The sequence below is a fragment of the Pogona vitticeps genome, chromosome 5, assembly GCF_051106095.1.
Source record: "Pogona vitticeps strain Pit_001003342236 chromosome 5, PviZW2.1, whole genome shotgun sequence".
Lineage (NCBI taxonomy): Eukaryota > Metazoa > Chordata > Lepidosauria > Squamata > Agamidae > Pogona > Pogona vitticeps.
Window position 1 is genome coordinate 32,316,474 of NC_135787.1, and position 72,089 is coordinate 32,388,562.

General features: G+C 38.7%; 1 long non-coding RNA gene across 1 annotated transcript; it reads left to right on the forward strand.

Moving 5' to 3' along the window:
• Nucleotides 1–31,223: 31,223 nt before the first annotated feature.
• Nucleotides 31,224–46,391, forward strand: LOC144583234 (uncharacterized). The gene is made up of 2 exons (XR_013536928.1): nt 31,224–31,359; nt 39,470–46,391. It is a non-coding gene; the product is annotated as an uncharacterized LOC144583234 (long non-coding RNA).
• The last annotated feature ends 25,698 nt before the right edge of the window (nt 46,392–72,089 follow it).

Genomic DNA, 72,089 nt, shown 5'->3' on the forward strand with positions numbered 1-72,089 from the left:
CATGCTTTGAGAATGACTGTGTTGAACTTTGTTTCATCAGCTGTCGGTTCTTCGGCTCCATTTTAATATCAGTTGGTTTTTGGCTTTAGAGAGACTCATTTTGGAGGTTTACATATGACTGCCTCACATCTAATGGCATCTAATCTGAGAATTAATAGCCTTCCTTGTCTTTCTCACTTCCTCAGCTTATCAGTTCATTTCAGGTCTCTTCATTTCAGCTGCACAGGTGACGATTTTCATCCTCCCATTTAGAATTTGATTATGGCATACAGATTTTTTTAAAAAAACACCAATGATAATTTAGCTCTAGATTTATGCTGAAATAAAGAGGCAATTTGTTACACAGTTGTTGTTGGCTTCTCATATTGATTTATTTGATGTTATGTACAACTTTCTTCAGCAATACTGACTCTGTTTAATTAAAATATATTTGTGATGTATCTCCAACTTTGCTTATAATCTTTCATGTCTTCCTAATCATTTGATCAATAAAAAGACTGTGCGTGGAAGAAGACACAATGTCAGGCCTCAATTTTTATGTTAGAAGGATGGACGTGATCCAGCCCAAAGCACCCTTAGGGCATTCACAGCAGATCTGCCTTGAGTATTGTGTCCATTTTATTTGTTTGCTTGGTTACTCTCCTGCTCTTTCCTGTCCAATGGGGGGGATATGTCATGCCTTATACTTGCGCAATCTCTAGAAGCAGCCCTGGAGCATCTCAGGCAGAGTTCTTTGGCACCACTTTCTACTTCAACATGGAAACATCCCAAACTATCTCAAAGTATATGTTAGTCTGTGCAAGCATATCAGGCGAAATCCAAAGAAACAAAATGAAACAAGACAAAAACATGTGGCATGAAAGCTTACATTATAATATAATAGTTAGTCTTTAAGGTGCCACATGTTTTTGCCTTTTTGTTTTGTTTTGATTCTTCATTGGAAGTCCATTTTAGGAGAGAAAAAATTGTGGCATAGATATATCTAGCCATGATCATTTTGAACCATTGTATCCCTTCTTAACCTTCCACAGGGAAGTACTGTCCAGCCTGATGAAGGCCCATAAGGGCTAAAAATTAGCACTTTTAAATGGTCTAATAGAGGTATTGCCTGTTCTTGCCTTCGGGAGATATGCAGTGATAGTTTAAAGCCAGATGCTAGCGTTTCTGCGGAGAGCTGAACCTGTCACTCTTGATCATGTTGAGGTTCTTACTTTTTCCAGTTCCAAATTAGTTCCAAATCAGGTCTGTCAAAAACTGACAGTGTTCCCCACCTGCTTGGAAATCCTTACATTTTATATAGTTTTGGAAGAGTTAGCCGTATTAGTCTTTAAGGTGCCACATTTTTTGGTCGTCTTTTTGATTTTGTCTTTTTCTTTTGTTTCTTTGGATTTTGCCTAGTATGCTTACCTTTTATGTGTGTGCACTTCCACAAATTGGCACATTGCTGTGCATATTTTTTTAAATGGATGCATCTTGCCCATTGGGTCCCATCGACCAAAGCAAAGTTTGTGTAATTTTATCAAATTCATGCGTTTTCTATGCACATTTTTAGACACACACTCCTGCTCCCCACTTAACTTCTGGTTTCCAAAATCTACAGCTTTCCAAGCATGAACTGTGTTTGGATATAAGCCCACATTTGTCCCATGTGGACCAGAAATTACAAAATGATTCTTCTAACTCCATCAGAAGATGAGAGCTGGCAAAAATAGTGTTTTAACGCAAATGCAAACACACACACACACACACACACACACACACACACACACACACACACCATCTTTAGTGTCATTAACACTGAGTCAGGCTGCTTTGTTGCTTGGACTAGTTAGAAGTGAAGTTGGAGAGTTGTTTTGCACCTTTTCAAAATCATCAGCCAGTAATTCTGTGCTTGCTCTCTCTGTGTGGTTTGCTTCCCAAAGGAAAGGACCTCACTTTTGCACAGTTTGCACAGTTTTCAGACATTTAGCACAATTTATAGCTATCTGCAATTTACAGAGAGAGAGAAAAAGCACTCTTGACAACAGGCAAGGGATTTTATGAGGCTTGAACGCTCTTTGTTGAGGGTCTCCTTGAGTTGATAGTACAGATGGGCAGGAACCACTGGTTTTGCACAGTTTGTTTCCTGGCCACACAGCTGATCCGCAGTTCAGCACCTCCGCTGCTCCAGCAGGTGCCCATTCAGCAGCATCACCTGGAAGAGGTGGGACGGAGCTCTGTTGCCATGTGGGTGCCCACTGTATTTTAACCCTTTACCTCCCCCTTGCTACTCTCCTGATGAAAACCCCATAGGAGCTGGAGTTTTGCACCAGGAAGAAATTTGTCTTTGTCACCTGCTCCATTTTCAACACAAAAAGGAAGAGTGTGAACATTTGCAGAGACTCCTAATATTTAAGGGCAGAAACAGCAGCAAAAACATGTGCATTGACATAGAAACAAATGTAATACCAAATGATACAATGGATATGGTCTGCGTCTTTACAAATCACAGAAAAATGCAGCTTCAGATTCACTGAAGCCTGGGAGCAAGTATTCCATTGACTCATTTCTCTACTGAATTTTACCACCTTGAAAGAAAGCTAAAAGCATCACAGTTCTGTTTATAAAAATACTATTTAAGGTATCCCGTGGGAGACTGTTAACTCGTGTGCTGTTTTAAGCTCATTGCTTTGCAGATATAAAAGTGGTATAAAAATAATCAGAGCTATCCAGAGAAATTCTATTGGGAGACTGTTAACTTATCTTTATAGCTCTGAAGTGGCAAATCAGCAGGAAATGTTCCATTCACTGGTGAAGTCTCTGACAGACTCCACTTGATTCTCTGTGGTGTTTGCTGTCATTACCTGTAGACATAACTTACTATTCATGACACTTTTCACTTCCAGTGAGAGTCATCTGACACTTTCCCTTTTGACTTTTGCTGGAAGGTTGTGCTTTAAAGATCATGTCATCTGCCTAGACTACGTAATCCAGTGATTGTCTTAAACTGCAAATCTATGAACTGTAAAAGAAATGGTGAGGGATGAAGCACTGTTTAGCTTCTTTTTTTAAAAAAATAATAATTCTGAGTTCAGTCCCAATGTATAAAATACATTGTGACACAGAAAAGGATTGAGAAAGCAAAACCTGGGAAAGCTATACATCTTTCAAGTTTTAATTTAAGCATGTGAATCAGATCATTAGTTCAGTGTGATTGACATTGACTCTGCAGTTCTGACATTACGATGATGAAGAAACACCAAGCATAGTCAACATTAGAAAAACATTTACTAGTATTATATAACAGATACAAGTTTTAACCAAAAAAACTAAGTATCTGTTAAATATCGACACAGTATGTATGCTGTTCTTAATATAGCCTCTTTTTTTGTAGCTCTGATGGTGTTCTTTCTGAGATGATGATGATGATGATGATGATGATGATGATGATGATGATGATGACGACGACATGATCAGAATGCAACCCAGGGATTTGGAGAAGACTGCATATTAGCACTGCACACAAATTACATCTCATTGTGTGGATATGGCGATTTCTTCCATACCAATGCAAATGGACAAACAGGTCATCCAGAGGATCTACGTAGGTACATTCCAAGCATAAGACATACCAAATTCTTAATAAAGCCCAACATTTATACTTCTATTTTTCACAGAGATTGCAAATTGAACAAAAGTAGATAAAGAAAATCCCATAAAGTCCCATAATGGAAAAATGTCATGTTTGGAGTGGCTGAATAATGCAATGTGGTAAAATCTTTACTGTTATTATAATCTCCATTCTTTTGCTTCTTTTCTGGAAGTAATCATTTTATTAGACAATGTTAAAGGCAGTGGGATGATAATGTTCTCAGATTTTAAAACAATACCTCAAATGATACTTTAAACAATAAGTCTGTCATGCATTTATTATAGACCCAGTTTACCATAACATCTGGTTTCATTTAATTTCCTTTTTATAGGTTAGTTCTGCTCTTCGTTTTTGAGAAATGTCACTAGAGGTATTGCTAGGGGAAGGATTATAGAATAAACTATACTTCAGATAGCAGAAACTGGAAAGCAGCAGCAGCAACCCTTTAGCTGTTTTCCCCAACCTTTTCACTCCCTTAGTGGTGGGGTAGGATGGGGACCACTGTGTGCATCAAACAGGCTGCCTCCACCTAAGGGTGATTTTCTTTCCTACTTGTTGCCCATGTTGGGTTCAACCAACAGTCTAACCAGTTTCTATATACTGAACAGAGAAGCACTCTCATGTTTGTCATGCTTTAGTGCAATGTTAGAATAACAGCCAATAGCACTCCAATACCTTTGTACTGCTGGTCATGTAAATATGTCTTATACTGAATCAGATTATTAATCCACCTGGCCCAGTATTCTGGTTGATAGCAGTGTCCCAGCAGTGCTCTAGTTGCAAGGACACCTTGGGTATTCTTGCAACTAGAGAGCAGAAGTGTGAAGGAACTGAATCTTCAGCATACAACATACTTATTCTGCCATTTAGCTATGGACTTCTTCTCTTGCAATAGGACCATCACATTAAAGACAGAGATTTTTATTACAGTCAACAGATCAAATAAGACAGTCGTAATGTGATATATTTAAAATCTATAACTATTATTAATTTGTGCAAGAGGATGATAACCAGCCATAGATAAGAGCTAAAATGAGATCAAATCTTGGCATGTATTTACAAGAATTGTTCTCTCGTATGTTAAAAGGCATTTGTTATACATTAACATTTTCACTTCTTTACATTTGGCATGCTTGGTTTTGTGATTGGTCATTGGAAGGTAGACTGATTTAATTTGGAAGCCTGATTAGTGAAGCACATATTTTTAAGGCAATTACATTGAAAAAATGGGTTAACCCATGGAGCACATATTCTCTGTAATGTCTAGTTAGACCGTTGCAGAAGCTGTACATCAGAGTTTTTAAAAGCTGCTTTTTTGAACTATGGCTCTCAGAATTCCCAGCCAACATGGTCAATCACTGTACTGGTATGTGAGATGTAAACCAAACTGGGTAACTTTCCCAAGTTCTCCTGATACAGTGGTGCCTCACATTATGACATTAATTCATTCCAGCGAAATTGCTGTAGAACGAAAATGTTGTAATGCGAAAAGAAAAAACCCACTGAAACGCATTAAAACCCGTTTAATGCGTTCCAAAGGGCTGTAAACTCACCGTCCAGCGAAGATCCTTCATAGGGCAGCCATTTTCACTGCCTGTGCAGTGAGGAATCCATCCCAGAAAACAGCGGGGGGCCATTTTGTTTACCCGGTGGCCATTTTGAAACCACCGATCAGCTGTTGGAAAATCATCGTTTTGCGAAAATCGGTTCCCGAAGCAGGGAACCGATCATCACAAAGCAAAATTCCCCCATAGGAAACATAGTTTTGCAATTGCAAAAGCGATCACAAAAAGTTCATTGTAATGCAGTTTTGTCATTAAATGAGGCAATCGTAAAGTGAGGCACCACTGTACATAGATGGCTGTGTATGTGTGTATACAAATATTGAGCAATGGTACAATGGGTGGAGATAAGTTTTCTCCGCTGTTCTTCTACATCAAAGGTATCTTTAATGATTATAATGTTATTATAGCTCTTTTGATTTTTGTTTATTGCCTTGTTGAATGATAATTGCTTACTGTATGTTTTTATCATTGTAATTATGATATGGTTGTATTTAAATTGTTTTTGACAATTGGAATGCGCTCTGGTAAAGAGAACAACAACAACAACAAGAAGAACAGCAGTAGCAGTAGCAGTAGCAGTAGCAGTAGCAGTAGCAGTAGTAGTAGTAGTAGTAGTAGTAGTAGTAGTAGTAGTAGTAGTAGTAGTAGTAGTATCTGGTTCCTGCAAGGCCATATTTTTGAACAACATTTTCTGTTAGAGGAGATATGGAAAGAGCTTGCAACCTCTTCCTTTTAAAAGATATTTACAATCATAGCAATAAAATCCATTACAATGGCCAATTCCAGGAAACACAGGATAATACCGAAGGCTCAGTTTATGGCTGGTAGTTTTAATTAAAGGGAGAACATCCAGCATTGCCAAGAGAAAAGCAATTGCACCTTTAGACTCCTGTGAGTTAGGCTCTTCCATCTATATAATATCCAGACATGTTGAGCTCCCTATAATAATAATTTTTAGAAATCTTTTTCGAAAGTTGACTGTAAATATACACTGTAAAGCCACAGAACATCTACAACCCAGGCTTGAGAAATGAAATCAGCATTGCAGGCAGTTTTTCACAGGGCCTCCTGAAAGTCTTCCCCCTCCCTCACTTATCATTTCTTTTTCTCCCATCAGTGTTGCTGGTCAGAGTGGGGGTGGAAGGGGAGAATAAACCTTGACCCTCTAATCCCTGGTTCAGCTTTGATGGGCTAGTGCAAAACAATACTCTACAATGGGAGAAGAGGCTTGAAGGAAAAAGCTGCTTGCAGGAGTGATTTGAGGACAGGCGGAGTGGTGCAGTCAACACAGTAAGACAAGGAGGATTAATGCCAAAGTCTATTATTTTTCTCCTTGGGAAGAGGACAGGCAATTACCTTGCTGGTAATGTTACCGAAACCCTGGAAAGCTGCTATTGTGTGGTCTATTATTGTATTGCAGTGCCTGTACTTAACAACTCTTCTATTCAAACCATTTCCAACTGTATTAATTTGCCAGAATGCTATTCATTCTAGTTTACAGCAAAAAGCACAGGAGAATGACTGCATGAAACATAGCATGTATTCATTGTCAAAATGACCATATTTCATGCTGAGAAGCTGTTTTGGTTTTGTTTCTGACCAGAATTCTATGGAACAGGCTGGCTTGGGACAGAGATGGGCACTGGAGAGGAAAAATGGGGAGGTTTCCAGCTTCTGTCCCTGCCATGTCTCTCGGGGGTTGGGAAAGAGTCCAGACAGAAACCCTGGGACATCACTGCTACTCATTGTGGGCAATGCTGAGTGAGATAGGCCAATACAGTTAGATGAGCTGGGCAGGATGGACTCGTTATAAGGCAGTTTCCAATGATTAGGGATGGAGATTGGGTTCTACAATGGGTTAGAGTCTTGATGAAAGCAGCATTTCTGCACCTCCCAAGACTTGTTGCAAGAAGAAAAGTCCCTTGCCTCAAGAATTTGCCTTCTTGATAGGCTGACGGCCCATTCAGAAAAGGAATGTGGATAAAACATGGCGTGTGTGGTTTAAATTGTGAATAGCTAAAATGCATACAGTTGCAAAAATGTACATGCTTTAGTCGGGGAGGGAGGGCATCTGTAGCGAACAGCCCTGCCCTCACCTGTCCGTCACAGCAGAACAGTGGAGAAGGGGCCAATGAGAGGACAGAAGGCGGAGCCAAGGGGGGGGCTGAATATAAAGGCTGGTGTATGAAGTATGAAGGGATTCTGGTAGAGAGAGACTGTGTGAAACTTAAAAAGTGAACTAAGAGTGAGTTAGAGATTTGTAAGAACGAAGAATAGAATAGAGAATTAAAAGAGGTTTAAAGTTATAGTAGTTTTGATTCAGATACTAGTGATTATCAGTCTGTGTTTTACCTAATGAATATTAATCATATATTAACTTCCCTGACCTAATAAATGACTTAAGTTTTAAAAGCACACATCTCCATGATTAAAATGGTATTAAAGCAGTAATACCTGGTGGCAGCAAAGAAAGAAGAAGAGCGAGAACCTTGTGAAGGCCTGGGGGGGATAAGGGCTTCAGAGGAAATCGCCACAGCATCCTGTCAGCCTCGTAAAAATAATTACTACTTTCTCACTTGTGGTATAACCCAATGTTTTCCAAACTGGGGTCCCCATATGTTCTTGGACTGCAATTTCTAGAAGCCTTCACCACTTGCTGTGCTGGCCAGGATTTTTGGGAACTGCAGTCCAAGAATATCTGGGGACCCACGTTTGAGAACCACTGGTGTAACACATGGGGGAAATGTGATTTTCCAAGTTGTGTCAAGTTCTGTTGACACAATTGGCAAATCACTTTTCTAACTAGTCTTGCTGATTTCGTTGGAGTTTAGTAAGCATGCTTTGAATTGCAGCCTTAATCTCCCAGCCTCTGAAACATCTTCCTTCAACAATGCTGGGGATAGGGGCAGCAGACCCCCATGCCATTCAAAATCCATGTACAACTCTTATCCCTCCCCCAATGTAAGTAAAGGCTCTATCAGAGGGTGCAAAATGGAGGCACGATCTCTCCCCCCCCCCATGGAGTAGCATACTACTGTAACCTCCTCTGACCTGTGTCAGCTTCCTGGCATTCCCAACATCCTTCCTGGCTGCCATCTGGAGCTGTTATGCCAGAGGAGGGGGCCAGCCGAGTCATAACCATTGGCCCAGGAACCGCCACAAGAACAGGGGCTTCGGTATGCCCAAGACCCATCTTTCTCGGGCCATTTCCTGGAGATGAAAGTAGCATAGTATTTATTGAATATTAATTTATTGAATATTTATTTATTTATTTATTGGGGGGAATATCCACCATGTATAACGAAAGAGACCTTCACCAGATGAATGAGTGATTGTCCAGGGTGCCTGTTGTGTGCCTGGTTACACAATTGGTCATAGGAGGGTTGGCTGTGGAAATAGAGGAAACCTCTTGTGTATTTACTGGGCTAGTAAATCAAACAGAATACAGGGCATAACATTTCATGTGCATTAAAAAGCTTTGGATTATATTAATTAGCAAAATTATATTGTATTATATTGTATATTCGTGTTGTAAGCCGCCTAGAGTGGTCTTAATTGACTAGATAGGCAGGATATAAATAAAATAAATAAATAAAATAAATAAGATGCTTATTTATGCCTCCCAGCCCTCTGTATATTGAACTCATTGAAAAGGGTGAGCAATAAGTGATTTTGGCTGCTCTGTTAAGAGAAGAATGCTGTTGACGTTGACCCACCCAGTTAACAGGTGCTCGAGCCTTGGGGGGGAAATGTTGATTGATTCCTTCTGACTCGGAGTAGCAGGTGTACAGTAACAACAGCTTGCATCCAGAGGAGAGAGAATGATAAAATTGATTCAGTTAGAAAGGCTTAGAGGTTTTGATTGACTTGCTTCAGGAAATATTCACAGCCAAGTTTACAGGCCTGCTGATTAATCCAGATTTTGTTGTTCTTGCTTGGCTGAATATGTCAAATATATAATTGTAAGTATTGCCCCAAAATCTGAGGTTTACTGCTCAAAACAATACAATACAAAGAGCCTCGTGACACAGTGGTTAAAACGCTGTACTGCAGCTAAAACTGTGCTCACGACCTGGGGTTCAAATCCCAGGTAGCCGGCTCAAGGTTGACTCAGCCTTCCATCCTTCCGAGGTCGGTAAAATGAGTACCCAGCTTGCTGGGGGGGACAATGTGTAGCCTGTATAATTAAAATTGTAAACCGCCCGGAGAGTGCTTGTAGCGCTATGGGGCGGTATATAAGTCCAAAATAAATAAATAAATAAATAAATAAATTTGGGGTTATATGATTGACAGTAGATTTATTACTGTGATTATCACACTGCATTCTACAACTGGAAAAATCAGGAAAAGGCTGCATGGTTGTGAAAACAATATAAATACAAGAACAAGTGATACCTTTAACCAACCATTAAGAATATATAAGAAAACAAAAAGAAAAAATGAACAGTGAGCTTTCAATGATAAATCGACTTCTTCAAATTGTTTTCAATCTCCTCCTTAGCTTGGAGTTTTGAATTTATGGCCATTGCTTAAAACAGAGGTCAGACAATGTGTCCCCCTCCTCCTTCTCTGCCTTAATGAAACTCAAAGAATTTCTTTTTAGCTAGGGGAAGAAAGAATGCCCAAGAACATCACCTGCCTCTAACAGAGTTGAGATTAGGAATTTAGTTAAACCATCAGGAAAAGTCAATTTAAGCCAAATTAAACCCAGATAAATAGTTTGAACTGGTAGATTCTTTCATTAGCATGCAGCACTGCTTGTTAGATGTCAAGAGTCCATGAAGTTGGTCTTCAGGTTGACCATTGACCCTGATTGACCATTCTATGGTATCTTATCACAGCTAGCTGAGGAGGAGCTTGAAACCAACTTGCATACTGCTACTGTATCCATCTAAGAGGTTTACCTGGCTTCAACATCATCAGCCATATGGATTTTGGACATCAATGACAGCATATAAATTGGAACTACTTACAAGAACTTGATGCACAGCCTTGAAGAAGATAATTTATCATTGAAAGCTCACTGTTTTTTATTTTTTTATTTATTTGTTCTCTATTCATAATTAAAGGTTCCTGTATTTGTTGACTGTGCAGACTTTTCCAGATTTTTCCTGAACACGCCCCTTTTTTTGATGGGGCTGTATGGACTGGAGAATATATTGGAACTGGTATCATACCAGAAGCTACCTAACATTTAGCAGTCCTGCTAAACATGAAGAAACAAGTGAACCAAGATGAACCCCAAAGGAAAGGATATAGTAGAGTAAGAACAGCATAAGAAAATGAAGAAGTGAACAAACAATTAAATGAAAAGCTTAAGCCTTATATGTTGTTCTTTTTACATACTGTCAAGTCGCCTTCGATTTGTGGTGACCATATGAATGAGTAATCTTCACAATGTCCTCTCCTCTATAGACCTCCTCAGCTCTTGTCAACTCAAGCCTGTGAGTCCTTAGGGACTCAATCCATCTTGCATCTGGTCCTCCTCTTTTCCCGCCACCTTCAAACTATTCCAGCATTATTGTCTTTTCCAGAGAATCTTGTGTTCTCACAATTCGTCCAAAGTATGGAAGATCCAATTTCATAATTTTTTGCCTCCAAAGATAGTACAGGCTTTATTTGATCTAGTACCCAGTGGTTTGTCTTTCTGGCAGTCCAGGGTATCTACAACACTATCCTCCTCCAGGACTACATTCCAAATTAATCAGGTTTTTTCCCTGTCCCCTTTTCCCCCCTGTCCAGCTTTCACAATTATATGTAGTGATTGAATATACAGTGTGGATTGAATATAATAGTGTGGATGATCTTGGTCTGGGTCTGCAGTGACACATCCTTACATTTGATGATCTTTTATAATGCCCTTCCAAGTCTCAGTCTTCTGATTTCTTGGCTGCAGTCTACTTTTGGATAGATGATTAAACCAAGATATAGAATATCTTTAACAATTTAAATTGCTTCATTGCCAATACTGTGTAGTTCTTTTCTTCCTAATGTTCGGCTGTAACCCTGCATGTTCTTCTTCACTTTCACTAAAAGTTGTTTCAAGTCATTGCTGCTTTCTGCCAATAAGATGGTAATCTGTATATCTTAAATTATTAATTTTCCACAACTTTTCATCCCTCCTTCATCTGAATCTAGTCTGGCTTTCTGTATGATATTTCTGTGTATAGAATGAACTGGTAAGGGGATAAAATGGATCCTTGTACCTATAGGAAACTATTCTGTCCCTCCACATTCTGTCCTAACAGTATCTTCTTAACCACAATACAGTTTACACATCTGGACAATCAAGTGCTTATATAGGCATTCGAAAAAAAGATTAAAAGTTCTTGCCCCATACCCTGCCTGTCACTGTCTCCACAGAAACACATTGTAAAAATTAACAGGAGGGGAATGAGAAAATAATAATAAGAAAAGTAAAGTATTGTGGCACTTTAAAGTGTAACTGATTCACTTCAGTGTGAACTTAGCTGCCTAGAGTGGTCAATATGAATGGATAGGCGGGGTATAAACAAACAAACAAACAAACAAACAAAAAACAAACAAAATTTCATGGATCAAAATCCACTTTTTTCAGACACTGTCTGACTGTTTCTCAGCCTGCAAGCAGAATCGTGCATCTTGGAACTTTTCTGTGACTGTTCATATAGTGATAGTTGAATTCATAAATGATAATGAAATACAGTGGTAGCTCGCAAGACGATTACCCCGCAAAACAGTTTTTTTGCTAGACATTGACTTTTTGCGATCACTATAGCGACAATGACTATTTTTCCCCATTGGAACGCATTAAACGGGTTTCAATCCATTCCAATGGGGAAACGCTTTTTGCTAGACTATGTTTTCACAAGACAGCAATTTCAATGGAACGGATTAACATTGTCTAGTGAGGCACCACTGTAATGGGAATTGTGTATTTGGGTGACATAAAGGGGGCAAAGGAACTTAAATAAGTTCCTTGGATATATCTGCAACAACCGCTATTCACACAAAACACTGGGAATATTTTTCTCTCTTCCACAATCCGAAACTGACTTCTTAAGAAGTCCAGACTGACTTCCTGGGAATCAGCAATTTTGTGAGAATTATGCACATCTCTAATTGTAATCTTTGTCTTATGTTAGATGAATAGCTTTTGCCTAATGGGGGCATTTCATTTCTATGAGCAACATGCTGCTCAATATACATGGAAGTTCAGCTGTAGAAGCTGTCATGGGAATCTGACAAGATTCCACATGTATGTGTTTGTGTGTTATCACACATGAATGGTATTTCATCAGCTGGAAGCTTCCACTGGAGTTGCACATATTCATAAAAATGAAACAGGTTCTGGCTTTTGTATTTTAAAGTGTAAGATCCACATCTCCTTCACTATGGCTATTTAGAGATGTTACCCCCCCCCCAAAAAAAAACATTGGAGTTAAAATCAGATATATATATATTATATATATATATAATTGAATATTAGTGATCTGTCACGTGAGCTTTGGTGCTACTGCTTGCTCGAAAGCTGTTGGTCAGATCCCAATGTTTGCTATGAAGCAGCCATAATGAGGTAAGCTTGAAGCAGCATGGCTCCAGGCCTCTCCTTGCTTTCAATATGTATGACATATGGTTTGCCAAAGGGTAGATATGCATTGAAGCTTTTCTGTTATGACTTTCCTATTAAAAGGTCCAACAATTTGCAAAGCTTGCAGAGAAAAAAAGACATATGGGAGATGCAGATAACTGTTAGAGAAGGATGAATTAATGTGTAGTCTTCTCTAAGGCATTACTCATTTTCACAAAACTTGTAGTATTTAAGTTCAATATTAAAAGTTTTTTTTCATTTTGTTAAAAGTGTTGTGGTTCATGTCTCATTTAAGCACAGAAGTGTTTCAATATCAAGAGAAAATGAGTAGGAATAAAATTGAGAAATTTGTTGGGTTCACATTTTAACAAATACATATGCTATGTGTGCTTCCTGGAATTGAATTTGTGTCTGAGTCCATATGTTTTTGAATCTTTTGACACATTGAGTCTGCAAATAAGTATGCATTCACAAATAATACACAGATTTGAACTATGTGCATGGAAAATGCTTTCATTTGGGGACAACAGCTCAGTAATAGTTCAGTGTGAAAATACATGCAAAATGTGTACATTTGAATAATATACATAAAAATTGCATCTCTTTTGAAAATATGCATGGAAGCACATATGAAATTAATGGCTGAAATCCTGTTGTACAAGTGCCACTGCATAAGGCTGCTGACATCAACATCATAACCATTTTCAGAAACAAATTATTTCCAATTTCCAAGGTTCCCATGGAATCACTTTCATCACCAGGAAGCCATTGGAGATCATAGGACAAGAGAACAAAGGCTTTAATTACCAAAAACAACCACTGCAGGTACAGTTATTCTGATGGCAGTTATTTTCAGTAATTAAACTCTTTCACTTCCCATTCCATGGCCTTCAAAGGAGATTTGGAGGAAAAAAATCAGAAATGCTTTACTTATGCTGATGATATAATTAGTCTTATGTGGCATAATTTGCAGTAACAGGATCTCAGCCAATATGTCAAAGGCTTTGACAATCAGGTGTTACAATCTGATATGGATCTATTTTGGAATTATCTTGAGCCTGAAAAAAATGGGAACATCAACAAGATCACATATTGTGAATTCACAGCTCTAGCAATAGGAATTATACAGAGGCAGAGTGAGGTTGCAAAACATGCTGTTTTGTTTTCAACAAAGAATATTTGAAATGCAGGATATTTATTTAAATGAAGGACATCTGGATGCTTGTCTTTTCATAAAGGCTGGTAGATTTAACTGCAAAAGCTTTTTTCTCTCAAAGCTGTATAGGAGTATTATTTGGCTCCTGTTTTGAAAAGCAGTGAACATGTTTAATGAGATGATTGCGATGGTGGGAGATGAGCAAAATAATTTGTTCCATATTCACTCCCCAGTGAGATTTTCACAAATGTGTAACAATGCAAATTCTGGATATGGCTGCAATTATATACAAACATATGCAATATTGGATAAGTCTCATTGAGTTGGGAGTAGAGATGGGCACAAACCTCAGTTTGGAGGTTTGGCCCAATTCACTGCCGTGCGCACGCAAAGCTCCATCACAAAGGCAGCACTACAGGAATCCCTGCTCCACCTCCTCTTCTGAGTGGGTGCCTGACAGAGAAGGCAGAAGAGGGTGCAAAAGGTGAGTGGATAGTCATGGTGAGGAGGCAAGGAGGGAAGCAAGCATCACCTGGGGAATGGGTCAGAGGAGGCGGGGGTGGTGGAAGGTGCCGTGCCAGCACAACACCTGTACAAGCGCAATGACGACTTGGGCTGGACCTCTGAACTGAGTCTCATGACCATCTCTAATTGGGTCTTATCACTAGACATATAGAAGTATGCTGCATGTTACGAATCCAAGGACAATAATGCTGGCCCAGAACTGGACAATATACAGTATGAACAATTTAATTTACATGTCACTATTGATATCAGCTGGAAATCTGTTCAATATAATTAACCGTCTTTTAGTGCTAGTATGAATTTGCTAAGATTAAAAATTAGATATTCCATATTCTTTAATTCATGCCACACTGTTCTCCTCCATTATATTATTTAAGCACTTTGTTTCATGAGTATTTTGAACCAATATATGAAATCAAATTAAGCTTAGAAATATCCTCCAAGGGATGGTCTTTTAGGCATTGGTGTGATAAGATCAAGCCAACCACCGATTGAAAATGTTGCTTAAGGAGTGAATCATGTATGTTCTCATGTAGACCGATACTCGGGAAAAGAACTAATAAAAAGAACCGATGCAGTGATTTACGGGGGGGGGGAGGGACAATAGCAGAGGCTTAGATCTACTGCAAAGATAAGTGAGAGAGAAAGCGTTGCTATAAAGGAGGAATGAGGAATAGATAATCCTGCTTGCATGCAGTTCCCTAGGCTGTGTTCCTCCAGACTCATCCAGATGTACCCACCCAAATTTTTTTCTCCAGCAAAAAAATATGTTCCATCCAAGTCACATCATCAAATACTCCCCCAACACACATATTTCAAAAGTAGTACATTTTCCCTTTTCTTTTTTGCAATTTTTATGGTTATGCATCCCCCCCCAATGCAGGGAACACTAAAGATACTTGTCATTTGCTGTAAAGTAATATTCCCTTCCTCTTGATTCTGGCTTACTACACCCAGTTTTGTGATGAGACCCCCAATGATAAAGTTCAGCCCTGCATCTGTAAATATACAATAGGGTGTGGGAGGTGAAACACACGCACACAAGTGCCTCATAATCAAAGCAGGGGGGAATTAGTAAAGGTAAAGGTTCCCCTTGACATTTTTAGTCCAGTCGTGTCCAACTCTAGGGGGCAGTGCTCATCCCGTTTTTCAAGCCGTAGAGCCAGTGCTTGTCCAAAGACAGTTTCCATTGCCACGTGGCCAGCATGACTAGGGAACGCCGTTTTACCTTCCCACCGAGGTGGTACCTATTTATCTACTCACATTTGCATGCTTTCGAACTGCTAGGTTGGCAAGGAGCTGGGACAAAGCAACGGGAGCTCACTCCATCGCGTGGATTCAATCTTACGACTGCTGGTCTTCTGACCCTGCAGCACACAAAGGCTTCTGCGGTTTAGCCCACAGCGCCACCACGTCTATCCCAAAATTCTGGAATGTGGAGCCATCCCTGCTTGGATCATGAGTTTCTACTCAGCAAAGAACCTCACTTAAAAAATAAAATTTCCATATATCTGGCTTCATAGAAACCAAATAATGGAAATGCCAGACAGAATACTTTTAACTTCTTTTTTTACATTAGAGAAACAAATTAGATTTCAGATCAAATGCCAGAGGAGAGAGTGCTTCAGTTGTTAGGTCTTTGCTTCAGATGTGATGTTTTGCATTGCAAGCCAAGCTGAGATCAAACGGCATGGAGAAAGGGGAATGAGAAATGTTCACAGACATAGAGCAAGTCATTAACCACACAGAGAAGGGCATTCATAGAGCAGAAGGTGAAAGAAATCAAAGCATCAGCATGGTTTTAATAGTCCCAGTTTATTTCTGAACGCAGTACAAGAATCTGTTACTTTGCTGTTAAATGGGGTAAAGGTTATGGCTTCATTTGGTTTGCCTTCAAAAAGGTGAATCATGCAGTTCTGCGGTGCCAAGACAAACACTTTATTCAAGAGTTTCACTGTATCTCTTCTGCACTCTGCAGGAAATCTAAAAGCCACGAGTATTTGGCTGTGTTTCTCTACTTGTTATCAGCTAATTTCTAATCCCTTTCATTCTAGCTTCCCATTTTAAAACTGTTTTTCTTCCTCACTATGATGTGCAAACAGCACAAGAGTATAAAAGAATACTATCAATTGTTAGCAAATAATTTTAAAAGTATAGACAACATGTTGTAATCAGATTAATGAACAGAAATCAGACCATTTCCTGGAAAAGCCTGACTAGGAGAAGTGAGATGTCATTTGAAAATCCATGGTTCCGGTTACAGATGAAAACTTTTATTAACATTTATTCAAATAACTAGTTGGCATCCAAATCTTAAAGTCTCTAGTCCAGTGTGAACTCTTATATTCAGCCTGGCTTCCTAGCCTCATGGTCACTTTAGGGTTTCCAGGACATCAGGGTTTCCAAGCCTTGGTCATGCACCATTAGTGAATTGAAAGTCCTGCCACCAGAGCAGAATTTGGGATGGAATCCTGAGATAGCTGAATAGAGTGTGATTTTCTGGGCCTTCCTCCATCCTTTTTCTTTGAATTCATGTTCTGTTTCTTCTTCTTCTTGCTCGTTAGAGAGTGGCAGATAATGGCTACCAATATATCTGAATACATGTATACTAACACTAGGGACTGGTCTATCTGTACATAGATTTCTATTTAAAGAAACCCAAATAATATGATTTTCCACTTTTCCTTATGATCCATTTCCAGATTTATCTTTCTGTTCAACATTTGCAAACTCAACACTAGACTCCTTGGCTCTGCCAGTAAAATACCAAAGAATCTTGATATCCAAGTTGTGCAAGAGTAACTTTTAGTTATTTGACTTGTTTGGTGTTTAGTGTTTAGAACAGATATCTTACACAATATAAACAAACAAACATTACAGTTTGGTATTTTATGATATTTTAAAGTGGTTTTGTTGCATATAACGTATGTATAGGTCAGGCCAAGATAATGACAAGCAAAGAAATCAGAAGTCTAGGAGAAGATCAAAAGACTAGAAGATAAGAAAGGATAGCAGAGCTCTTTTTAAAAAAAAAAACTGAGAGAAGAAAGATCTGAAGACAATCTTGAACTGGCTGCAAACATCTTTCTGTAAATTCCCTAGGAAATGTCTCACAATTTTTGTTACAGATTAGGTGAACGATGCACATGTTGTAAATGTGCATCAGATAAACATCATAAGGAAAGTACAGGCAGTAATAAAAGTCAAAGTTGTTTACCAGGTTACTGTTTTATTGCTACTAAAGATTAAGAACTATGGAATTCTGAATATGTCATCAACCAAACAGTTTACAGTATAAGTAAGAAATGAATTGTAATTTATTGATTCCTGTAGCTAAGAATAATAATCATGGTAAAACTCAATAATCCTGTTTTTTTCACCACTCTTGCCTCTCCCTGTTGTTCTGTTACACAATTGATGTTTAAATGAATGCCAGTGTAGTACTGTTGTGTCCCACCAGCCCATAGTGCTACTATTTTTGAGAGATAATGATCTACAGTATTGGCAAATGTTTTCCTAGTAAGGGATGGGCAACAATTTAATTTCAGTTAACGTTAATGGAAATGTACAAAAAAAAAATTTGCAGGTGGAAATCTTCAGTTTTGGATAGAAAGAACTTGTCATTAAAAAATAACATGGGAGTAAAAAGAATCACATTCAGAATGGAAAGAATGTGAGAATAAAATGTGTGCATTCATTTTTGTGTACAATTTACCAAATTATTCTTTTATACCCCATACACACACATATCTGTAAATATGGGAGAATCCAAAAAGTATAGATAACATTCTTTCAGGCTTAAACATCTCGGAATGAATCCCTACTTATTCAGGCATATTGACACTAAATTAGGATTAGTAATTAATAAGTATTAATAAGCATGTTGTCAAGAGTTGCCACCTCTTTTTTTAAGGGAGACTCCTCATCATAACTGTTTGTATAACAGGCAGGTTTGATATGATCCTCTGTGTCCTGGAATAGCTGTGCCTATTGTATTTGGAGAGTGCAACTGGAGAACATTTTCATTACAGGTCACACATTCTTTCATACTGGGGATGGAAAAATGTCTACCTTTTTGCTGCGTGAGAGAAAGTACAAGAGAGAAATTCTCTCCCCTGCTCCCGATAACAATAGTTCACTGGGTTGGAGTATCTGGCTGTAAAGCCAAGTTTGGGAGTTTGGTTCTCTACTGTGCCTCCTGGGAGAAAAGTTAGCCAATGTAGTCTTGTGCAAACTGGATCATCCTAAGAAGAAAAACCCTTTACCTAGAAATGCTGGGAAGGGTTACCATAAACTGGATTTGACTTCGTGGTGCATAATTTTATTTTTACTCCTCCCGCCACCAAAAAAGTGTTGTTAAAAATGTGACTGGATGACTACCTCATAAAATGCACGGACAAATATTTGGACACATCTGCTTATTCTCCATCCAGTAGTGATCTGAAAATGAGCTGAAATCACCAGGTGTACAATGATATCCATATCAATTTCATTCACAAATGCCATGTTTAGATGACTTGATGTTAGCTACGCCAAATACTCTTGATGTTGCCTGTTAGTGGGTGAAACATTTTCTGATAATAATTATACTGTTGTGCTTCAGACATGAACAAAGAATGGGAGGCCTGACAAACACTTTTAAAAGACTTGTGGAACCATCTTTCTTTCATTTAGCCCTCCACCACACACACTTTCACATTGCTCCTTGAAGTAAGTTGATCGTTTCATCCTGTGGCCGGACCTACTCTGGATTCCGTGATCTCAATAGCAAAATTGCCCACATAGAGAGTAAAATGCCCCAGCAATCCCAATTATGTGCAAGAACACTGTGAGCCATGCTTGCAGGTTTCTAGGAAGCTTTGAATTCTAGTTTAGTTTTAAAAAAAACTCATGGGTGTTTCCCCTCCTACTGCCAGATTTATATGCTTAGGTGCAAAGCTTATGTTTAAAAGAAAAAGAGAGAGAGATTATTTTAATGTATCTTCCTGGAATGTATGGGAAAGTACTGAATAAGCTTTTTGATTCAGAGAGATTTGACTTGTGGAAGGATTTATGGCGGGGGGGGGGAATTAACAAATGGGATTTAAGGTATCTCCCAATGGATTAGCTGCTTTCCTGCATGATCACATGAAGGTTCCCTAATGTTGAGTCAGAGCAGACTATCAGAAGTGCACAGAAGATTTAATGAATCACAGATATAACTACAATTCCAATGAGTTTTTGGCTGTGCTGCTCTTCATTATGGATACTTTAAAAATAATTTTAAAAAGCTGTGCGAAAATTATTGTGGAAAGTTGTGCACACACAGAGTGAATGAGCAAGAGAAAGAGAGAATCTGAACTCTTTGTTATGACCTTTATTAGGCCAACTAAAAAGACGATAAATTCTCTGTGCCAGATTCTTGGACAAAAGATATATTGGTCAAATATGATGTCACAAAAAGCTATCATATAGGATGAAGAATTGTTTTATACCTGAAAAGCTTGCACAGAGAATTTCAGTTAACAAAGGTAACACCATATAATGGCGATTGCAATTTGTCTTGTGGCCAACAAAGCTTCACCTAGATAGAGTAATAATAGCAATAATTTTGGGCATGAATTCAGATCTGCCCTCCTCAGTTATTAAGGCTATCTACATTTAAACATGAGCAAAAACCCTTCTGACTTTTAACATTTTTTTTCAATAGCAGCTGCCCACTTTCCTTTTTAAAATCTCCTATTTCTAAACTTTTCATAGGTATGTCACTGTGAGATTCCATGCACTTCCCTGATAAAATAAGAAAAAAAAGATGACATTAGCCAAAAATGTATTTTGCTCCATGTATAGGTATTACCTATACACCGGCATTACCCAATGAGAGGTTTTAACTACAGCTGAAATCTTCTTAAATCAAAAGAATAGTATAAGGAACCTCTGATCTGTCTCATTAATGATTTGGAAGAGATCAATCTATATAAAGATTTCTCAAGTGGTGTTGTGGATAGAGTGACGGATCATGACTCTGGAGAACAAGGTTTGAACAAATGCTCTATATAAAAATGATTATTTTTTCAAAGGGAATTTGTACTGAGATTTCTATTGACAGAAGTAAAGTTTGCATGTACTCTTACACTGTGAAAGAGACATAAAGAGAGAGGACAGAATGCCTGGAATCATTTTGCTCTTTTCCATATGTGAACAGATTGGTTATACACATGAATGTTGAATTATATTTGTTGCAAAAGGAAGCATTCAAGTTGTTTCTAATAGTGTGGTTTCCCAGGTGAGAGACACCTAGAGAATGACAGTGAGCTTCAACTGCAGATTGACCATTACAAGCAGGAGTCTAACCAGTGAGATACTACTCTTTTAACCTATGCCTGGCAGCTAATGCAGCAAGAAGTGAATTATCTGAAACATCATGTCTCAGTAACATCCCTTATCCAAGGTGCTCGTACAACAGATTTCTAAGCTTTCTTTTAACCAAGGATTTTGGAGGGGTGGGGTGTTGAACATCTGCTGGACCTGGTGTTCACACTATCGCAGCTCTCTTGCAAGGTAGGCAGCTGTTTTCCCGCTTGATTTTTGGACAGTGAAGGACCCTGCATTTTGCTGTCCATCTGTCAGATTTCTGGAGTAGTATGAGGACAAGATTTCAGGTGTAGGTCTCAGGTACCATCTCCCTGCCTGTTTTATGGATTCTACCTGATTTCTGCATACCTAGGTGTGGAGGTTTTCTATGGGAAGACATGGTTGATTGGTATGTTCATGATATGGCAGGATGATCAAGACAATGTCAATGAACATTTAATAAGAAGAAATTATATTTAATATGGCAGCAATAAGCAGATGGATTATCTGGATGTGTGCATGCTGAAACGCACCAATATACTCTTGTCTTTCTTCATATTTAATAATAATAATAATAATAATAATAATAATAATAATAATAATAATAATAATAATAATAATAATAATAATAATAATAATAATAATAATAATAATAATAATAATAATAATAATAATAATAATAATAATAATAATATGTGCCCTCAGATTCTGATTTATGGTAGTCCTCTAAGTGTTTTCTAGATATGAAGTACTGATCAATGGCTTAATAGTCTCTCCTTCTGGTGGCATTCCACAACCAAGCAGTTTGCCCAAGGCTGCACAAAATGGCAAGGCATATAACCCCTTCAGCCATAAACACGCTAAGTACCAATTTCAGCTGGTACCCTCATCCAGGGAGGAGACAGCACAGAGGGAATTTCATTTTCCAGCCTCTGGTTCTGCAGCCAGGTGCTCTAACTCACTATGTTATACCAGCTCTTTCTTTATGCTACAAGGCTGTACATTTTCCTAAATTTGGATTAATTCAAAAATCGTTTGCATTTTCCTGTTTTTAAAGATTAGCAAAATTCAAACATATTTAAAATATTACTTTTCCATTTCTGTGGCTATTTCCTCCTCCATTGTTAAAACATTTAATCAAGGGCAAAGAAAAGGAATAATATTGATCTGTAGGGAAGGAAAAGATCTTTTTTCTTCCCTTTTCCAAGCCGATGGCTAATGACATGCCATAGAATAGGGTACCCCAATTGCCATGGCTATCCTGGGAGTTTTTTAAATGCACTAACATAGTAAGTTTCAAGAAAAGAGTACTTTTCATATTCTCCATTTTAGCTGGCTTTTAAGGGAATGCTATGCAAAACCAAGGGACACTAGGTTTTCAAAACTGTATTGGGATTCAGATTTTAGATTTTTCCCTTCCCCTTTAAAAAACTTTTAGTACTTCTATCTACCTAAACTGTGCACTAGGCTGGATATTGTTACTGTTAGTGGTATTTTATTTTATTTAAAATGTGGCTAGCCTCCTGCAGTACTTTTAATGAGAATCTAATAAATGGAGTCATGATGTTGGTCGAGCTAGCCAACTTCAGTCTTGACAGGTAAGAGTTCTCAACACCCTTAGGCAGATTTGTTTCCTGGGCTTAGATCTTTTTATGTAGAGATGCCTGAAGCAGGAACCTTCTGTGTGCAAAACATGCATTTTAATTCTGAGCTATGGCTGACTTCCCTCCTCCCCCTCCTTCCATAGAAAGTGATGGGATGAAGGTGCTAGCTTGAGCCAATGTCATTGCCATAATTGTACATCTGAGGCCGGCTTTTACAGAATACTGTAAGGAACATTAATTTAGGTCAATTATGTGATGTCATTCTAAATTGTCATCTTGTTTGTCATTAGGAAATATTTAACATGGCAGTGTTCCACTGAGACGTTAAATAACAGCAGATAAAGTGTGCAATTAATCTTTCACCAAGCATGAAGTAATCAGCTGTGCATCCTAGTATCCCCAGAGTTGCAAGGAAACTGTCTCCAATGATGAAGAAATTCAGCCAAGCTGTCAAATGGGCCCGTGTGTGGGAGGTCACGGCAGCTCCTGCTCTGTTGTCCTTCTTTGGAGCATTAATTCTTAGTAGTCAACCCATTCAAGCATATGATAAATGGAGCTCAGGGGATTAGAACTTCCTTCTTAAGCTGATGTCATCCTGCCAAGCCATTGGCTCAATTTAGCTTACTCAGGTTTTAGCAGTGCTGAGGCAGAACAAAAAACATGTCTTGTAGACTCAATAGTGTTAATTTTCAAGCAGAGAAAGAAAATAAGAAAACATGGAAGGGATGTGTTTTCTCTGATATATGAGTGTTTCTGATTGCTGTTGCTGATTCTCCAAAGCAGCAATAGTTCATGAACACAGGAACTTGGTCATGGGGACATGCATAACTGGACAAGGTGTTAATGAACTATTGTCACTAGAGGTTGTTGTGGGTTTTTGGGCTCTTTGGCCATGTTCTGAAGGTTGTTCTTCCTAATGTTTTGCCAGTCTCTGTGGCCGGCATCTTCAGAGGACAGAAATCTGTCCTCTGGTGCTGTCCTCTGGTGCTGTCCTCTGAAGATGTCGGCCACAGAGACTGGTGAAACGTTAGGAAGAACAACATTCAAAACAAGGCCAAGAGCCCGAAAAATCCACAACAACCATTAGATCCGGCCGTGAAAGCCTTTGCGAATATATTGCCACTAGAGATTGGGGTATTTGTATACAAATGCAAATATCCCCACACCGCTGGACTTAACAAGGGTATGGCCCATGGGGCCAGACTGTCCACTCACATGTCCAGTGGTGGCAGTGGCCCCACTCTTCTTTCCAATTGCATCCAGAGCACTGCTCTCTTCCTGCTTGGCTAGCCACTATAGGCAGGGGGAGGGAGGAGGAGTCTCCTTGCACGCTGCCAAGTGGCCAGCCGAGCAAGAAAAGAGTGGTGGTCTGGGCGTGATTGGAAGGATGAGCAGGGCTGCTGCCTCTGGCAGGCATGGGAGTGGACGTTAAGTTCAGCTGCACAGGGATATTCGTATCCATATACCTATACAAGTACTCCCATCTCTAATTGTCACATTATCTATCATCTGTACCTTCAATTTGTCATGAAGGTATGTATGAATACAGAGCATGCCACATTTTCACTCTCCAATTCTGAGCAAGTGGACTTTGATCCACAAAAACATACACTGATATAAAACAGTTAATCTTTAGTGCATTACAATACTTTTCATTTTTTTTCTTTTCTTTTCCTAACTCTTGATAGATGCTTCCTCAATGTTAGGCCACGAATCACCTTCCACATAAATTATGTGTTACAACTATGTCTTTCCTTTCCTCCAGTGAATTCATGGTGACCTATATGGCTCTTATCTTTAAAACACACTTTCCTCAACAACCTGTGAGAAAGGTCAGACTGAGAAAGTGTGAATGGCCCAAAATCACTCAGTGAAGTTTATGGCTTGCAGGGGATATGAATACATGTCTCCCAAGTCCTAGTATAAAATGCTGACAACCACAACACACTGGCTTAAGAAAAGTGAACCACTGTAGATTCATTACATTTGGGTTATTTTTATTATTATGTTCAATCCAATTATTTATTTACTTACTTATTGGTTGAATGATTACATTTACAGCCCACCTTTCTGTTAAAAAATAGTGTTCTGAGCAGCTTTAAAAAATAATAAAATATGAGTCAGTTAAAATTCTGTCTCATCCAGAACTTGGAAGGAATGTTACAAGTTATTACTTTTTGTAATGAAGGCATAACCATTTAAAAAAATATGGTAAGTGAAATCTATCAGGTGCATTCACATTTTGAGAAGGAGGGAAGAGGAAGCCAAGCTATGTTCTTGTAAGCCAAAAGGCTCTCTGTTCACAATCAAAGAAACAACAGCCATAAATACCTACAAAATGATGTTGCGAAACATTCTGAGAAAGTGACCACAGATGGGAAACTTTCCATTTTTGGTCTATAATTCTGAGAAACTTGTGAATGGCCTGATTTTTTTTGAACAGCCAACGGCACCTAATTGTTCATACATAACCAAGCTGTACTTTGCACTGCAATGGGGAGAGCGGCCAACAACATACAATTCTGGGAAAATCCTTTTCTATCCTAGCTACTTTGAGAATTGCAGCTAAGCTTAGAGGGAAAGGGGAAGCTTGATGATGATGATGATGATGATGATGATGATGATGATGATGATGATGATGATAATAATAATAATAATAATAATAATAATAATAATAATAATAATAATAATAATAATAATAATAATAATAATAATAATAATAATAATAATAATAATGTCATGGTCAAGAAGTCCTAGACCTTGCACCTTGCAAGTCCTATCTCCATTATACCATTGCACATAAGACACAACACACCTAAAAAGAAGGCTGTCTGAAAGGAGACAGCTTTTATTATGACATCAAGGAGAAAATATTAAGCCATAATAAATTTGTTGTCTTTGTTATCTTTGCTCCAATAGACTAATGTGGCTATCCCTCCATTTTGATCACATTTACCAAATTGACCCTTCCTATTGTATTGTCCTATTATTGCCATTTCTTTGTTTTTAACGGTGTGAAAACTAACAAGCAGCCCTGCTCTGTAAGGGTAAGCCCCAAAGAGTTTAGAATCAATCCCTGTATTGGTGGGAAAAGTTTCTCTTTGAGGAATGCTGCCTACATAGACCAATGATCCGACTTTGAATAAGGCAGCTTCCTATATGTTTAATGGATGCTTCATATGAATATAACTTTAAGGTTTATATAACAGTCATTTGAATCATTCAGTCAGTAGTGTGAATATACCGTGCTTTGAAGCATTGCTCACAACTCTTAGTCCCTGCTAGTTCTCTATTCTTTCAAAGCAAGCTGACAAAGTGAACTCTGTTAATTGCAAAGTTAATGAGACTGGTTTTCTAAAGGCCTTTATTGATTTATTATTACCATACACCTAAACTATGCAGCTACTGATGCCTGTCATTTACATACTCTTAAAGAAACAATCCCTTCTGGTTTTATGGTGGAACTGTAAATCAAGTGAAAGCCAAAAAGATAACAAGACAGATAACAACGGAATCTGAAAGATAGTTTAAGCAAGGTCTTGTAAAAACTAACCAAGAATCTAATGACCTTCTAGGACTTTACCTTTTCTTGACCCATCATCTTCCAGGGAAGTGAGCAATTCTAAGAGTATATAATATCTGATTGTAGGTCATTGTGTGTCATCTATCCATCATTGAAACACACAATTCAGGTAATTTGTCCAACTAGCCCTCAAGGAGATACAGAGGAAATTGCCATTATCCTATAGAACTATTATGGCCTGAATCTTTTAAGTCATTACTAGAAAATGAGATGGAGAAGCAATGCATTGGATACATGTTGACATTGTTATTATTCCTAGATCTGCTGTGTGTTAACTGTTATGTTTTTAGACAGGGTCAATATAAACATGATATTAAAAGCAGCACAGTGTGAAAAGGCAGGAAGAAATAGCAAATATTAAAAATACTTTCAGGGTCTGCTAGTAGCCAGTGCTAGGTGCAATTCACTACACTTCTAATTGAAGTGTGCCCCATTGGGGTCAATGAACTGTGCTTCCAGGTAAATATGTATGCCATCCTAAATAAGTTAACACTGTACCAGAGAACCATAACTAACCTCTGCTGTTTAGAATCTACAAAGTATTCCTTGAAATCCATTAATCTAGGGTAGAGGGGGGGATAGTTTGCATTTTGTGCAATGCCCGAGTGTCATGTCTCAACTGGAGGAGTCCTCTTAGATAAGATCCCAGCAAACATAACCCTTTTGAAACTGCTGGACAGATGGCTGAGAAACCACTGCTTTCAAATGAGGGGAATTCCAATGCAACAACTCTATGAGTAGTATTACAAAGTTCTTCAATATTTTTGTCAGTGAGAATTGCTTAAGCTTGTGTGAGAGAACAAGATGAGGGAGGATTTATACCCCTTGTTTATATTGATCTTATATTATATTGTTTTATATGTGTGTGTGTATATCAAAGAAGCCATGACATTTTGTATTTCTTTTTAATCATGAAATGATAAAGAGCAAAAAGCTGTTGTCTACTCATTATTGCTTGCATAGAAACAATATAATATATTATTCATTGCAACTTACTAAAATGTTAGAGACGTCAAACTGATCACTGTCAAAATGCACACGTTGGTGCAATTATTATTATATGGACTTATGCAAATAGCATAAGTAGGAGTTGGCGGAGAGAGGAGGTATGGTTTAAATTAACTACCAGTCACCATTATTGTCAGAACTACAGTTTAAGTACAATTTGCCTGTCAGTGCTAAATGGCAGTATTTGTAATTAACAGCATATTTTGAAATTAATTTTTGCATGATGTATTTCATTCACTTATTATTTATTTAGATTTACATAATACCTTTCTCAGAAAACTGGCATACAGGGTGGCTCACAACTAGATAGAAACAGTACAGAACACAGATTTTTAGAAGATTTAAAAAGTTATAGTTCTAAGACTTCATTATTTTTTTAAAAAGCACCAAAGCTATTATATTAAAAAGGAAATTTTAATTTAAAAATTATTTGGATCTTTCAAGAGGGTTAAACAAATAATAATTATTTATCAATGTTTGTGGAAAATTGGTAAGTTTTATATTCAGGAGTTTAGATTTCAGCAGAATAGGGGACTGTATTGTCCCACACAACAGAATGTATGTTTGAGCTGCTGTATACAATGTTTCTCAAGATTTAAAAGAGATTAGTTTAACAAGAATCAATTTTGGGGGCATATTGGAGAACATTCCATCTTTGAATAAAACTGATTAGCTCAGCTATATGTTGGCAATATAATATGTATAGTGTGTATAATGTGTTGTGTCCTATGGTGGTTTCCCTTTAGTGGGAAGTTATGATTTTATCCTGAAAGAACTTAGACATTCACTGTTGTTCATTTGCTGCCAAATTAAATTTAGGTAACATGAGAATGAAACACAGCAAATGGATTCTTTCTTATCTTATAGTTGCCCAGAAACATAAAGGTTGGAAAGAAGGATTCCATCGTCTGAATGTTACACCACTCTTTTCACATTTGAATGTGTATCCTATAGTTGTAATTGAACAGTGATTTTGGATGTATGGATTGTCCCCATCAGTTTTTATGGCTATCTGATAATTGCTTGATCCTCACTAAATACACTGTGAATTTGCTTTGATTTTATTACTTTGTTTTGCCATATTTCATTCTACTATATTTTATTTTGCCATTTTTCTTTTCCTTTTCATAGCATATTTTCAAAAGTTAATAAAAATTTAGGAGTCCCCCTCAGAACTGCGTGCTATGATCTTGTATAGCACTTAATATCTTAAAGCAATATAATTCTACAGGAACAAAGACTATGAATTCACCGAAGTACATTTAGGATTTTAGAATGGTGCATTAAACACTAAGTAGGTTATGATGTGAACTTAGACATCCAACAGACTATTAACTGCTCAGGGAACCCGATCTCTGTGTTTGCATGTTTGAAGCAACGTGACCCTCCTTGCATCCTATGGCAAAAGCTATAAAATTGCCTTTGTTTACCATGCAGATGTTAAGGTATTAACAACAGGGCATTTACAAGCCCCAAGTGAATCTAAAAGCCTTTGTTTGAACACTTGATACCAAAGCAGCTGCCAAACATAATCTGTGAGAAGCTTAGAACATCACCGACACCAAATGCTAGGAGCCCCATTCACAGCTGGGGGAGGGGATCAATATTGATGTAATGGGCCTCATGACTTTGCACTTGCATTAGAGACTTTGTCTGCAAGTCTGCTTTCTGACAGACAAAAGAGGAAAGGAACATACGGCTTTTCCATGTCATATCACACAACCTTTCTGCTCCAAGCAAAAGAGTGTGTCAATCAATATGTTGCTTTCGGCTGCCTAGCAGATACGCACCCTTCAATTTTTAATAGGCCTCTGACAGAGGCACATCTGGTCTCTTCAGTCCAGAGACTCTGAATGGCAGATTGCTTTTTTTCTGTAAATGCTTCTCCTTCATGTAAGGACATGGGTTCAAGGAAGACAGAAGAGGGGGAAAAATTAGGCATGGGAAAATTACAAGGTTTCCTGCACTTGAAGGACTGAATCATGGGGATGACAAAAACAAAAACAAAACAAAAAACACACACACAAAAACCAAATAACCAGGCTGATGAAATACAGTATATCTGTAATCTGGAAAGCTACAGATTATTATAAAAGGTCTTAATACATAGTAAGGGTTTTGTGAGGGGAGATTTACCTGAAAGTGTCTACCGATGGCTTTGTTCACCACACTGTTAATTGTAAAGAAGCAATGAATGCATTCAAATGTTACCCACCACAGGGCAGGTTAAGGCTCAGTAGAAGTTTGCACAGCAATTCTGTATTTTACAGCATGCCATCAATGAATTGAAGCACTTAAGGTGGCTTTCTTATAGAATACTTTACTAACTATTGTTTTTGTTGATTCACCATCTTCTTCATTTTGAACTTGTTTCACACCTGGATGGAAATTTTACAAATTTCTTACTCTTTCTGTTTCCACTAGGTACAAAATCACCATATTTAGAGATGGGATGTTGAAATGTCATCGTTCATGAGGAGCTTATGGACATCTTGAGTTCTTGAAGTAAACACCATCCTTCCTCATGGCTTCTGAATAATTTCTTCAGCACAGGGAATGCTATGGTACCAGATTCTCCAGTAGATAGATATGACTAATTGTTTAATAAATGCTGATTCTATCCTATTACTTGCCTTAAATTTTAATTCATTCTGTTTATACAGCAGCCCTGATGAGGAATAAGAGATTTGAACTTTGCTCCTTCCCAGAGAGCCTAAAGCAGCCAATATATTGTTTGTTTGTGTCTGTGTGCAGGAAAGAGATTTTTGGGAATTGTGTATCTATGTTTTTCTCACAGCTTGGAATGTTATTTGTTAAAGTAATTTGTTAAAGTTAAATGTTAGAAATTGGGAAATCGACTAGTAGCCGATAACATGAACGGCATTTAACCATCTGCATTAATAATATGTTAATTAAAATGTTAATTTTGTACTCTATGCAGAGAATGTATTCTATGCAGAGAGAGCTCTTTTCCAAAGCAAAAGAGGTTATACCCCCCTACCAAAACTATATGTCTACTAGATATCCCCACTTTCCCTATAATTTATTTGGAGCATAACCCTCAGATGTTCTGGCTAACATATCTAAGAGCCTTTGGTATTTCTTTAGGCTTCAGAGTTATATTCTAAGATCACAAGGAGCCTCAGGTTGGGAACCATAAAGAGCCACTTGATCATTTTTTGTTATATGTCATCAGCATTATAACAACAACAGCATGCAATGAAATAAAACATATTTCAGCAAAATAATGATGAAATACTTCAGCAAAACTGCTCAAATATTGCCTTTGTTTACCTTTGAGAGGTAAACAAAGGCAATATTTGAGCAATTTTGCTGAAGTATTTCATTATTTTGCTGAAATATGTTTTATTATTTTATAGCTTTTTGGAATATTTCTTGGATTTTAACATTACAATAGTGTAAAAACTTTGGAATTTTTAAAAGAAAAAGCAGCATAGGAATGTTTTAATAGGTAAATAAATGAATTTGAATGCAAAGGTTTGCTTGACTGGTCAGAGTCTACGTAAACCGTTTGGGTCTTTTTAAGGAGAATGGTAGAGTAAAAAATATTTTAAATAAAAATCAATCAATCAATCAATCAATCTACTGCTATTTCTGACCATTTGATACACAAAAGCAGAAATATGTACCATGATACACCACTGAAGAAATATGTAGGATGATGGCATTGACTTCACTGCTAGATCCTACTTCCTTATACAGTATGTCATTCCAAGATACATATGAAGCGCAATCGAAGACTTAATGGCTACCCCACATATCACAAGGTGAGACTGAGTACACAATAAATCTTCCATATGCATGCCCTTTTATTTTAAAATGCAACTGCATTTAGCTTTAGCTTTCCCCATTTCTGAGTACTGAATACTTGAGATCAAGAGGCATAAGTCTTATGCTTTAATTTCATATACGATATTGAAACTCTAGCATTCAGTAAGATAAGGAAAAGTTCACGAAGGTCCTAGCTTCCCATTAATTTTAATGAGTACTAGTAAAACACCTGGCTTTTACACAAGTCTCTTAACATAGTGCTAAAGTTGAATAGATTTATGTATTTACTACATTTATATGAGGGGTTTTTATAGCCATTGACTTCTTGGACTTAACAATATTGAATATCCAATCCTTATTGTTAATAGGATTGTTACAACCTAACTTTTTCATTCATTGGTAGGCTATTCACTTCATATTATCTCTCACAATCTTACGTTTGTCCCAGCTAGGCTTGGATGCCAGAAATGAGCTCAGTTGGAAGAAGAGTATCCAATTGCATTTCTACATAAAGGCCAGTCTGGGGAAAGAGATGGCAACCTCAGGCCACAGATCCTGGATAATGCAGAGGAGCTGGCAACAAGCAGTACCTGTAAGACAGAGGAGTATCTTCCAGACAGACTGTCTCATATGGTCTAACTAGTCTTCTCAGATGAGGTGGAGGATGCTAGTTCCCTCACCAGTGTTGCAGTGAGACACAACTGTCAGTCTATTTCACTTCTGTAATCTATAGACAGTTTGGAGGAACATCACTTGACTTTTACCCTAGGCAAAAATTTGCCTTGGGATAATGCTGAATGGTCTTAACTGATATATTGATATTATTAATGAACCTTTTTTTAAAAAAAAAAATATAGTCATGTCATTTCCTTCATTAAAATGAAACATGGTCTTCAATGTAGAAAGCTTTATTCTTCTTGTACATCCACCTCATGTTGGGATCCAGAACAACTCAGATGTGACAAAAGAGTTGCATTTAGCCTATAAACAGGGTTACATTTTTTGAAAGGAAGCCGAAGAAAATATGAACTTGTTTTCTTTTTCCTTCACATTGCACATTCATTGTGAAGTGAACTTGCCTCCTTGGAGATAAATGAGATGCAAACAAGATGGGACATTAATTGTGTGAATTCAATTGCTGTCTACATTTTTGTTACATAAACAGTAGTTGAGAGACAGCCTTAGCAAATTTGATACTAAGGGTAGGAGGGAGGAGTATTTAACTATTGTGATCCTAAAAAAATATCCTTTCTGAAGCTGATATTTCCACTTCAAAGGAGACTCATACTGTCTCCCAATGGAAGCTTTCCTTGAAGTGCAAATAACTTCTGAGAGGAAATTCTTATTCGAACTGTAAAAAGAAGAGGAAATTGTTACATTGCTCTTCTGGGCTTTCCTAACATTGCTCATGGTCCTGTGTCACTGTTCAGATTTCCTCTCAGCTGCTATTTATATAACTAATTAATTATGGCTGTCTAATTAACACAATACCTGTTCTGGCTTATTTATTTTTCCTTTAATTACCGTATTTTTTGCACCATAAGACGCACTTTCTCTCCCAAAAAAACTGGTGGGAAACGTGCGTGCGTCTTATGGAGCGAATACTGTCCCCTCCATGCCACCATTGCTGGCTGCCCAGGCCTCCGGAGGCCTCAGCAGGCCCCGCGGGGGCCTCCCCCAGCGACCATCGCTGGCTCCCCAGGCCTCCGGAGGCCTCAGCAGGCCCCGCGGGGGCCTCCCCCAGCGACCATCGCTGGCTCCCCAGGCCTCCGGAGGCCTCAGCAGGCCCCGCGGGGGCCTCCCCCAGCGACCATCGCTGGCTCCACAGGCCTCCGGAGGCCTCAGCAGGCCCCGCGGGGGCCTCCCCCAGCGACCATCGCTGGCTCCACAGGCCTCCGGAGGCCTCAGCAGGCCCCGCGGGGGCCTCCCCCAGCGACCATCGCTGGCTCCACAGGCCTCCGGAGGCCTCAGCAGGCCCCGTGGGTGCCTCCCCCCCGCCACCTTAGCTGGTTTCCCAGGCCTCCGGAGGCCTCAGCAGGCCCCGTGGGGCCTCTCCCAGCCACCATCGCTTGCTTCCCAGGCCTCCAGAGGCCTCAGCAGGCCCCGTGGGGGCCTCTCCCAGCCACCATCGCTGGCTTCCCAGGCCTCCGGAGGCCTCAGTAGGCCCCGTGGGTGCCTCCCCCCCCGCCACCTTAGCTGGTTTCCCAGGCCTCCGGAGGCCTCAGCAGGCCCCGTGGGTGCCTCCCCCCGCCACCTTTGCTGGCTTCCCAGGCCTCCGGAGGCCTCAGCAGGCCCCATGGGGGCCTCTCCCAGCCACCATCGCTGGCTGCCCAGGCCTCCGGAGGCCTCAGCAGGCCCCGTGGGGCCTCTCCCAGCCACCATCGCTGGCTTCCCAGGCCTCTGGAGGCCTCAGCAGGCCCCGTGGGGAGTCCCCCACCACCACCATTGCTGGCTTCTGAGGACCTCCAGGAGGCTTTTGACCGGTAAGGTGCTGCTTTTTACTTTTTAAAAAATGTTCTGCGTGGGAATTGGAGGGTAGATTTGGGCTGGGAGTGTGTTTCTATGTTGCTTTGTGTTTTGGTGATTTTTTTGCAGTCCCAGCATGGGACCTGCTCTGTTTATTTATTTTTACTTTATTTTTTGGTATTTAAAAATTAGTTGCTGCTTTTTACTTTTTTAAAAAATGTTCTGCGTGGGAATTGGAGGGTAGATTTGGGCTGGGAGTATGTTTCTATGTTGCTTTGTGTTTTGGTGATTTTTTTGCAGTCCCAGCATGGGACTTGCTCTGTTTATTTATTTTTACTTTATTTTTTGGTATTTAAAAATTAGTTGCTGCTTTTTACTTTTTTAAAAAATGTTCTGCGTGGGAATTGGAGGGTAGATTTGGGCTGGGAGTATGTTTCTATGTTGCTTTGTGTTTTGGTGATTTTTTTGCAGTCCCAGCATGGGACTTGCTCTGTTTATTTATTTTTACTTTATTTTTTGGTATTTAAAAATTAGTTGCTGTTTTTACTTTTTTAAAAAATGTTCTGCGTGGGAATTGGAGGGTAGATTTGGGCTGGGAGTATGTTTCTATGTTGCTTTGTGTTTTGGTGATTTTTTTGCAGTCCCAGCATGGGACCTGCTCTGTTTATTTATTTTTACTTTATTTTTTGGTATTTAAACATTAGTTGCTGCTTTTTACTTTTTAAAAAATGTTCTGCATGGGTTTTGGAGGGTAGATTTGGGCTGGGGGTATGTTTCTATGTTGCTTTGTGTTTTGGTGATTTTTTTGCAGTCCCAGCATGGGACCTGCTCTGTTTATTTATTTTTACTTTATTTTTTGGTATTTAAACATTAGTTGCTGCTTTTTACTTTTTAAAAAATGTTCTGCATGGGTTTTGGAGGGTAGATTTGGGCTGGGGGTATGTTTCTATGTTGCTTTGTGTTTTGGTGATTTTTTTGCAGTCCCAGCATGGGACTTGCTCTGTTTATTTATTTTTACTTCATTTTTTGGTATTTAATTTTTAAATATTAAATAAATTAAATAATTTTAATTTTTACTTTTTAAAAAATGTTCTGGGTGGGTTTTGGAGGGTAGATTTGGGATGGGATGCATGTTTCTATGTTGCTTTGTTTTTTGGTGATTTTTTTTGGCAGTCCCAGTGTGGGACTTGCTCTGTTTATATATTTTTATTTTATTTTAATTTTCAGTATTTAAAAATTAAGTGCGTCTTAACGTCCGGTGCATCTTATGGAGCGAAAAATACGGTACATGGCATTTCCTACAGTAGCTGCTTTCCTGTTAAATGGACCCAAATCTCAAAAAGCAATTGAAAAACACAAGAAAATATATAAATATACTAGGGGTATTTTCAGAAATAGCAATATGGAACATCATAATAAAAATAGATCAGACTGTGGGCATGATTTAAAAATTAGAAAACTGTGGTCTATGGCAGTCAGTGCTCAATTCAACAATCAGTCAGTTCCTAGTCCAGACGTTTGTATATTTGGTATATTACTTCTCAGTTAACCCTAGCTGATCTTTTGAGGAGGTTGAATCTTCTACTCGAGTTAACCTGAGTAAATGATATACCCCTTCATGGGTTGCTGACTTGTCATGGCGAAGGGGCTTGAGTAATTCAGAGAAGCTATGGGCTATGCCGTGCAGGGAAACCCAAGATGGGCAGGTCATAGTGGAGAATTCTGACTAAACGCGATCCACCTGGAGCAAGAATTGGTAAGCCACTCCAGTATCTTTGCCAAGAAAACCCCACGAACACAAACAAAAGGCTAAAAGATATGATGCTGGAAGATGGGCCCCTCAGGTTGGAAGGCGTCCAACATGCTACTGAGGAAGAGCAGAGGAAAAGTACAAGTAGCTACAGAGTTAATGAAGTGGTTGGGCCAAAGCCGAAAGGATGCTCAGCTGTGGACGCACCTGGAAATGAAAGGAAAGTCCGATGCTTCAAAGAAAAATATTGCAAAGGAACCTGGAATATAAGATCTATCAACCTTGGTAAGGTGGATGTGGTGAAATAGGAGATGGCAAGAATAAACATTGACATCCTGGCCGTCAGTGAAATAAAATGAATGGGAATGCGGGTAATTCAGACAATTATCATATGTACTATTGTGGGCAAGAATCCCGTAGAATAAATGGAATAGCCCTCATAGTCAACAATAGAGTGGGAAAAGCTGTACTGGGATACAATCTCAAAAATGATAGAATGATTTCAATATGAATCCAAGGCAGACCTTTCAACATCACAGTAATCCAAGTTTATGCAACAATCACTGATGCTGAAGAGGCTGAAATTGACCAATTCTATGAACACTTACAACACCTTCTAGAACTGACACCAGAGAAAGATGTTCTTCTCATTATAGGGGATTGGAATGCTAAAGTAGGGGTCAAGAGATAAAAGGAACAACAGGTATGTTTGGAGTTTGAAATGAAGCAGGGCAAAGGCAAATAGAGTTTTTTTAAAGAGAACAAGCTGGTAATCGCAAGCACTCTTTTCGAACAACACAAGAGGCAACTCTACACATGGACATCACCAGATGGGCAATACCGAAATTAGATTGATCATGTTCTCTGTAGCCAAAGATGGAGAAGCTCTATACAGCAAAAACAAGAGCTGGAGCTGATTGTGGGTGTGATCATCAGCTTCTTATAGGAAAACTCAAGCTTAAACTAAAGAAAGGAGCAAAAACCACTGGGCTAGTCAGGTATAATCTAAACCAAATCCCTTATGAATACATAGTGGAAGAACAGATTTAAGGAACTAGATTTGGTGGACAGAGTGCCTGAAGAACTATGGATGGAGGCTCATAACATTGTACAGGAGGCAGCAACAAAAACCATCCCAAAGAAAAGGAAATACAAGAAAGCAAAGTGGCTGTCCAATGAGGCCTTACAAATAGCAGAGAAGAAAAGGGAAACAAAATGCAAGGGAGATAGGGAAAGTTACAGAAAATTGAATGCTGACTTCTAAAGAATAGCAAGGAGAGACAAGAGGGTCTTCTTAAATGAACAGTGCAAAGAAATAGAGGAAAATAATAGAAAGGGAAAAATCAGAGATCTGTTCAAGAAAATTGGAAACGTTAAAGGAACCTTTTGTGCAAAGATGGACATGATAAAGGACAAAAATGGTAGGGACCTCACAGAAGCAGAAGACATCAAGAAGAAGTGGCAAGAATACACAGAGGTATTCTACCTCCAAAGAGTTGGATATCCCGGACAACCCAGATAGTGTGCTTGCTGACCTTGAGCCAGACATCCTGGAGAATGAAGTCAAGTGGGCCTTAGAAAGCATGGCTAACAACAAGGCCAGTGGAGATGATGGCATTCCAATTGAACTATTTAAAATCTGAAAAGATGACGCTGTTAAGGTGCTCCACTCAATATACCAGTGAGTTTGGAAAATTCAGCAGTGGCCAGAGGATTGGAAAAGATCAGTCTACATCCCAATCCCAAAGAAGGGCAGTGCCAAAGAATGCTCCAACAACCGTACTATTGCACACATTTCACATGTTAGCAAAGTTATGCCCCAAATCGTCCAAGGTAGGCTTCAGCAGTATGTGGACCAAGAACTCCCAGAAGTATAAGCTGGATTTCGAAGGGGCAGAGGAACTAGAGACCAAATTTCTAACATGCACTGGATTATGGAGAAAGCCAGAGAGTTCCAGAAAAAACATCTACTTCTGCTTCATTGACTATGCAAAAGCCTTTGACTGTGTGGACCACAGTAAACTATGGCAAGTCCTTAAAGAAATGGGAGTGCCTGATCACCTTATCTATCTCCTGAGAAATCTATATGTGGGACAGGAAGCAACATTTAGAACTGGCTATTGAACAACTGATTGGTTCAAAATTGGGAAAGGAGTACGACAAGGCTGTATATTGTCTCCCTGCTTATTTAACTTATATGACAAACCTAGACAGCAGCATAAAAAGCAGAGACATAACCTTGCCAACAAATTTATTTATTTATTTGATTTATACCCCGCCTATCTGGACCACCGGACCACTCTAGGCGGCTCATAGTCCTTATAGTCAAAGTTATGGTTTTTTCAGTAGCAATGTATGGAAGTGAGAGCTGGACCATAAAGCTGACTGCCGAAGAATTGTGGTGCTGGAGGAGGCTCTTGAGAGTCCCCTGGACTGCAAGGAGAACAAACCTATCAATTCTAAAGGAAATCAAACGTGAGTGCTCACTGGAAGGACAGATCCTGAAGCTGAGGGTCCAATACTTTGGCCGTCTCATGAGAAGAGAAGACTCCCTGGAAAAGACGCTGATTGGGAAAGTGTGAGCGCAAGAGGAGAAGGGGACAACAGAGATGGATGGACTGTCATCGAAGCTACTGTACCAACATGAATTTGACCCAACTCCAGGAGGCAGTGGAAGACAGGAGGGCCTGGCGTGCTCTGGTTCATGGGGTCACGAAGCAGTCGGACACGACTTACTGACTAAACAACAACAAAAATGATATAACTTAAAACAGGGACTGTTAGAAATCCTAAAGGTCAGAGACAAGGATATTTGTTGTCTGAAAACAACTTTTAGAAGTTTGAACATTGACTTTTTTGCCAATGGTCTTTCACGAACCCTCACAACTTCCATAATGAAAGAAGAGGTTGTCGATGAGACTCAGCTACTTTCTCATGGGTAATGCAGTCAGTGTTGTATTCAGAGTCCTCCAGCTATCATCCATTAACTCAGAGGGTAAATTTTCGGCAGAATCTTCTCCAGCCTTCAGAAGACTTGTGTTCTCTGTGAAGGCAACATTATTTTACTGTTCAAGCTGGATACACTTCTTCTGGACCTATTTGGAGCTATACAAGGTCCTCCTTTTCATATGCTGTGACACTGCTTGTTTTATATATTCGCGAAGGCAACCTTCAGAACACGGCCAAAGAGCCCGAAAAACCCAGAACAACCACTGCTTGTTTTCTTTTGACCTGCCTACTTTGACCAGACCAGGATAAACTTGACTTTCCATATTTGAGAAATAGTGACTCTTCTTTGCAAACTGAATTCTACCTACCTTGAACTAACTCCTATTGGATGCTATGAGCCACACCCAGAATAGAATAGGACATAGATACTTAATCATTTCCTTTAGGGAGAACTGGCCAGTGGGCATTAACAAGTTATTTTGCTGTTGTTTAGTTGTTTAAACAGGCCCTCCTGTCTTCCACTGCCTCCCGGAGTTTGGTCAAATTCATGTTCATAGCTTGAATGACACTGTCCAACCATCTCATCTTCTGTCATCCCCTTCTCCTCTTGCTTTCACATTTTCCCTACATCAGGGTCTTTTCCAGGAAGAAAAGAGATGGCCAAAATATTGGAGCCTCAGCTTCAGTATCTGTCCTTCCAGTTGAATAGACAAAATAGACAAAGTTAAGGGAGGAAAAGATGGGATTCCCCTTAGTATTTTCCTTTTCATGGGGTGCTATTGCTGCAAACCCAAAGTTGGAACACATCAGTCAACTGGACTCACTCAAAAATTTATTACTGAGCAATTTTATCTGAGAAATGTATTGCAAATTGCTCACAGCATGTTGCCAAGTGTTCATAGCTGGACCAAGATATAATGACCCATTTCAAAGTGACTGTCTTTTTTGACATCTTGCTATAGGACTGTGCACCATTTGCTAATCTACTAGAAGCCTTATTCTAATTAACATCAACTGACAAGTAGAAAAATGTGCTTGAGAAATATTTTGACTTGGCTAAAAACAATTCAATCATTTGCCTTCTATTCTCTCTCTGGTGGGTTATGGTATTGTGTGGTTCACTTCCAGTTTTGTAACTGTATATGTATTTTTCCCCTAATGCTTGGCAGTAGAGTGATGTTGCAAAAACAAGGCTAAATGGCATGACAGAATGAGGTTTTGAACTCTGGATATACGGATTGAAACATATTAATGGGAAACAGTTTCTCATAGTTGAAGAAAGCCATGATAAATGGACATGGCACTTAAGCAAGATTTCCCCGCTAGTCCTATTCATAGGCTTTAGAATTGCCCCCCCCCCAAATATACTTCCATTATGGATTGTGGATTTGGGCTCATATTCTCCAGTGAGCTTGATAATTCTTTGCAATGAAAGCTACCAGATGACTGAAAAACATGTCAGTATAGTTATGTTGTGTATGCTGGATGTATTCCTGTTCGTTTTCTTTTTCTTTTCTTTTCTTTTTTTCCATTTCAGGACCTGGGGTAAGACTTCAGGTTTCAGTAGGGCAGAAGTTGTATAGTCACTCATCCAATTGGGCTTCCAGAATAGAAGGCTCAAATGACAGGATGCTGTCACCGCCCAGGAGACATCTTAATGTGTTCACATTCTATGTGGAGGTTCGTTCTCATGTCTTTGAAAGCAATTAGGAACCATCTGGGGCTGGCTGATGGGTCAGCTAACTATCATCATCATCATCATCATCATCATCATCATCATCATCATCATAATAATAAAATAAGAGGCAGGGATATGCGAGGAGCAGTGGGAAGAGGGTGGGAGGCAGGATGTGGGGACGAGGAGCAATTGAGGTTGTTTTATTTTCTTTTTTAACACAAACATGGGTCTGTTTTTTTAAAAAAGAATCCTGAATGAATCAACAAGTCAATTCATTGTTTGTTTGGGAAAAAAATCATAACTTTGTGGTTCATGGATTTTCATAAACCACAAACCAAGACAAACTGCCATTTTGACAGTTTGTACCCATCTCTAGTTGCAAGCACTATCTCCAAGTTGCAGCCCATTTCCGTGTATGGGTTGTTTGCCTTTTAAAAAAACCAGACAAAAAACAGCTGGAGCAAAAATTGTCTTAGTAAATGTATGTTTTTGACCACTGGGGGTTGTTTCTTCTTCCAGCCAGTGTAACGTGTAGAGACAAAAAACCTCCATGATTTTTCTGATAAACCCAGGTGCCACGAAACAGAAGTGACATACTTAGGTTCTGTGTAGGTTGTTTATAACCGGGGAGACACTGGAATTCTTGGCAAGTCCAGGAAATTTAACAGCTGTACATGAAAAGCCCTATCAGGATGGCATATAACAACAGCATGAAATCCAGCCTCTACTCTGAGCACTAATCACACGGCTAACACTATTGTGAATCTTCTTTACAATGGAATCCCATCAGGGTGAGAAAGTACTTCAGAAGTGAATCAGAGACTGTTTTTTATTCTCCAAGTTTGTACAGGAGGCTAATTTTTTTGCAATTATAACTAAACAAGCAGAAGCTGTGAGTTAGCCAGAAATATAGTGCCTGTCATATATCTTTGTTTGGGATTTTTTTTTAAAAAAACACACCTTTTATTAAACAAATGCTTTGTTTCTCAAATGGAGGAGGCCTTCTGAGAATGATCTTAAAACATGGGCAAGTTCTACCTAATCTTTCAAATGCCCAGGTTCTTAGGATTTTAAAGGGAAGAACTAGCACACTGAATTGTGCCAAGAAACAGAGCAGCAAACAGTTTATTAGCTTCTAGACTGGAGATACACAACATTTAGCAAGCCTTAGTTAACAATCCTTTTGCTGTATTGTGTACAAATCGATCTTCCCACATAGTCTTCAAAGGCAGGTTGTTTCTATCTGGGGAGGCGAGTGGCAATCAGCTGTTGTACAAGTGAAATGGTGCTATAGGACATAAAAACTACTTGGGCATTCCAAAATAAGGCCATTTCCAAGTACACTTCCAAAGCTGCAAATATTGCATAGTCTGAAATATGGCGTGTGTGTGTGTGTGAGAGAGAGAGAGTAAGTCAGAGAGAGAGAGAAATAGAGAAATTACTCCACCTTTTAAATGTATCCCCAATTTAACTTCTTTTATTGTGTGATTTTTGGTAAATTATAATCTTGAGTGTTTTTTGGGACATAATAATGAGAAAACTTGGTTCTCTGCTAAATAATGAATTTAGATTACAGATTCTTGATATCTACATTTGACATTCATTTACTCTTATGGCGATGGATCTGAAAGGCAGCCACGATAACTGATATGAAATGAAACACCAAGCAATGCAAGTCAGAGTGGAAAATGTAAGATATATTGAGTGCTACACTGTAGTATGCTGTTTACTGACGATACAGGATTGCTAAAGGAAGACGCTGTCAAATAAATCTTGATCATACACAAAGCTCTTGTCATAAAATCATTCCAGATTGACCCTTTTTTCTGTAGGTCCAAGATAAGTGCTGTCTCAGAGTCCAGATTAAAAGATTTTAAATGCCACCTTTCAAAATACTCAGCAAGGAAGGTGAACCGCTTCTGATCTTTTACAGCTAAACTAACAATGTATTTACTTAATCAATTTGTGGTTTGATATGTAACTGTAGCTACTTTTGGATGGTTAACTGAACTATATTAGAATTTCAGGGAAACATAGCAGAAGCTTTTATGGCTTATTGTGTATACAGGGTTCGGTATCTGATGCAGGCAACACATTGTGAAATCTTAAGCGTGAGAGCTCTCTGGGACCAAAGGAAAATGTAGTGTCAATATGTTTGTGGGGAACATGGTGTACAGAAAGTGTATGAATTATTTCCTGGGGATTCCCATGGAGATTGATGACAACCAGGTAAAGAAGAGGAAAGGAGGGTCTAATCTTTGCTGTACTTCCATAGCACCAGTAGCAGAGTTTTTTCAATGTCCATTTCCTCAGTTCAAGCTGCTGGGTGTCTGGTTAAAAACCTTTTAACCCTGTGCATGCTTGATGGAACACAAAGGGTCCATGAGAGTGGTACTGTGGATGATGAACAACTCTTTCCTCCACCTCATGGGCATATAAGGATTTTACAAATACCCTTGATTCAAATTCTACACATTTGTATAAAGACTGTGTGTACTTCTATTGTCAACCATATATATATATATTTTAAACAGGCAGGATAATAGCATTGAAAACCCATTAATAACACAAATCAAAAGATGAAGATCTTGTTTCCATCTAATGAAAGGATCTTGCTATTCTACTGAGATGTTCCACATGGATGCCTTGTTTGCTTTTTGACAGAAAAGAGTGTGAAATGGCGCAAAGCCAGTGTCAAAAAGGTTCTGAGATTCTTGGGAGGAAGAAGGGCCAATCAAGTCATGTTACACTCTTCTGTATACTGGTAGAGTAGAAGATTTAATCTCTTTGGGAAGCTCAGCTGCCTGATTTCTCATTGAGACAAATGTGAGGCAATGGCATTCACCACCCCCCATGATCAGTTTCTAAAGCTACAATAAATTCACAGGTTTTGCTCCATTGTGGTCCATGTGATTATCTTCTCCAGTTTCAGCTCATATGTTTTCCACATTTAAGATAACTTCTTTGGTGGAGATGCAGTGAAACATGAACGTCGTAAACTGTAAGCTCCAACACAGAGTCTGGTCAAAGCTCCTGTCCTTTTATTTCTTTTAATTGTCTGAAGAAACGTGAGCTGCACAAGGGATTTTTCACCTAAAGCTGGCTTCAAGGAGCAATTTCCCCTTTGAAGCTAATCGATACAAAGCATTTTGACAATAGCCTCCTGTTTTCACCTTTGACTTTCCTTTTGCTTTGTGGCTAGATCGCACAATGATATATCCACTACCAAGGCATTGGGAAAATGCAATAGTTGACCTACATTTCAGGTGTTTTTCAGAAAAGAGGTAAAGTAGTTATATTTCCATGTGTGTTTTTCCACTAGAACAGATCTTTTTTTCTCCGAAGGACTTGACAAAGAAAAAGTCCAGCAGTTAATGTCAATATCAGTGCAGCAGCAATTAATTATGACAGGCCATATGCAAGCAAAAATGAAACAATGAAACAATACCTTTACTTAAGGTAGTAAGCTACATCACCCTTTACATACAATTAAAATAAATTAAACAATTAAAGAACGGAAACCAAGAGAATAATCAAAGAAATATGACAGAAGGATTTCAAAGTCATCATAAGAAGATTCAACAAGACTAAAACCATATAGGAAAGGGTAAGGAAAAATTCAGTGTTGCCAAAAAATGAAACAAAGCAAGATCTCTTCCAAATGGCTAGAGCAGCGGTCCTCAACCTTGGGCCTCCAGATGTTTTTGGACTTCAACTCCCAGAAATCCTGGCCAGCAGAGGTGGTGGTGAAGGCTTCTGGGAGTTGTAGTCCAAGACAATCTGAAGGCCCAAGGTTGGGGATCACTGGGCTAGAGGATACAGTGTCAGGTTTGAGGGTGCCAACTAAAGTTTCTGAGGATTTCTGTGTTTCTCTGGATCTCTAGGTAGGGAGTCAGATCTCAGGGTGAGGAGGAGATGATTTGATTTTTGTGTGTGAGTTGGCTTTAAAGCCGGTGCACTCCTAGCCATCATTCACAGCTTGCACCAGGGCTTAATGTGAAGGAGTTTATATACATGTTGATAGAAATGGCATGATGCGCCTAAGAGCATGTTTCCACTGGTTCTCTTCCCAATTCTGTGCCATTGCTCCTGGAGTTCTGGCACAGTGATGTCACATCCGTCATACCATTGAGAGCAGAGAGTGGGGTACAAACATTCTAACTCCTGTGAGTTCTTGCATCAGCCCTGTTAGCAGTTGCACAGAGGCTTGATGGTAGTGGTATATTCTCTCATCATAAACTTTGCCCACCCTACTTCTGTGACACCACAAAGGCCTATTTCAGACATTAAAAGGGTCTGCTCCCTGGCCTCAGGCTTTGGTCCTGAAACCTCAAGGAATGAGCAGCTGTTGACCTGGCAACTCTGCATTTAATCAACCAACCAGTCACAAAAATGTTTCTCTACCTTTCCACTGAGAAATGTTTTAGTTTTAGGCAATAGAGTAAAGGAAATGGCAAACAACGGAGAACCCTCCCCCCCAAATAACCAACAGAACATTTATTATTATTTATTTGAATTTTGAATTTTCTAGTGCTAATATACATTATTTATTCAAAGCAGGTTTCATAATTATGTCAAATCTCACCAAGTACATGCAATGTATACTAGAAAATTTATAACTCAAATTTCCTTAGCCACTAATTGTAAAATAGGGAATTGATCTCTTATTTAAAAAAATAAGTGGGAAATTATTTATTTAATGACCTACTGTCCAAAAGATGGAGACCATGTGGATAATGGAGCAATTCCATGCATGTTTACTGAGATGCAAATCTTAGTGTGGACAATGTTGTTCATCTACTAGTTCTTGGGACTATTACAATCTAAAACTGTTATGTTGGGTGGGCAAAGTTTGGCTCCCCAGTTTGTTAAATTGCAACTCCTGTCAGTCCTAACTCACATAGTCAAGGGTGTGGAATCCTGGGAATTGCAATAGAACAGTATCTGGAGAACCACATTTTTGCCCACAATGACTTGAGTCTTAAAGGATAGGAAGGCTTAGGAACTGAGAAACATACATGGAGTTCTTAGCTACAGGTAATAACTTTCCAAATGTCATCGTCGTCATCGTCATGTTTTTAAGCATAAAATTATGACTGTCTGAAGCATCTTTCTAATCGCAGGTATAATTTTGGATGGGAGATGTGCTAAATAGATACAGGGCTATGCTGATCTCAAAATCAACCCCACCTTTATGCATGGATGGGGGGGACCAGGAGGAGTTTCTCAAAGTAATGTATTTTGGGGGGAAAAACCTGAACATCTCCACACAGGTATCCTGGAGAATAACCTTAAAGGGGGGGGGAAGTACAATTGGATGTTCCCTCCAAGCATTTACAACCATATGAGAAGAGCTGTCTCTGTGATTTACAATTGTTGGACAATGATAAGTTTGTGCCTGTGTGTTATTAAAAGATGAACATAAATCAAGTTGACATTCTGAATTATCAGTATTCCAGATTCACTCCTTCACTACTTCTGCCATCTTAAAATTCCAAGGTTTCTTCGAGCATTGCATGCATTGTTAATTTATATGGCATTTTTTAAAAATTGCTTATTCAATAAAGCCAGATGTTATTTTCTCGACAATAATGCCTATGTGTTTCTACATTTAAAAAAAACAAGAATATTCCCCAAAAGGGGGAGGGGAAACCAAAGAAAATCATGGTGGCTGAATTTGTTCCTTTCAAACTAAGGAAATTAAGACTATGGACCAACTCTCTCTCCTCACTTAAAATATAGGCACATCAATATGCTCTTCTTGTACTTAACTTCCAGCCAAAATAAACACTACTACATAATCCAACTAACTATCCCATTCCCTATGTAATATATAACCAGTTGTGGGAAGAAGTTGAAATAAAACACAAGATTTTGTAGTGTCAATATTGACAAACAATAGGTCTGTAGTTCATTCCTACACAAAGCTACTTAAACTGAGTAGGTCAGTGGTTTAGACATCTGGCTGTGGAACCAAAGGTTGGGAGTTCAATTCCCCACTGTGCCTCCTTGACAGGGGCTGGATTTGATAATCCGTAAGGTCCCATCCAGCTCTGCAGTTCCAAGATTATATTATATTACATTTACCAATCCAATCTATAAGATCAAGGGAAGAAAGGCTTATGCTTCATCGTTTTATTCTTAGATAAGCAGAGGCTTTTTTTACTTCTTGTTAGACTATCAAATAATAGTGTTCTCCTCTTGTGTTTACTTGGGATGCAATTTAAGGTAAATAAAAGTGTGCATGTTCAAAAGGGTGGTTGATATATGATCTGAATGACCTCACTTTCTAAGCTTCAACCATAACTTTTTGCTTCAAACCAAATGTGTGTGTTCTTTTTTTCTTTGTGGGGTAGGTGGGTTCACATTAAATATTTTTTTAACAGGTAAACATCTGTTGTTGGATTCAGTTTCTCTAAGGATGCTATTAATATATCTAAACAGCAGGAGTATGTGGAGCTCTGATTACTTATATATACATGTCCAAAGGTGTTGTAATTCTTGATATTGCTATACATTATCAGATAAGTGATAGAGAGACTGCAATGTGGAAAATGACAGGAATTCTTCATCCAGTCTTACTAACTGATCTAATATTTTAATTCAACAGTCAGCCATGATTGCTACTGTGTTTTAATGATGGATATTGTTTATTTTATTGATTTGTTTAGGCTTATACCCCACCCATTTAGTGGACAAGCCACTACTCTGGATGGCTTCCAAAAATAACATGAGTATATTAAAAACAGATTTTTTTAAATGAACATATGAAAAACAAAAACCCCTTATAAAACCCCCAGTCCCACAAATAGTCAAGACTCAGAGTTGTGAACCAAGGACTTAATATAAAATTAATTTTACAAAGGGGTGAGACTGTAAAGGCCTGGGTAAAAAGCTGGGTTTTAACTTGCTTTCAAAAGCAAATAATTAATTTTAAATCCTATTATATTAATTTTATTGAAATGAGTTGTTTTGTTGGTACTAAACTATTTATTATAATTATGTTATTAAAAATTGGAAATAAATTGCCATAAGTTAAAAAGCCTCTGTAGACAGTATCTCTTGCATGCTGGGTTGCACAAATCAAGAAAACATTAGACAATGCCTAGACTTCCTGTAAATTGAAACCTCAGTTCACAAACACTATGATGAATTTCTTTGGTTTCTCCTGCCATTTTTTACTACTATTTGAACGTTTATTTTATATTTATCCTTATATCCTTATATACTCATCCTTTAATATACAAAAAGACAGAATAAGAAAAGAGCCAGAGAATGAGAGAGGAAGAGGGAGAGACAGAGATTGAGAGAAAGCTCAACTTCTTTGCAGCAAGAACAATACCTGCATTACCTGCAACTGGAAAATCTCAAAAAAAAAAAAAAACAACCACAACAAAATAAACTAAAATGATCGTTTATCTTTGAATTACTTGGCTTTGAAATACAGAGCACAAAAAATCAATAATTTTAAAATGTTTTACATAAATGCATTTATACTGTAAATTTAATCTTTGTTCCCTTCCCAGTCTCAATGTTATATTATTATACTATCTAACAGCACTTTACAAGCTGCCAGATGTTCAAAGTACCAACATAACCTATTTCAGTTTGATCTCGTTTTTGAACTTGTGCCAAGTGACTGGGGTCTTGCTATCCATATTTCTGTTGCACTACTATACTGTACTTTATTTCTAAACTTGCACAGTTCCCATGGATACCTTTTGAATGCAATGAGACGACACAGATATGGTGGGTGGTGCTGTTAGTCTTTTCAGTTGATGCCAGAATAAAGTTAGGGCACCTTGATTTATCACTGTTGAATTTCAATATGAAAGTTGGAAAGATAGGTCACAGAAGTGAGCAAAACATTGGTCCAGTCATTACTCAACAAAGAATCAATTTTGACTGGCGGTATACAATAGCCAGTCAGGCTGCCCAAACATTTTGGAGAGTTACCAGAAGCAAAAGAGTTTGAATATCTTTGCTTAGGACAAGGAATAGTTACTGGGGTTGGGTAGGTGAATATTCACTACCTCTCTTTGTTTCATATTGATACTTTACCTGGGTTCCTGACACTTCCTGTCATGATGGGCAGAAAGACAGTTTTACCTCAGAGTGAAATACTGTTCTCTTTCCATTCATGCAGGCTATTTAGAGGAATACTAAAGCAAAGACATGCCTATTATTTCAGCAAACATTCAAGCATACATGTCTATCTGAAAGGATTTGTTACAGTTTTGTATATCTAAGCATTCTGGAAATTACGTTTAATGGTACATATGTAAAGCCTTTTGAACAGTATAGGTGTAACTTAGAATATGTTGCAGATGTATACTTTCTTAAAGGACAGTTGCCTAAGGCTAATGCAACTGGTAGGAAAGCCTGGGATCAGGAACTAGACTTCACACCATGCCTGCCAGGAGACGGATCAGCTGAGATAAATTGGGGTACATGTATTTATTTATTTATTTATTTATTTATTTATTTATTTATTTATTTGATTTTTTACCCCGCCCCTCTAGACCATGTCTACTCTACATGTAGCTGATAAGGCTACACGCTCTGCCACCCGTGTGGCCTTGGGCAAGCTGCATAGTCCCAGAACAACACCAGAAGGAGGGAGTGGTGAACCACTTCCCAAAAAAATCCTGGGAAAGGTCATTGTGGGGAAATGCCCACATCACTCCTGTCTATCATAGCTGAAGCTCAAGGGCAGGAGCCTATGAGAAGACAGGAGGGGCAGAATCAAGGAGACAGACAACGAGAGGCAGTTAGAGAGGAGATTGGGGAAAGTTAAGAGGAGAGAATTGGAAAGTTGAAGAGTTAGAGAGAAGGAGAAGGAGAGTCTTGTATTTTATCTGTTATTGTATGATCTATGTAATATTTTGTGTTATTTTATTTTTATGTTATATTGGAAGCTGCCTAGAGTGGTCTTATAGACCAGATGGGCAGGGTACAAATCAAACAAACAAACAAACAAACAAACAAACAAACAAACAAATAAATAAATAAATAAATAAATAAATAAACAAATAAATAAATAAATGGAATAGTAAAGCTAAATAGATAGTCAGAGAATGTTAAGGAGTTGGTTAATGTGAATAAGTAAACACAACACCTAAATAAGCAAACATGTAATCAAATATAAGAAGTTTAATGAGTGATCCTAAACAATAATAAAAGAACAACTGTGATTTAAAAACCAAAAGATAAATAAACAAGTTATATTGGCAGCATATGTCTGATGCATATATGGTGCTGTGGGGATGAGAAATCCACTGGTGGTAGCAGAAGAGAGATTAAACGTATCGAGAGGGTGAATATGTGTTTGGGGAAAACAAACAGGGAACACTGGGTAGAACATCACAGTTATCATACATCCAAGTTGACTTGATGGCACATCATTGTTATCAAGGCTGCAGTCCTATGCATTATTTTGGCTAATATCACACTGAACCCCTCTGGAGTAAGCATGCATGGAATTGGACTGCATGAGCTTATATTTTTCCCTGCCCCCACAAATAATGAGATGCTGACAAAGCAATTAGTAAATTGGTGGATATGCCAAAGTTTATGGGGAGATAGTGAACAGTTCAGGTTATCACGAATGGCATCTGTGTTAGTAGTTCTTGCCGTAGCTGCTGGGTTTCTGTTTTCTGTTCCACATCACAGACACATTGTAAACACATAGCTGTTGTTTTTCCACTACTTCCCCCCCCCCCTTTAATAGTCCCAGAGAAGAGTAAACCAAAGTCAGTTTAATAATCTGATGTTCCGCAGACCACTATTTATTTATTTATATTTATATTATTTGTACTCTTGTCAGATCTCAGAGAAATTTGGTGTTTGATCAGAGAAGAAAGTTTTACACAGTTTCTTGCCAAGCATTGAAACAGAATGAGTAGAAAGTAAGTGATGTTTACATTCTCAAAGGAAATTAGGTAGCTTGCAGTGGAAAGTGAAGTGTGTCATCACAGGGACCTTTGCCTGTAGGGTGGATCCACATAAGGGGGAGGAAGTACAGGACCATGTATTGTCCAACTGTTTAAAGCAATGAATTGACATGCTGCACCAATGATATTTTATGTCAGCCTTACAAAGGAAATATTCAGATTAAGAGAAAAACCCTGATATGTAGGGGAACTTGATGGGGATTTTTAAAATTGAATTATTTAGAGGGAAAATGAAGAATACAGTCAAAGACACTTCCAATACATTAATCACACATATTACTAAGCATGTTTGCCTTTTAACTGGCAAGATTTATTTTGTCTTCTGGCATTTCTTAAAACAGTGCACACCCTTCATGTTCAATGAAGAACAAGAGAAGAGTACATGACTCTTCCTAATAACAGATCTACGAAAAGAGATAAGTTCTCAGGATTCATGACAACTTACACCTTGCAAGCCCTGATTTCCAAGGATGTATCTGTGGCATTAAAATCTTCATTTGGTGTTCTGGCAGAAGTTGTAATCCGAAAGTGTTCATGCAGTTCCACAATGGGATAGATAACATATCATTCTCTCTATAGTGATTTTGGTTGGTGAAATGGGGCCAACACAGGACAATTGAGAGATAAGAGGAGATATCAGTAGGTCTGTGGCAGAATTGTGCTTACAAAAATATCTATAAGGAACAGATATAGTACTAAGTGAGCACTAAGGAGTGGACACAGAATGTGGAGGGTCAGTTGTAAACCCACAATGGCAGAAAACCAAGAGAGCTAAAGAAACAAATGGCCCAATTAGGTTTTTATTGATTTGAAACAAATTGCAGACCTCTTTTGTAATTGACTTACTTGTTAAATTTGAAAATAAAAATTAAAAATGAAGCCATTGTCAAGAGTTACCCACAGTTTCATTATTCAGCTACATTGATTGCTGAAATGCCAGTACAGGTATTGCAAAAATAGACATTTGTTTTAAATCCTTAATAAACACATTCATATATGTGCAATTCTACATGTCTGTGTAGAGATGAGGCTACGTTTAGAACCCTACATTCCCCTGGGAACAAGCACCTGAGCAAGACTTACCTTTGTGTAGACAAGTAGAAGATTGTGCTGTAAATTAATTAATCTAAAGCAAAAAAAGACTACATCACAAGATGTGGAAAAATGTATTTGTCGTATTCTATGTTAAACAATAATAAAACAGAGAGAGCAAATCAAAAAATAGAAATTGCACTAAAGTCTCTTATTCATTGTAGAATAGGGCTAAGATATTGTAATGCAACTGAAAATACATAGTGTTTTAAAATAATATATATTCATCTATTTGTTTTGCCTGTTTTATTATTACTTAATATAGGAAGTTAACCTTCTGTGTTGTCTGTTTTTTTAAAATTGAATAAGGCCAGAAACTAAAATTGGAATTAAATGCATTGGATTTATCCTGGAACAAAACATATATATTTGTAATATATTGAGAGATGTTCTCTCTTGATTTTGGTGGAGACTCTCCAGTTTTTTCCACATTTGCTGTAAATTACCTTCCATATAGGGACTTCAAAAAGAGGTCACTTGTGTTAAATTGGTGCATTTTTTCAGATTTCATTCAAGTCTACAGTCATAGATGCATTTCTTAAATTGATGTATGTGCATTATTATTTTTTATCATATCCTAGAAGAAAGTTTGATTTTGAGGAAATGATGAATTGGTTCCTGAATGATAAATATTACATCAAGAGTTGATTCATGGGCTGCCATGGGATAGTTAGTAGTAAAATTTTTTATTATTGGGAGGGTGATCTCATTTCATCCTCAGCTGATATTCGTATGTATTTAAGGAAACACGGTTGATCTGATTATTGTGATAAGCCAGGATAAGTTAATTATTTATTATGATTCTATTGCTTTTGTGATAGCAATAAACTAGACTTGAGCTTGGAGTCTTCCTGTAGTGATGAGATCATTTCCATTTTTAGACAGTGTCAAAGAGAACAAACGTGCATATTACTTTGTGAACATTAGTATGAGACTTACAGTAAATCTTTCTAAAAATAGATTCAAAGCCTCTCTTCAATTAACAGAATAAAATGAAAGTGTGTTGCGTAATACCTAGAAACTGGAGCACATCCAATGTGAGTGACAGAAAGACTGCTGTAAAGAAGTTGATTTCCACAGGAAAAGTTGTCACTGTTTGTTTTGATGATCATTTGTAGGGGAGACAGAAAGCAGAAATATTGCATGCCTTTATCACTTCCCTTTCTAGTGTATTATGATGTAGTGAGCATTAGAAGAAGCCTTGCTAGATCAGGCTAAAAGTCTATCTAGTCCAGTATTATTTTCCCACAGTAGCCAGCCTCAATGCCTCTATGAAATCCACAAGTAGGGCATCAGTGAAATAGCATTTTTCTGCTTACCCATCGTAACATATCTCTAGAGATGAGCATGAACTGCCGGTTTGGTGGTTTGGCACAGTTTATTTCCTGGCCGAAGAGCTGATCCACAGTTTGGCACACAGCTGTGCCTCCTCTGGGCGCTGCTGCTGAATGGGCACCCACTGTAGGGGGCAGAGTGACAAATCAGCTGTTCAACCAGGAAACAAACTGTGCTGAACTGCTGAACCATTCTCTACTCGCACCTGTTGAGAATCTTATTCTATTTGACAATGTTTAGCCCCCCTTTTCAACCTCTTTACATGAAGTTTTGTTTAAAGTGATGAAATGATTAGTACTCCAAAATTCAAAGCAGAATTCACAGGATTCTATACCAAGAGTGAAATTCTTACTTCACTTATGAACCTATTCTGCCTGATTTGGATCAATTTGTATGAGCACTGGATGAAAGCAGAGCAGCAAGGTTTGATTCTAGGGGGAAAGTGAAACACATTTACAAGTTGATCTGAGTCCAAAGCAAAAATCAAATTGGATGAGAGGCAGATAGCTTAAGTCCTTAAAAATGCAAATTTTAATGCGTAGCAGTTTTCAAAGTATATCATTTCTCCAAATGTGTATCAGTGCTAAAAACCAAAACATTTTTTTTGTTTTCTCGTGGAAATCCATAGGAGGCTGACAAATCGGATTTAGGGTACAAACAGAATTGTATGCTGTATAAATCAGATAGCCTCCCAACTGAATGGTGGGATCCATGCACAGCCACCATTTTTACATATTCTTTTTTGAGCCAGCCTTTCATTTTCAACAGAACTTTCTTTCATTATCTGCAGCCATCAAAGGGAGCAAAGTTCTGCAGTCTCATATTTTTGGTGGTGAATATTTCTGAAACATTGCTGTTCACTGGAGGTTTTTCCTTTGCCTAGGGATTTTCTATATTCTTAATAGAAACTAGTGGCAATAGTTGCTAGAATGTTACTAAATTCTACCGCTTAAAAACCAACCCCATGCTTATCATCGATTAGAAAACTATAAAGATAGTAACCTTCTTTTGGTATTTACTGAAATGTATGAGGGCTATAAGTATACTGCAATCTTTATTCATATAAGAGCACTCACAATTTAAAATTATAGATGCATATAAAATATAAATAAAATTCAAATAAATTAAAATTTTAAAATGATTAGACTATTTTCATCAGAAGTAGGCTCCTTCAATAGTGTTATCTCACCCTTTTTCTAGATCTTCTTTTGTACACATCATAGGACTTCATCTTGATAAAGCAGCATTATTGAACTTACAATAGTATGTGACAGACATTCAAGGGAACAGCTTTTCCAGATCTTTCTGCTTAGCATAGAATTGTGAAGTGAGAGGATGGGAGCACAAGATACAAGTCAGTGAGTGGGGCATAGGGAGGTGGCTCTGTTTTTCTATTCACTTACAGCCTTTCCTTGTTCATAGAAATATATGAAAAGAGCTATTAGCAGGTGGTAGCAAGATAAAGGTATCAGACTTTTTCTGTTGAAGAGCGGAGAACTAGCAATGAGCAGTCATATCTCTATAGCAACAAGAATATCATTGAAAAACCAAGACCAGTTTTTAATCCAATAGAGACCACACAGATATTCACCTATGTAGGCATTTTACTTTACATTTGAAGGTCTAAATGAGAAGACAATATTGAGATGCACATACTGGCCTCAGTCTCATCTTTGAAGAAAAGCAAACAAAAGAAATGAAAAATAAAATAGCTCCTTGTTTCACTCTTGAACTGGAGATGAGAAATCTCATAGCTGGAAATGTCTAGTCAAAATGTCTTTTCATGTTGAAATAGCATAAATTAATAGGAACAAGGAATTTAGTATTTTTCACATTGCTACTGCTGTGCCATTCAGATGTTGTCCCAGAATCAATTCCAGTCCTCCTTCTGGAACTGCCTCTAGACCTTTGCGGCATCACAGGGTCCTGCTCCCTGATCTCATATTTCAGCCCTGATGTTTTAGAACATGGGACACTGCTGGCATGGCAGCCCTAGTCTACAGGAGCACTGGTAATGTAATCTCAACATGAGTGGGTTGGAATTCATTCATTCATTCATTCATTCATTCATTCATTCATTCATTCATTCATTCATTCATTCATTCATTCATTTATTTATTAAATTTATACCCTGCCCCTCTAGACCATGTCTACTCGGGGCGGCTTACAACATAAAAATCAATATAATATATATATAATCATTAAAAATACAGTTACTATATTAATTAAAACAATTAATTTAAGAAAAAATTACCAAGATGGGTAAGATAAGAAGAAATAAAAAGACTTAGCTGAATGGAGGGAAGGCCTGCCTAAATAGCCAAGTTTTTAATTGTCTTTTAAAAACACCCAGCGAGGGTGCCAGCCGAATTTCTGTTGGGAGGGTGTTCCACAGCTGAGGGGCCACCGCCGAGAAGGCCTGATTTCTAGGTTTTTCCTTCCGAGCCTCTCTCGGCGTCAGGCCCCTCAGCCGTCCCTGCTGGCTATGGTGGGTGACATTTTCAATTCCCACTTTGCTTTGGAGCTTTTTGAAAAGTGGAAATGGAGGTTCTGAGTCTACGACATTGATGTGGAGAGTCCAAGACAAAGACAAGCTGCTGATAAAATGCATCCTGAAAATGCAGAGGACATGGTTTGATCTTCCTCAAAAGTCATTCTGGATAATTGTTGAGGAGATCCAAGCCACAATCCTGTTACTTACATACACTGGGATAAATAAAAGGGGGTAAATCTCAGTGGCAAATTGTCACTGCTTAAGGAGACTATGCTTGTATTCCTCAATGTGCATCAGTCACGTGTCTTGACATATGATGAGAAATAGAAGCATTGACTCTGTACCTAATGGCAATTTACTGTTGAGATTTACAGCACTTGACATATACTGACATACATAAGTAATACGATTCCAGATTATATATAATTCCTAACATACTGTACATTTCTTTAAAAGCTGACACTTTTTGTCTCTTTTACCAAGGGGATGCAACTGCATTGTTATTGAATTTCTGACAGCTCCTTTCTCAGCCTGTTCCTCCCCTTCTGGACTAATCACAACTATTTTTGCTTTTTCTTATATGCCCCAGAGCTTTTAAAGGAGAAGCCATTTTTATGAATTGAACTATAGCAATGTTTCTTGTTCATGGATTGCTGCCTTGTTGTGGCGAAGGGGCTTGAGTAGTTCAGAGAAGCTATGGGCTATGCTGTGCAGGGAGACCTAAGACAGAGAGGTCATAGTGGAGAGTTCTGACTAAACATGATCCACCTGGAGCAGGAACTGGCAAGCCACTCCAGTATCCCTCCCAAGAAAACTCCACAGAGAGAAACAAAAGGCTAAAAGATATGACACTGGAAGATGAGCCGCTCAGGTCAGAAGGCATCCAACATGCTACTGAGGAAGAGCAGAGGACAAGTGCCAGTAGCTCCAGAGCTAATGAAGTGGTTGGGCCAAAGCCGAAAGGATGCTCAGCTGCAGACATGCGTGAAAATGAAAGGAAAGTCCGATGCTGCAAAGAAAAATACTGCATAGGAACCTGGAATGTAAGATCTATGAACCTTGGGAAGCTGGATGTGGTCAAACAGGAGACGGCAAGAATAAACATTGACATCCTGGGTGTTAGTGAACTAAAATGGACGGGAATTGGCAAATTCAATTCAGACGATTATCATCTAATATTGTGGGCAAGAATCTCGTAGAAGAAACGGAGTAGCTCTCATAGTCAACAAAAGAGTGGGAAAAGCTGTACTGGGATACAATCTCAAAAATGATAGAATGATTTCAATACGGATACAAGGCAGACCTTTCAACCTCACAGTAATAGAGTAGACTATGTCTAGATGGGCGGCATATAAATGCAATAAATAAATAAATAAATAATAAAATAAAATAATCCAAGTTTATGCACCAACCACAAATGCTGAAGAGGCTGAAATTGACCAATTCTATAAAGACTTACAACTCTAGAACTGACACCAATGAAAGATGTTCTTCTCATTATAGGGGATTGGAATTCTAAAGTAGGGAGTCAAGAGATAAAAGGAACAAAAGGTAAATTTGGCCTTGGAGTTCAAAATGAAGCAAAGGCTAATAGAGTTTTGTCAAGAGAACAATCTGATGATCGCATACACTCTTTTCCAACAACGTAAGAGGGGACTCTACACATGGACATCACCAGATGGGTAATACTGAAATCAGATTGATTATATTCTCTGCAGCCAAAGATGGAGAAGCTCTATACAGTCAGCAAAAAGAAGACCTGGAGCTGATTGTGGCTCTGATCATCAGCTTCTTATAGCAAAATTCAAGCTTAAATTTAAGAAAGTAGGAAAACTGCTGGGCTAGTCAGGTATAATCTAAACCAAATTCCTTATGGATACACGGTGGAAGTGAAGAACAGAGTGCCTGAAGATTGGGGAGATGAATAATTTGAATTGTTGCCATATTCAGTTTGGCTATTATTCATTAATATAACATTAGATTTCAGCTACTATGCGCATACTGATCTGGATCCTGGTATTAGCCCTAGATAGAAGAGACTCATTGAATAAATGGGACTAATACATGCTAATTTAAAATGGGTCTACTCTTGTAGGGACTACCAATTCAATATATGGTTGAACAAAGGGAACATTTCCAAGCTATGATGATGATATGGCACTGCTCCATTGGATTAACCAACTGCAAACTTTAAAAAAAAAAGGAGGAAAGCTGCAAGGCAGCTAAATGAAGGGAATAACTAATGAAGTAGATGAATAATTTATTAACAAGGAAGCAAATGACTAATCACCTAACAGCTATCAAACTAGAGAATGCCAAGATAACAAGCACCAAATGTCTGCTTCTGCAAATCTCCAAAACAGACGTCAGTCTTTTTTCTGCTTAAATCAAGAAAAACATCTCCATTTGTTAGTTAACTTTCAAAGGAAAAAAGTATGCACAGCACTCATCGCCATATATTCTCCTAAAAGGTAAACAGCTTGTCAACGTTCTATTTATCTTTTGAATTCATTGATGGAAAATGCCTAGGTATACCATTGTCATATACTGTACACTCATGCAATGACATGTAGAAATACCAATAAGGAAAATAGAAATCAGGGATTGTAGCGTCTCACCATAAGTGAATATCAGGGTTCCTTTTTTAAATGTTATGAGCTATATTGTAAGCATATTTGGTCCCACCCACCCACCTAACACCTTAAAAAAAAAAAAAAGCCTTGAATGCTATTTTCAGTCCTCGGCTAGGATAGCAGTATATTCCATGTGTTGTTATTTCTAAAAATATATTTACTAATATAGTGGTCAGCACCATACATCTGGAAGTGGCGAAGTGTGGGGAAGAGGACACACTTCCCCACACTTCCCCACATTTCCCCACTACTGAGAGGGACAGGGTGCATAAATGCACCCTGGTCCCTGTCAGCAGGCCATGTTGCCTCCCCTCAAACCCTACTGAATTGCGCACAGCCAGATTTACAGTTGACCTGTGAGAAACCATGTTGCACTTGGTATGGGGGGGGGGAGGAGACTGATAACCCAGGAAAAATAAAAAGCCCCAGAAATGAGGGAGAACCCCTGGAGAAGAAGGAGGGAAGAAATATAAAAGAAGAAGGTGACAAAAAGAGATTAGATGAAGGAAATAACACAACCAAAAGAGTTGAGGTCAAGAGAGAAGGTGAGCCAGAGGAAGAAGGAGAAAACTGGGCTTCCATTGTGGAAATAGTAGAAGAGGGGTCTTACCTAACAGAGGTAGAAAGCCTTGTAATAGAAGAACCTTGGGTGGAATGGGAATGTGTCCAGAGAAAAGACCCCTGGAAAGGAGAAACAGTCTCCCTGAGAGTTCCTGAGATGGAATGTTTACACACCTCAAAGCTCCCCTTAAAACCTTTGTTTTGGAGTGAATGAGAGAGGTTGGGATGGTGGGAGCTCCAGGACCAGTGGGAGAAGGAACTTGTGACACTGGCAGGTCAAGTTCGGATCAATCACCAGGAAAAGGATTGTCAAATTTCTCAATAATTCAGAAAGAATGATGTGTGTGTGTGTCGGGGGGAGAGATAAGTGTTTTCCCACCAGTGTTCCTGTAAGCTATACTCATTGCATCATCCGTTGTTTAGCATACCTCAAGTCAGAGGTTTCAGCTGGGATGATACAAAAGGCAATCCCCAGGGACACAAGGGTTGTAATTAACTAAAGAGAGAAAAGAAAGGACTGAGACTAGCCTGGGTATAGATCTGAACCTTTTGAAGATGTTCTTGCTACTGAGTTATCTTCCAGTTTAATAAACCCCTTCGTTTTGAATGAATTGGTGTCTTTGACCATGAAACAAATTATGCAAGAGGGCAGTGTTGGAAGTCCCATAGCAGCTGGGGTGATGCTCTGGAAGAAAAGATCAAATAAATCTCAGTCTAGTGTGATTGCATTTGGTGTCTGTTGCCTGGTGTCCATTATTGGGTAAGGAAAAGAGGCATTTGTTTTAAGTTAAATGAACGGGATATTGTTAGCATGATGAGATTCCCCCACGGAGCCTAGTGGTATGACTCAACAAATCCTTTTTGAAATATGAGGAGCAATACTGACATTTCCTTCCAATCCAGAAAGTGGATTTGATAATTTGTATATTTTATTTGTCACAACATCACACACTCCCAAATACTGACAGCAGAGTCTCTGGTGGCTTGCTGGTGAGCAATCGCAAAATTACTGTTAGAAGGCTAAGTGGAGCCCTCTTTTCATCAATCATAGCATGCTAGCCAATACTTTGAGAAGAGGTCAGAATCCTTCCTCTTTCTCCATCTAGTCTTTCCTCTTGAGTGTAGAGCTCTGGATCTCAAAAGTATTAAACTCAAAATAAATGCAAGTGATTCAGGGAGTGGTGAGACAGAAAGTGGGGGGTGAGAGACATGAGATAAGGCAGCCTCCCATTTTAGCATGCTGTGCTGCACTGAGATGTCATCTTCCTTACTGTGAGCAGAGCACCAACACATGAAGTAAATTAAGTGAACTGGAAAGGGCATGGGAAAGAGATTCAAATTGCTACTTCTAATCCACTTCCTTCTTCCTGCTTCCTTGAAGATCATTCCCTGTCTCTCTCTCTCAGCTAAAGACAGGAAAAGCACACAGATGCAGGAGAGGCTGTACATTCAATTTCTGCATTAATTAAGGGTTTGAGCATATCTCTAGTCAATAAGATTCTTCCACCGAAATGGTGGTGGAAGGCTCCTCTGGAGATAGGTAATATATTTGCACACTCAAAGTATAAATCTTCTTAAGGCCAAGATGTGCTTTCATTTTTAATTCAAAAACTCCTTTCTATTAATGCTTTATCCCTTTAGAAATGGTGCTGTGATGGTATTTGTTTCCAAATGCAATTACCTCTCTATGGCACACCTTAATAAATACTGTGCTGATCACATGGTCAATTAATAAAGACTAACATATCTGATAGAAACAGGGGTGGTGAATGTGCTCTGGGGTTTAGTCTTACTTTTAAGTGAGCTGTTTATTCCTGTTTATAGTTCCTGCTCACGCCACAGTTATCATCCTGCTATTGCAGAACGGAGGCTGCAATGCAATTTCAGCTTATTTTTCACATCTGGAAAATACATCTGCAATTTCACAGCTAAGCAGAAATACAGGTGTCAAAATAAATTGTGTGGTTATTTACAGTGGTGCAATTCTGTATACATACAATGAAAAGTAGCCTCTACAGAAATTAAAATCTATAGATTTCATAGCTGCAAAGACTTTTCAGATGGCTCCCACTAGAGATGGCCACGAACCCGTGTTCGGCATTTCCCAGCCCTGCCTTCTCTGGCTGGCACCCACTCAGAGGCAGTGCCCCAGCTTTCCAGCCCTTCCTCCCCCAGGCGCTGCCTTTCAGTGGGTGCCTTTGAAGGAGGTGGGGCTGGGAAGCACTGAACACCTGTTTGCAAATCTCTACCCCTCCAACTGATACCAGTTCAGTGCAGAAGGCTTGACGTATTAAGAAATAAACTCCCATCAGATCCTTATCCCTAGGAGCAGGCTTTAAAACCATTCCGATTGGTAACAGTTATTGCAGAGGTCCCCAACTCCCAGTCTGTGGCCCAGTGCTGGTCCATGGCATGGGCTGGACTGGGCCACAGAGACAGAATTACCTCCCCGCATGCACTACTGCCCCCCTTACAGCCCCTTCACACGTGTGTGAGTGCGCGTGTGAGCGCCCCCACCCCATTGTGATGTGTGCGAGTGCCCCAGAGCATCCTTTGCGCATGCACGTGAGTGTGGGGTGGTGGTGCCCAGTCAGTGGAGTTAAAAAGGTTGGGGACCACTGAGTTATTGGATGTAACACACAGTATAAGAACCCTGCTCAGATATTTTAGATCTCGGCATTGTCAAAACATTTGGAAAATAATACCTCGCTCTGGCCTCTTTATCTTCACATTTTCAGCCCTGAGAATGAATAGAAGTGGTTCCTGCTCATGTGTAGGCTCTCAACATGAGCAGAAACCCAGATTTCCCAAAGTTCTTGCTCTTATGTAGAGGCCACATACAAGCAAGAATCTGTTGCTATTCAGATTCCTTGATATTCACAGAAAGAAAGTGATGGTGTAGGGCAGGGCTGGGAGCTCCCTTCTAATTTTGTTGGCAGTGCTGGATTCTGTAATACTTGCACATTTATTTATTTAAAATATTTTATCCTGCTTTTCTCCTTATAAAGGAACCAAGGCAGCTTACATCATTAAAAACACAATTATTAAAAGCTTAAAACAGTAAATTATTCAAATATTATAAAAGAATTAAATATTCTATGTAAAATGTTAGGTAAAAGCATTACTAAAACTGTTTTAAAAGCAACATACTGTAGGGCTTTGATTGGACATAGATACCCCCCCCCCAAAAAAAAAAACCACACACAAACCCTTAGCATCAAGGCTGGAGTCTGAGTTGTAGTCTCAAGTGAATCTGGAGTGTCAAAAGTTGGACTCTTGAGTTGTGGTCTCAAGTGAATCTGGAGTCAGCACTGAAAACAAGGAAGATGAGAGGGAGACATAGAAGACAGAAGGACTGGGATCAGGAGCAAAGAGCAAGGCCAGAAACATAACATATACTTCAAAGCCAATGTAGACCTTGTTGGTGAGCAAATGTCTCCTGAGATAACAAGTTCCTGACATTTTACTGAAATGTTGCAGAGGTGTGGCTTGTCACTTGATCCAGTGGTTAGCAGTTTGTAACACTGGTATAGTTCATTTAAGGAGATGGAACACAGTAACCCAGAATAAAACAAAAACAGCAACAAAACCCAATTACAATAGGCAAGCTATAGGGAATGACACTTCTCTGGAACAGAGACTGTTCCCCTGAGATTTGCTGTCATACAAAAAGCAAGGCCATGTTCTGGTCCTGAATTAATGCATCTCGCCCTGAGGCATCATATGCTATGTAGGTGGTCAAAAAAGAGCTAGCACTATTTTGATGACTTCCACCTAGAGAGGGAGGCCGGAGAGCAATTGGCTTCACTTGCCATGCCTTTAGTAAACTTGGGGAGAATAAACTGTAATATGTCCTTATAGGTAAATCATTCTGGAGTCATTTATTGTGCAAAGCTATTTGCAGAACCTCTTTTCACTTCCAGTTGTTAAAGTGAAATGCTATCCTTTCAGCTATTTCACTGCAAGGGCATTCAAAAAGTTTAGGATTATGTTAATTTTGTCTTTGGAAGGGAAGAAAAAAATCAGCATCAAACTAAAGCAATATAGTAGCTGAAGATGTTCTTCTCTTCAGATCCAAAGTGAAATAAGAAGGACGTTAAAGGTTCTGACATGAATGGCACAAAAAAGATGTGAATAGGTCAGTGAATTCTTTATGATGTCTACTTCTTTTTCACCTTTGTCATAACTGTGGCGAGTCGTAATGACAGAATTCAAATGTTTTTCTCCACATCATGAATGGGGCCTAAGTAATAATTTGCAGCAAATTGTAGTTCTACAGCACTCAAATGTTTTCTTGTGCAAGAGAAGATCTATATTTCCATCAACCTAATTAAAAACAACATTTCCCTATGTATGCTTATTGTTGCTATTCTAGGAACCTACTGTATTGGTAAAGTAGGTCATGTTGAAATGTAGGCCAATGTTTGTATTTTATTTGAAACTCCATCTGGCCAGGAAATCATTTATTGTACATCAAAGGAAGGAAGGAAAAGATGTCCTCACTCAGAACAGGAATCCTTAGACCTGTGGTGACCTCCTTACCATGTGAGAACCTTTCCATATCACGCTGTCAATTGGCAAAAAACATCTTCTGTACAAACCTGTAAACTGTGGAGGATTTGGACTATTCCAGAGCACACATTGAGGTCTTATGGTATGTCCAACCTCTTGGGCTTCCTTGTTCATTGGCCAGTCTACATGAATGGATCTGTACCTCAAAATACTCAGTCCTTTCCTCCTCTGAATGTAGTGACCTGAGAAAGTTTTTTTGTTTAGGCTTGGTATTTCAATAATAATCTATTAAGCAAATGAGGAAGACTATTCTTTCCCCCCCTTTTTTTGTTTTAAAAGTCTAGTTAAATAGATTACAGTTTTTCATAATAAATATACATAGAAATGCCGGAGAGCTATTCACTCTATGGAATGACAATACAAAATCAAGGTAATGAACTTGGATTTCTTTCTGCTTTGTAAAGTTTCTTATTTTGAACAGGTTTTCTTGTCCTTTTATTTAGTTCATACCAATTTCATCTCCCCACCCAATTTGTTGGAACTGGTTCAGGAATTTATGCTGAAGTCATGAAATTATCATGCAGTACCTTTCCACTTTTGCTATATATGTTGCAGGTCACTTGTGGGAAAAATCTCAGATAACATGTTTTTGTGTCAGTAAGAATGTCTGGAAATTAGGATGTGACTAGATGGTGAAATTATCCCAGCCTAGAACAGACTAGAACAATGGCTTCCAATCTTGGGTCCTCAGGCGTTACTGGACTAAAACTCCCAGAAGCCTTCACCACTAGCTGCGTTGGTCAGGATTTCTGGGAGGTATAGTCCAAGAACATCTGGGATCCAAGGTTAGGAATCATTGGTCTAGACGTTGTTTTGAGATGTGGTATGTAATTTAGAGACTAATCACACTGCATCTCTAACAACTACCATCTACACCAATTTTCTTTCTATTTGAAAGGAATGGAGGAAAAAAAATCCTGCCTCAGTCTCCTCTTCTTTGCAGTCTCCTCTTCATGATCTTGAGAAATAGGAATTCTGCTCACATGTGAATGGGAAATGAAAGGGACTTTTTATTTCTTTTTTAGTTTTGCTAACCAATAAAGTACATCTGTGTTGCTTTGAAAGGACTTCTTAAAAGCCCTTTCAAAGTGTCACTAACGCATTAGCAACAATTACAAAGAAATAGAAAATTCTACTCATTTCTTCTCTTCAACTGAACCAGTTATGGGTAGGCATTGATCAGAGACAGTCTGGTCACAATGACATGTATGTCATGGGGTGACTGGAAAAAGTAGAGATTCAGCTGTCCCCAACTCAGATCAAACAATGGGATATGCCCCCGTCTGATCACATCCTTAGTCTCTGCAAGGGGCCTTTTGATCATTTTTAATGGTTATATTTTATGACTGATAGGCGTAGCCTTTCTGGTTTATACTCATGCATTTTTCTAGCATCACTCTATCTACTTGTGGCTTACCTCCAGATACTCTTTAAGCTCATTTGCTGTCAGCCTTAGCCAGCAATGGCAGAAATGGACGGGAACTTCAATCCAGCAATATTGAGAACACTGGCACTTTGTCCAATATGTTACTGTTCTAGAGGGCTAAACGGGCAGCTAGGAGTAAAACAAGCTTAATGGTAATGTGAGAGCTTCTAATGACTCACATTAGTACTTAAAGTACACAAATTTGTCAAGGGCACATGCTACTGGAGCAGCATAATAATTGACCTTACATGAGCAGCAATTGCCAAGTCCTGATGTACTGTCAAGTCACTTCTGAGTTATGGTGACCATATGAATTAGTGACCTTCAGAAAGTCTTGTCATCTACAGCCCTGCTCAGCTCTTGCAAATTCAAGGTCATGGCTCCCTTTCTTGATTTAATCCACCTCTTCTTTGATCTTCCTCTTTTCCTGCTGCCTTCAACTTTTGCCAGTATTGTTGTCATTTTGTTTCCTTGTCTTTTTGTCTTGCAAAATGGGGTGGCTTGTATTTTTTTAATTTTTAAAATCTGTTTTAATAATGCTTTTACTTAACATTTAAAATATGTTCTTTTTAAATATTTGAATTGTATTCTTTTTAAATAGTTGAATGATTTACTGTTTTGAGCTTTTAATATTGTGTTTTTCATGATGTAAGTCAACTTGAGTCCTTTTTTAAGGAGAAATGTGGGGTAAAAATATTTTAAATAAATAAATAGCCCAATGCGTGATAGTCTTGGTTTGTTGTTGTTATATGCTGTCAAGTTGGAACTGACTTATAGCAACCTTAACAGGGCTTTCGAGTGAGATATTTAAGGAGTGGTTTTACCAATTCTGCTTCCCCAGTGAGCTTCCATGGCTAAGTGGAGATTTGAACCCTGGTCTCTAGATTCCTTTGTCTGTTACTCTATCCACGGCACCACACTGGGAATTCTAGTTTTGGTTTAGCCATTCTATTATTCCCAGATTGGAACACAAATTGTTTAGCTATGAAACTAGGATTATACCATCTCCTAAAGGGTACCTTAGACAAAATAACCACATGTGAATGCCTGAGTAATGAGCAGCCAGAGAATTTAGCTAACAGAAGGTTTAATAGGTTATTGACTTGAGGGATTAGCATCATACAGGGTTGTTGTTGCCACCCTTCTATCAGTACTTGATCTTTCAGAGTAATGAATGAAGAATCACATCTGGAAATGAACATTTCAAGCTATCCCTCTAAGCACTGCATCTGAATGCATTGTGTACCATGATAATGGCAGAAAAACAAACATTGCAAAAACCAATTACATTAATAGCAGCCTGAAGTGTAGGACAGCATAATGGAGCATAGATTTTTCATATTATAATGAGAACCCATTGCCACATTAGCCACATGGAATCAATGTAAGGCAGTGAATAAAGTGAATAAAGCAGAATATGGAAAAGCAACACCATTGTTGAATTAGCATGGAATACACATTAAGTTCTGATTAGGGGTAGAACAGATGTGTCTAGTTTACCATTAAGTTTTCTTCATTCCTTTTTTATCTCAGCATGCCTCTGTATACCATGACATTTTAACACATGGTAAAATTGTAACCTAATCAAGAACTTCTTTCATAACCAGGTTAAAATAGAAACAATCTACTCAGAAGAGATTAATCCATTAATAATATTTATTTATTTATTTGCATTTTGAAGCTGTCTTTCAGAGGCTGAGATAGACAAGAAAGAATTTTGATTGTTTGGAATCTTAACAACTCAGTATGAGCATTTGTTGGTTGTAATTTAGATAATATTCTACTGATTTTATGAATTTCGATATTGCATCAGCATAGCTACCTGATTTTTATCACCACTGTTGGGCACATTTAGTTTTGTTGATGAATTGCAATTATCATGATAGACGAGTCAGTAAGATACGTATTTGGCCCATGGCACAGTGGTTGAAGTGCAATACTGCAGTGAAGACTCTGCTCACAATCTGAGTTTGATCCCGGGCTCAGGTAGCCTGCTTGAGTTTGACTTAACCTTCCATCTTTCTGAGGATGATAAATGAGTACCCAGTTCTCTGTGGGTGGGTGGGGGGCAATGTGTAGCCTGCATAATGAAATTGCAAACCACCCAGAGAGTGCTTTAATATATACCACAGTGGGGTGGTATATAAGCAGCACATTTTGCTTTCCTTTGCTTTTGCTGCAGAAAATGTTTCTGAATTATTGGAGAACAAATCTTGTAAGAATGTTCCAGCTTTGTGCCAATAACATAAGTCATAGTCACTTGCTTGTTTTGCTTAATGGCCTCATGGTGAAGTGGTTAAACTGCAGTACTGCAGTCAAGACTGCTTACAAATTGAGTTCAATCCTGATGGGCTCAGGCAGCTAGCTTAAGCTTGACTCAGTTTTCCATCCTTCCAAGATTGGTAAATTGAGTACCCAGCTCATTCCAAGGGACAATGTGTAGTCTGCATAATCATGTTGTAAACCAACTAGAGAGTGATTTAAACTCTATGAGGTGGCATGTAAGCAGCATGTATTGACATGCAAGCAGAGCAGGAACCTCAGCCCACCCCTTTCTGCCTCTGCTTCAGCTACTTTCCTACGCATGGAAGGTGTTGAATCTTAGTTGCAAATTCTCTGCTGTCAATGGACACTCTCCACTTGAGTCAGAACACTTATTTTCCAGGGTTCAGATTTGTGCGGAATGTTCTCATAAGTACCAAAAGTCCTCCAGATGTATTGGCTTCTACATGTAGAGAGTGGCAGAAGTGAAGAAGGCGGGGTGAGTTTAAGGCACTCTACTCCTTGTGTATTGATTAAAAAAATATGAAAATAATGAGTGAATAGTACTCTTTGGAAACTGTGTAACAGAGAATGTGGGGTGAAAGTAATATTAGCTGAGGAAGCCACTGTTTCCTTCCTTCCTAGGTTAACTCTTTCTTGATACGATAAATTTCCAAAAATATGTGACATTCCTAAGGAACTTCTGTAACTTATGGAATCATAATGAATGTTCTCTCTTCCTAATTTTGGATCAAAGATCAAAAAGTAATAGACACTAACCAAGTATATACAATGGTGCCTCGCAAGATGATGTTAATTTGTTCCGTGAAAATAGCTGTCTTGCGAAAACATTGTCTTGTGAAACACAGTTCCCCATTGGAATGCATTGAAAATTACTTAATGTGTTCCAATGGGAAAATCGTCATCTTGTGAAAATCGTCCATAGAGAATATCATCTTGCAAAGTGCAACAGCGATCGCAAAAACTAAATTACTTAATTATTTTGTGCCTTTTCAGACTTTTTTAGAATGTGTACATTTATTTAAGATTCTTGATATTAGAAGAAAATTGCAAGCATCAGATTCTTTTATCCCCCCCCAATTATACATGACTAAAAATGCACACACACGCATTTCTGTGCGGGGGGGGGGGAACTTGCAACCCTATGTAGAACCCGGATGGGACAAGCATGCTGTCAGGATTCTGAGAAGTACAATGTAGATGAAAATGGCTTATTTTCATATCCCTACTTAAGATGCAATGTTACTTTCTGTGATTGAGAGACAGAAAGAGAGGTAGACAAAAGCTTTGCCCTTTTTGTGCCCATTCTCAAGGCATTCACTATTCATCAATTTCTTATAGAAGTGACTCATGAGCCAAGAAGAGTTGTGCCTTGACTATTAAATTTCAAGGACTAGTGTTTCTCCCTGATCCAGTTATGAGCTGCTTATGGTTTCTTGTATATAACAAAAATCAAACATTTCCTGGAGGACAATCCACTTTCCTAGTTCTTTTTCTCATTTAGCTTCACTCTCCTTGAGAAAAAAAATCTCCTGTCTCCTGTCACAAGCGGCACTAAATCCAGTCAGTTGCCTGCCTGCCCTGGGTTATTTGCAGGCTTTCCACCTGCTTGATGATATTTTTTTTTCTGACTGTTAAGCAAGATTAGAGAAAGAATCTTTGAAGTATTGCTTCCTATTACGTATAGGAGCAATTATAATAATGTTAGAATTTTCTATTCTTGGAACATTAATTCTGCAATTCCTTAAAATGGTTGAGCTGTGGATAATAAAAGGGCGATTCTGGAGATGAATATCAATGTCATACAGAAAGGCTGTTGTCTTCATGACTGCCCATTTTGTTCACTCTTAACTAGCTTTCACTCGCTTCTCCTTTCACTTCCCTTAACTCTTCTTCTTTCATGACATTGCTGTTATGCTACCAATTACCAAGCACGCATCACTTAAAAATCTGCTTGCAGACAGCTCTTTGGATTGCCTGAACATGTTTAGAAAATGCAGCGACAAGACAAAGCCAAACATTTGAGAGGAACACCGAGGGGGTGTTTCATAACTTCTCCAAGTACCCCCAATTAATGGATGACAGTGAGGATGTCACAGCCCTGGGAGCATTCCACTTGTCTCCATTGCCAGTCTGCTTCCTACAAGTGTTTAATTGCCACTTTACTCTCAGCTTTGCCAACATATGAACAGGAGTAAACGAAGTGCCAAGTTTAAAAAAGGGAGAAAGAAGGCACGGACCTGGCATTCATGAGCCAGAGAGTCTTCAGCTTTTTGTAGAAGGGGAAATGTATTATTCACTCGCTGTGGTGCTCATGGAAATTTAGCAAATGTATTCTGTGCAACAAGGTGCAGCTATCTATATTGGAGAAAATGTCCCTGACATCATGCAAATTGGTTCACATCTGCCTCAGATATATGTTTCTGTATAACCTTAGCTTGAATGCATACCCTGACATCACTTTAGGTGGGGGAAATGATTGCAAGCTGGTTCTTCTGTATCATTTTCTCATGATGATAAATAGGCTCCTATATAAAGACTGAAATTTAAATTCGTCCTTAAGACCAGTCAGTTGTATAGATAGGCGCACTATGATAAGCATGCTTAATGTTTTCCAGCAGGTGATCAGACTTACCATATTTTAGATGTATTCAGAAGAAGTTTTCGACAAAGAAAATGATTGCATTTTATGGTGGTTTTCCCATGTCTCAAATAATCATGCAAATACACTCCTGATTTGCCAATTCCTGGAAGTTATTTTTGGATCTGTGGGAATCATTTTATGTTTCAGTATATAGCATACCAGAGGCCTGTGGTCTCATGAAGGGGGTATGTCATCTTTTGTGGTGGATGAGGTAACCTTTCTTCATTGAAATCTGGAGTTATAGCAGAAGACATACAGACCAAAATATCTAACAACAGAACAAAGCAAAATCATTAGCCAATATGTACATTCCCAGGAGGCAACCTCTTGGGTAAGTCGGATGTTTCAAGAAGATGAGGAATCACCAATGGGATTGGTGTCAAGAAAAGAGACACAGAGGAGAAGCAAAACAAGGAGCAAAAAGGTTTTATTTATGTGCTGTAGCGCAGATATAAAATCCACAACTCACAAAGGTGCATGGGAGGGTAAATTCTGATCCTTCATATGGAGGCAGTCTCTGTCAGAACCTGCCACTATATGCACCTTTGCATATCTCAGGGAATACTTGTGATTCCCACAGCACGTGCTTTTCTTACTGTTCAAAGGAAAAGGGGACATGAGAACAGCATGGCAGTAGAGAAGGCTGATCTAACTCCGGGTTTGGGTGCTTTCTCTTCTATAATTCTGACTGGGGGAGGGATTCTGATTGAGTAGAAGTCCTTGAACTCTGAAAGTGCCATCTCTGTGCCAACATGGTCCACGGCTATGTTGGCAAAAAGATTCTGGGAGTTACATTCAAAAATGAAGCTTTGAGAGAGATCCTTTTTCTACACCTTTAGGTGTAAGAGGATTAGGTTGTTTGGTTAGTGTTAGTTTCTAGGTGATCTTGTTGAAAAAAAACCTTTCTATACAGTCTCTTGCTTAAGTTCCTGTGATAAACAGTCAAACTGCTGAAATGATAACAATCATACATGCTCTAAGCCTTTCATAACCTAAGGGACTATCCTCTGCCACTAACATATTGCTTAACTTTTAATTTCTGCCTCTGGCCTTTGAGGTTAGCCACCACCCCTTCCTGTATTTTGTTCTGCTTCCATTGTTTTTTCTGTTCTCTTTCCTAACCCAGCTCCATGCAGTAAGCATGGAAGGATGACTCTCCCACATGGCAAAGACTCAGGCTCTTCATTGTTTGCTTTTATTCTTCTGATTGTAACTACTGGTCACAACTGTAAGTAAAGCATACTTTAAATGCTTCTAGAGAGATATTATAACGGTAAAGCGTTAGTCTGTGTTGGAAAACCAAAAGTGTGTGTGATAAAACTGGGTTGGTCTCTCCACATTTACTCTGTTAACTAAAAGGAGTAAGCCTAAATTCCCAAAACAAATAGCAGATTGGGGGCTAGCCAAAAACCTTTTACCCTTATCTAGGCCTGCATTTTGCAGTAATGCAGGGTAACAATCTGTTAAACGAATGAAATTAATCCTGCTTCACTGGTATGTAAAGGGTCAGCAAGGGTGCCTCCTTTCCTAATTGCAACAAGCACATAATACCAGCAACTGCAGCAGCTGTTTAGGCAGCATTTTGTTAGGTCCACAAATGAAGAACATGAGAAGCAACAGTGGAAACAGATGATGCTGAGCCAGATCTGCTTTGACATTAGAACGATGCCTCTAGGTACTGATTGCAGATGGAAGATAAGTGACCTTTTGGAACAAAAGCTTATCGTGTTTCCCTCTTCTGTAATGTGAAAAGATCATTTTCAGAACTCTGCTTAGTTGCCTAGTTGGTGAAATACCAGCAGATAAATAGCAATGTATAAAATCTCTTTTACCATTTCATTTGAAAATATGCTTCCTGAGCTCCATTGGACTTGATCACTGTTCTTTAATTCTTTCCTAGTGGAAATAGCATATACAATGAGAAATTTGTTTGAAGTTTGTTTATTTTCTCTAACTTTAAAAAATAGTTTTAGGGTTTTACCCAGTCCCTCCTTCCTAGACCAGAAGCACGTTTTGTTTTTGAGCTTTGCAATTTCTGAGCTTTGCAATATGTTCTGCAAAAGAAGAATATGCATTCAAAAATATGCCATTTTGGAAGATGTGAAAGAAACCCCAAACCTCCCCAAACAATTCCAAAATGTGCACAGATCAGGGAGGTATGTAAAAAGAAGTGCCCATTTGAAAAATACACACTGCTGAGAATTGTTCCAGTGCTTAGCAGGTGGACATACCTCTTCAAAGGTAGCTTTCTTCATTTCAGGGCAGAAAAAAAAAGTGAGGTGGTGGTGGCTGCACGGGCTTATCTAGTGCTTTGGAGATGTTGGTGCAAGGCCTTCCATGCATTGGGATGCATTAGGGTGCATGGAAAGCCTTGAAACCTTTGGGAACAGCCACAGTTGCACATGCATCCCTAAACAAGATGAAAGTCAGAGCGTTGCAAAGGGAATGATCAGCTGCCTATTAACTTGTTGAGATATGTAAGAATCATTTAAAATAATGCTAAGAAAATCAACCAGTATCTGGAGGTTATCCCAAACTAAAAAGTTCAGTGTAGTTGGCAAAGCATTTGATAATCCTTTTTTCAAAATGGAGGCATGTGTTACAGGAAGACCACACAGCTATAGCCATGTAATATGCACTTATTTTTCTCAGCCTTTTCCTGAAGCTACTAGCATTAGGAAGTGCCATTTTTCATACACAAGTAACTTTTATACACATCTGCAAGCCTATAAACCTGCATTTAATGAAGTGCCGGCCTATTGCTTCAAAGGGACTCAGCCTACTTAAGCAAAGCAGGCTAGTTTAAGTGATTTGTGGACGGCTTGCAGAAGCTCTTGCCGAAAGACATATTCTAATTATTGTTCGTTCTTGTGAGAGAGTGAGGCTATCAGGAACATATAATTTCAGTCACCAAAGTACCAAGATATTTTCATCTTTTTTCCAGCCACTTCCTCATATTGTAGCCCTCCAAGGGGAATATCCAAAGGGAAGAAAAACAATGAAACATAAACTGGATAGCAGATGCTTCTAACAAGAAACACACGAGAAGCTGCCCTGCATCCTGGCATTAAATATTTTGCATCATTCCTAGTTTGACTTAAAGAACAAAGGGGGACAGCTCCCTGCTGCCTGGAGACTAAAATGAAAACAAACATGTGCTGTAACACAATACTCACTGCAGCGCCTTCAAGTAATCTACTATTGATATGCTATTTATAGCACCGTAACTGCTGTTACAGCAAATTAATAAATAGATGCATGCCAAACACATATCTTGGATGCTTACTGCTGAGGGACAATTATGTTTATCACTGTCATAATCAACATCAGCAACAGCAACAAATTAAAGGAATTTCAGCTTTTTTATCTGGAGTTGTATTAGAAATGTTTTGCAATGTTCTTATCCTCCACCTCATCTGATGGATGTGAATCTGGCAACCCAGGATGAAAAAAGCAGAGAGAAATGGCTAAAACCCTGTTGCTCAG